This window comes from Magnolia sinica, chromosome 1 (assembly GCF_029962835.1).
Source record: "Magnolia sinica isolate HGM2019 chromosome 1, MsV1, whole genome shotgun sequence".
NCBI lineage: Eukaryota > Viridiplantae > Streptophyta > Magnoliopsida > Magnoliales > Magnoliaceae > Magnolia > Magnolia sinica.
The window spans coordinates 23,840,287-23,912,375 of NC_080573.1; the positions used below are offsets into that span (position 1 = coordinate 23,840,287).

Here is a 72,089-nt window from a genome sequence, read left to right on the forward strand (position 1 = left end):
TAGAAACGATGTAGGAATGTGTCATATTAGGGTTTGACTATCGTTTCGAAAAAGGGTAGTTACTGCTGACATTTTGGGATGAATTGACTGAGGACGGTTATTGAGATATCATCGTGTATAGGTAATTAATATCACATTAATGAGGGGCCACACATCGCTTTCACCTTTTTCTAAAAGCGAAGCGACATGGGGGCAATGTTCATCCTTATTGTCGTCTTTTTTTGTGAGAACTTATTAGAGTAAGTTACGTGTGATGTGGATGGATCTGCGTGGTGTATTTGAAGATCTGCGGAAATATATAGAGAGGATTATGTTGACAATATAGCTGAAACGCATCAGATGAGATTATAACACTATAAACAACCGATGAAGGAGTGATCGTGTAAAAGCAGTTATAAGACGAATGTTAAGAATATGAGTAGAATAGGCCACAAAGTATTGAACGGTTATGGGAACTTTTAGAAGATGGGAAGAATCTAAATGGTCAGGATAAAGTTATAAATTCAGTAAAAAGAGGAGTATCATACCAACTCAATCAAAATCAAATATTATATTTCAATTACTAGTCAATTACATTTCTTAATGTAATTCTTTATTTTCTACCAAATAAATTACATTTCCTAGTATAATCATTTACTTTCCACTTGATGTTTACATTCCATAATATAATCTGTAACGGTAATCAAGTAACTGGTAATCGCAGCTGTAATTTGAGTTTAAGCTCGTACGTTGGATTCAATTCTTCATCAAGAGATGTGTTTCGCAATTTCCACTATAAGCAACTGTAAGAATCATTTTTCTTGTATTTATTTCATCTATATTAAAAAGTCTTTTCATATGAAAGACAAATGTGTAACCTATCATCAGAGGACAAATCTCACCCTTTGAATATCACTTGATCATATTTACACATTAAGTGAATGGTTGAATAGGCGGCCAATCTCATCATACATCTCGGTCATACTGCATATAAACATATTTCGACGCTTAGGGTCACAATTGTTCAATTTGAATTGGGCCGCAAATTCAATTCTGACACACCCACATTTCAAACTACTGAAAACCAGCACCAACAAAACCTATTGTGTTTTGTTGAAGGAATATAACCCACCCAAGAGGACCACCCCATTAATAAAGTGGGACCCCCAAAAATTAAGGTCCATCCAACCATCATGTGGGCCACCACATGAATTTGGTAGTTTTTTAGTTAATGTCCATTATTTTCGAATGCATGGCCCACTTAATGATTGTAAAAATACAATCTTTTGGGCATCTTATAGTCATGGCGGGACTCACTTAATGCACAGGTTGTATGACATACACACAATATGATGAACCCGACCCAACAAATTGTATAAAATTACAAGTCGTTAAGTAAGTTCCAAGCATGTTAGTAACCTTGAATTAAAGTAGTAGAAAAATCATTTTCTATATGAAAAGAGGAAAAATAAAATAAAATTGTAGAGGATCCTCCATGGGGCCCATGGACCAGTGATTGCCCCATTGGTCAGTTGGGCCCCACTGTATACATTGTCCAAAAAATCTGTTCGATAGGACAGTCCTAACCTTTACGTGTGTGGAGGCCTGCATATAGGCAAGTAAGAATAGAAAATTGACAACCATCCACTTTCAACTGAAAAGGACCCCCAATTTGCGGCTAGGATGTTTCAATCGGGAATATTTTGGAGCCGTCCATCTACGGTGAGACTCAACAGACTAATTGTTTGATTACTGATCCACGGGCCCCACTTATCGTAACTGAAAGTCTAAGTATGCTTTGCAAAGCCTTGGGGTCCCATGATTCCATTTTTCGGTTACTGTTATGACGGCCATTAGCTTATTCCCCACTAACTGTTATAACGGCCATAATCCTTACACGAGGATGGCTGGTGCCCACCTTCGCCAGAATGAAGGGTCGGGATTGAATACGGTTGACGATAAGCATGCACTTTCAAATTACACGTGGGATACACATGATAAACCGTCAAGATGATGGCCCCGAAAAAGAAAACATAAAACACTGAAATGGACGGTCAAAATAAAAACTATTCAATAGCTAGATGCCAACAAATAAATATCCAATGATCAAAGGCTCTGATCATTCAATCAATTTTATTTTGGGCTAATGAGCTATGTACAAAGGGTCCCATGAAGTGGATAATTCAATTTGAATTTCATGCACGCTACGTATGACTGCATGCACATGGACGTGGCCGGCTTGTAATTAGTCTAGTTTAACAGGAATCCCATGCAACTCCCATGTGGGGCCACTGTAATATTTGAATTATATCTATCTATCTGTTTCTCCATATCATTTTAGTATAGGATCCCAAACATGGGGGATATCCAAAAATCAAGTGGGCCACAAAACAAAAAATATTGGAGATTGAAAAACGGATGGATGGACTGCATATAACACAAACGTTAAGTTGGGTCCCACGCATGTGAACCATCGGTACATCCAATGTTAGGAGTGGAGAGAGAAACATAGTTACTCTGGCAGATTGTGGTGGTTGATGCAATGCACTGACATATTATTGAAAAAAAAAAGAAAAAAAGAACATGTGCCCTGGGATTAATTTAGTTTATACATGTGCTATTGTTCCCTTTGGCGTGGCCCACCCGTGTTATGGATGAGGCTCGATTTTGAGATCTCATCCGTTGCAGGGCCGAACACATGGAATACATGGATCATTGGTTCATGTAGTCACAACTCACATGGCCTCATCATGATGAGACGAAGAATAGGCCCTTTAAGAACTGTGAGTCAGCTCACTAAAAGGTGGTCAATTTGAAAGATTGGAAGCCGATCGGCTGATGTACAGGGCTGACACTCCTCGAGTTCTGAGTTGTACGAACGGTTCAAAGGAGATCAAAGTTACGTGGGCTCTAAATGATGTATTTATCATATCCACACCGTCCATTCATTTTTTGAGATCATTTTAGAGCATGAGCCAAAAAATAATCATATCCAAAGCACAATTGGACCACACTACGAATAGCAGGGGGATAGTGATTTTCACCATTAAAACATTCATAGGGCCCACCATAATATTTATTTTCCATCCAATCTGTTCATAAGTGACAAAGACCTGGATGAAGAGGAAAAACAAATATCATATTGATCCAAAATTTCTATGACCCCCAAGAGAGTTTCAATGGTAGACGTTCAATCCCCCACTGCCTTTTGCAGTGTGGTCCAATTGATGTTTACATCCATCTCATTTTCGCCTCAAGCGTTACGACAAGCTCGCCAGATAGATGGACAGCTTGGATATAACACATACCTCGTGATGGGAACCACAGAACTTGCTGACATCAATACACCAGCCAATCCGCTTCCTGAATGCAGGACCCTACATCAGGAGGCCCTAGCTGATAGTACGTAAACTAAGTAATTGCATGGCGTATCATCAAAATGCGAGGAGTATCAGTGTTTACGTGGAAAACCTATTCCCACATCGGATAGAGAAGAAATAAAGGGAACAGAGAGTGGGGTCAATAAACCAAGAGATGGGAACCGTTGAATTATATTTACCTGGACGTGGTTGGTGGGTGATCAGGAAGGCCCATGGCCTAAGTTAGTGACTTCCATTGCACTTGGGAGGTGCACTAGCTTAGCATCTCCTCCAGTAGGAGACTGCACGTCATAATTTGTGATCGAGGGGGTACGCGTTTGCGCGGCCCCTGCCATTCCAAATTAAATGTACGGTCTGGATGACTTGCTGGCCCCCTTGCCTTGAGATCAACGGCTACAATTAGTCACAAGCACTGCCTACCTCATGTGGACCGCAAATGTATGATATAATTACTGCCTCTGCTGCGGGTCAGGATCTTGATGGCCTGCTTTAACCAACCATTTGATGAACCGTTGATGACTTGGAGGGTCGAGATTAATCACTTCTCAACAGGAGAGAGCTCAAAAACATATGTTGAGCAAATTGAAGTAAAAAAAGATTTGGGAATGAGAATGCACCAAAAGACCATAGAGAAGGACATTTTTCATTAGAGAAAACGTTAAAAGTTCTGTGGGCCCTACTAGTTGGTGTTCTGTGGGCCCTGAAAACGTTAAAGCTCTGTGTGGGCCCTGAAAACGTTAAAATCTCTGTGTGGGCCCTGAAAACGTTAAAAGCTCTGTGTGGGCCCTGCTAGTCGGTGTTCTGTGGGCCATACCATGATGTATGTGTTTTATCCAGGCCATTAATCCATTTTGCCTGCTCATTTTAGGGTATGAACCCCAAAAAAAATATCCAGATCTAAATCTGGACCACATGATAGGAAAAAGGGGTGATGGGACGGCCACCATTAAAAATATCTTGGGGGCCATAAAAAATATCTTGGGGGCCATAAAAATATTGTATCAAGTATTTGTGTTTCCCTTTTTATTGGATCAAGCATGTATGTTTCCATTCATCCAGGTCTGTGCAACCCTGTGAGCACCCTCCCCGTGCTCTTACTTGAGGCAGAATAAAGCCCTTATTTTCTTAACTTCTTCACTATGTTGGTTTTGATTTGATTTGAATAAAGGGTTGACACGGATTTAAAAAAGTGTAGTTGATTTAAAGTCGTCACTAGTTAAATCAAACTTAGAATACACGGCGGACTAAAACCCATAAAATCGCTTAAAGGTCGGGTAATCATAAGATGCTTCAACTCAAATGACTCCTATAATTAGTTTATGACCATAGATTTCAAGTAAGGGCCCCGGTTACAAGAGAAGAAAGGATAGGCACCCTCTCCTACCCACACAAAGTGCGGTCTCTACTTTAAAAAATGTGTGACTATCAAGGGAATCATGGTACTTACAAATATGTTAATCATGTATCCATGCTTCGCGTAACCACGCGAGAGGCTTGGGCAAGCGGAAACAAAAATGAAAGAGATCATAGCCTTGCTTCATAAAGTTGAAAGACAATGTGCAAGCAAAAAAGAATAAAATAAATACAATATAAAGTAAAATGCAATAAAGAAAAAAGTGAAATTGTGGATGAACCGCTAATTTAAGTATGGACTTATATTCAAGTGTCCTAAAAGGGGGGTGAATAGGACTTTCAAAAATATTTACTTATTAAAAGCAAACAATGCCTAACTTAAAATAATTGACCACTTAAGTTAAATAAGGCAAAGTAACTCTAAGGCTTCTAAGCCAATAGAGGGTTCATTCTATAAGTGTTATTATCTTTAACGCACATGTTACACCTATTTTGTCAAATTTCATCTTGTCAAAACAACTTAGCATAGTGTTCTTCAAGTTAAAGACAAACTCATGTTCAAGTTGTAGTCTAGCTTATGTTCAAGTTAAAGTCAAGCTAAAGTTCAAGTCACGTAGATCGAGATGAAAAGTTTACCTTCAAGTTCAAGTTCCACTAAAATTAGTAATAGAAGATCAAGCTCCAAGTGTAAAATTAAGTCTCAGGTTCAAGTTCAAGTTCTACTAAAAATGTTAGTAGAAGATCAAGTTCCAAGTGCAAGTTTAACTCCTACTGATGAATCTTCTAAGTATAAGATCAAGCTCCTTTAAGAACTTCAAAGTTTCTACGATAATCAGTCCATACAGGTAATTTAAACCCGACAAAGGCCTTAGGTTTAGGGGCTTTCAAAACATATTTAATTTGGGTTTTTATACTTATGATTGACTGAATTTTGTCTTATCCAACTTCTGCTTCGATCAGTGCATGATATTCCTTAACTAGTCCAAGTAATAACTGAAGTATAATAGAATTTCTGTTATATCTTCGACTAGTCGAGTGGAGTCCTCGACCAGTCGAAGGTTCTTCGACTCGAAGTCTAGCAACTATTATCTATTTGGATTCAGCTTGCTTGACCAGTCAAAGATTTGTTGGAACTTATCTTGCTTGAATTTTAAAATTTGTTGGAACTGAATCTTGTGGTTCGACCAGTCGAAGGAACAAATTTTGTGACTATAAATTGAGGTCATTTCTCAATCCGAAAATACAACTTAAGTCTATCAAAGCCCTAATTCAAGAGAGAGAAGCATCGTTTATTGTCAAGCTATCAAGCGGTATTTATAATTTATTTATAGTTTTTTTCATTAATTCATTTATCTCAAAACTCTGTCATTCTAATTTATCAAAAGAGTGTTTACTCTTATTAAGATTTAAAGGAATTAATGCAAATAGCCTTTGGGTTTAAAAGTAATTAAAATCAATTAGAACCCTCGACCTTTTCTATTGGACTAAACATCGAACATTCGTCATTCAAGAAAAGCAATTTACGGCTACAGCTTCTTCCTTGGTGAAGATAAGTATCATTTTACTTTCTGCATTTGGTCTTTTTTATGAGATAGACAAAAAATCTCATTTGTTGGTTTTTCTGAGATAGCCAGAAAATCTCAGTGTGAGGTTTTTGTTTGTGATGGCCCTTTAAAATTGTAATTGTATCAGGTTTTAAGGTGACCCTATGAAAACCATATTTTTAGTGAAAGCCAATATCATGTGAGTTGTGATTATTAGGAGTGGAGTAGGTGTGACTGTTTAAGAATAGTTGGGGTACACACCGAACCACTATAATTCTTGGTGTTTGTGGTGAATGTTTACTTTTTGCATATGTAGAGAATGGTTATAATTTTATCTATGCAAATATGGTGAATGTTTGTAATATATATCTTTATTATCTCTTGCTTGGTTTGATATCTTGATCCTTACAAACGTTCATGCGCCTCTAGGACTGCTAAGCTCACCTTTTCACATTCACATAGGCTACACATGATCTATAAGTAAAACAACTAGCCTATAAAGATAGTGCATGTAAGTGTGTGAGATGTGATTCCTATCAATCCTAAACATTCATTTAATCATGCATTATAAATAATCATTCAAGGTGCATAAGTATAATTAGATAAATGCACAAATAGCAATCCCAAACACGATCATATATAATGGTTCAGCTATGTGCCTACTCCACTCCTAGCGGACGCACTCTCTCTTAGAGTGTACCGGATTTCACTATCCAATAGTTTTACATTAGGTTAACCATGAACCTTACAACCTACACTAGGTTAAACTAAGGAGCCTACATAAGACAACCTTAGGTGCCTACACAAAGCAACAAGTCCTACACAAGAACACAACTAGGAGCCTACACAACGCAGCCTATGCCTGCACAAGGCAATGGGTCCTACACAAGGAGATTAGTTACGAGCTTACACAAGGCAACTTAACACTTTAGGCCACACAAGCCAAGGTCTTACATAAGAATCCAACGTTTAAGTCATACACAAGGACATAAATGTATATTCTCCCATCAGAGGCCTACGAAAGGTCTTAATGAGTTTGTCAAGTCAAACTCTAAATCTCAATCCTACACAAAGAAAGGTCTTTAGAATCAACGGACTCTATATACTTATAAGTGAGTGAGCCCCATTTCATCACATGTTGTTGAAGATCTTCCTAGTGATGAAGAGTCTTCAGCTCCCTTGAATTGCAACTGCTTGTAAATGCTCTGATTGAGGTATCGAGGTGTTGGGATTAGGGATTGGTTGTTCTAATATAGTTAATGATATGCATTTAAGATCTAGAGATGATTCCTATGAGTAAAGCCTTTAAAGATCCCAACACAATGATTTACATTTAAGAAATGTTGTTGGAGGATCAATGAAGGCCGGAATTCATTCTTCAATCTAAGCTATTTAATATACCAATAAATGTTGTAGCAATGGATTGAATGATGAACTCCTATTGAAAAGAGGGCTTGAGAGGAAGGGTAATAACATAGGTAATAAGTCTCTCAAAACTCTCTTCAATATTTACTCTAAAATCCAAGAAGCAACCTAATTGTTTATATAGTGCCAAATCCCAACGGTAAAAAAAAAATGGCAGAAATCTTTCGTTGTCGATGCCATCGAAGTTTCCTTCAATGTCATCGAATCTTTCTTCGATTGCATCGATTCTTTGCACTATGATTTTCAAATAAATGTAGGGCAAATTCTATTCGATGCCATCAATCATCCATCGATGCTATCAAAGGGTCATTTGATGTCATCGAGAGATGGCTCGATGCCATCAGGATTTTTATTTAATAATGACACTTGGTTGCTGAACTAAATGAGCCAGATTTTGATGCCATCGATCATTATTTCGATGTCATTGATTGCAGATCCATGCCATCGAGAATAAAACGATTTTCCTATGGAAGCTCACTGGACAGTTTGGTCCATATTCGATGCCATCGAGCATTCTTTCGATGTCATAAAATTTGAATTTTGATGTCATCGAATGGCTTTCATTGCCATCGAGAATGTATGTTTTTCTTTGAAAGCTCAATGGACAAAATACTCCATATTTCGATGTAATCAAATGAGTTTCGATGCCATCAATAACTTACTTTTGATGCCATTGAAGAATGGTCAATTTCATCAAAGAACACTTAGAGTATTTCAGGATTGGTGGAGGAAAGTAGCCCAAGGTCGATGTAATCGAAATAGGTTCGATGTCATCGAAACATAAGTTTCGATGCCATTGAACTTCTTTCGATGCAATCGATAATACCCAACATGCATTCAGTTTATTGCTGGACTATTAGGCTGCGATTTCGATGTTGTCGAACATAGTTCAATTCCTTCGAAAACGTCCTCGATTGCACTTCAATGCAATCGATAGAACATGAAGTTTACCTATTTAATTCATCTTTCCACCAACCTTAGAAATAAACTAAACTAAGCTTATGAAGGATATGAGAATGCATTTTGTGGATAAGATTAGGTTCTTTAATAAAGGGTCATATACCTTAGATGTTTTGTTAGGGAAGTAAGGTTTGTTTACCTATGTGAACACTCAAACTTCTTCAAGCTGGCTAAGTCTTAATTTGGTCTTGTAATCTTCAATCTGGGGCTCACTTAACAGATTGAATAAACACTCGCGTATATTAACAAACAAACAAGGTCATTTTAAAAAATTAACAAGAAGAAGGGTTAGCCGTAATGGAATGTGCGGAATGGACCACATTACGAGTTTAATTGAGATGTGAGAAAGAGAAAATTAAAGTCAAACACCCTTTTCTTGAGCCAAAAAATAGATAATCGAACATCCCTAATCTTGACCCTAATCCTGAATCATATGGCTGTCTTTGATGAGTTAGATTATTGTGGCTAACTGAAATAGAACCTAGGTATAAATATATGTGTTATAGAGCATCTTAGGTGACAGAATCTCCTCATTACTAGGGAACGGAAGCCAAGGAAATTGGTGAAAATTTCTCAAAACTTTTATATTATTTTCTTATGTTGTTTTTGCCTCTTCTTGGATAGGGGGCGAGCACTGTTTAAATAAGCTACAAAACTGTTGCTCGCCAGGGGTCGATGGACAATTGGCAACAATTTTTCATGCAAGTGGATAGTACTTGTTAAGAATGGGCTTCCAGGGTGCAACGTCACTGTCGGTTAATCATCAGCTGATAGTTTGCTCTCGACAAGGGTGTCTAGAGATGTAACATCTTAGAAAAATCCATACAAAGACCCGAGTACCACCTCAGGCAGAAATTGCTAAGGATCAAATTATAAAGAAATTAGGCAGAAAATTAATTAAGTACTAAACTGAATTAATCGGTAGATTAGCTTGAAATTTTTTCTATACAATCGGTAAGACCTAACACCAGTAGAATCGCTAACTCTACATTACCTGAAAACCTAGGATCAATCTCAAAACCCAGTTGCTCTCGGGAGTATCTTGAAACTCCGTATCGGACCTAGACCGCGCATCCAAAGTTTGATTATTGTCAAACTATATGGTTATGACCGCCTTACTGGGCTTGATAACCATCTCGGAAATCAAATCCTAATAGTACATAGAAATGCACAACTTGAGCCCGGAGCGAAGTATGTGAGAAACATGAATATCGTTAGAAAATAGACTCAACTTAAGTGAATTGGGCCGTTTCCTTGTGGGCTAAATTTAAGGTTTCAGATTGTCAGATTCTGACCCAATTACACCCTTGGATCAGGGAAATTTTCCTACACAGGTCAGTGCACTTGTGGCCCTGATCGAGTGATGATGACCATTGAACTGAAACAGGTCCACCGCGATCGATCCATAAACCCGATCAAACCAAAATCTTAACTTGGCATAGATCCATTTCCAAAAAATTTTTACTGGACTGTATGCAAGAAATGGACCTCTAAATGAGCTCCGTTAGCTCGAAACAGCCACTCTTTGGCTATAGCCTAAGTATACTATGGCCCTGGGGCCATTGACATCAGTTTTGGGCCTATATAAGGGACTTAACCCACCCCTCTCTCATTCTATATGAATTTACAAAACCCTAGGAGAGAGAAGAGAGAAAAGAGAAGGAAAGAGTGAGGAGAAGAGAGAGAGTGAGAGAGAGACTTGTTGGGATTCGATCTCACCGCTCCATGTGCCTAATCATTCCTCCTGTATCGCTACACCAGCGATTCTGATTCCATTTTTAGGTAAGAAATCCAAACCCTACTCTGTTTTAGGTGTCTAAGTAGATGAATCGATGAAATAACTAACCTATTTCGTAATTCAGGTAGCCGTTGTGCCATAGACGAAGGCATAGTGTTCGAACTGAGTTCGATACGAGTTTTTCGATGAAAGATGTAGATTATAAATATTTAGGTTATGATTTTTAAGGCTTTCAATGTCAGTAATGATTTATGACTTACTTGATTACTATCACACATGCTTAGATGTAACGTTTTCCGCATATTACGTATATATGTGAACTATGTTGAAATCAATGTATTCCATGTGTTTATTGAAATGTTTGCATGAATATAAGATTATGATTTGTGCTTGCCATGATTGTTGTTTATGAATACATGATTGTTGTACGTGTGACAACTCTCTTGCGAAAGGATTTGTTATAATATACGTTATAACTAATCTATTACATATATGTTGATATGTGCAGTCTAAGTGTTTGATAAAATGCCTGAATGAGGAAATGCTTGTTGAAATGTGTTTAATGAGGGTGTTGAGATAGGATTCTAAACCACCTTATCTATAGCTATAGTTTCCTTCATGTAACTTATCTTACTACTACGTGCTTTATAGATGAATGTCCATGTATGATAACAGGTGTACTATGTGTTTGTTAAAATGCTCAAATGAGATTTATATTTGAATTGATTGTCACATGCTGTTTTGACTATCACACATGAATGCCTACTGTTTTTGAATGTGATTGGGACTACTACGTAGTTCAGGCAATCGGTAATGATTCCTGAATCAGTGACCGAGGTTGTTCCGCCACACAAGACACATTCGATGAATCCGAGTCGTACGCAGTTTGTCGACGGTGGTTAGGCCACGCGGAGTGCTTACGCACTCCATGTCGATTAAGTCAACGTGCGCTCGTACTGGTCGAGCTTGTTAAGTAATCCGATTGGCCTAATATATGTTCACCATGTATGGACGTTACTGCTTAAATCTAAGGTACCACTTACCAGTGTGAAGCCCGTTTAACCTTGGTACCATGATCCGCTAAGACTCATGAGCTAGGCATGGTGGTGTGAGACACCGTGATCGAGCTGTCGGCCTACGCTAGGATGACGATCCTCCCCTTAGTGACCAGTGAGCAAACCAAACTCGTGGGCCGAATACGGTGGTATAGGACACTGTATTCGAGTTGTTGGCCTACGATCAGGTGACAAGCCTCTCGTAGTGACCTCGAGTATACACTAGGACTACGCTAAGGTGACGAGCCTTTCCGTAATAACTTCGAGTATAAACTAGTCCTGCACTGAGGTGAAGAACCTCTCCGTAGCGACTTAGAACTGCCTATCGTATGTGATTAACTAGGATTGACGACCCTAGATGGATCATTGTTTGGGTCAATGATATAAAGGGAGGTACCTTAGCTTCCCAAACCTACTGTATGAATAGGTCTAATTAATTGGCTAATCATGTATATGCACCATATTGCATGTGCCTTTGGCGTTGGAGTTGAGCATAACGGGAGTGTTGCATACGCGACCGTGAGATGATGTCGTAGAGGGAGTGCAGGCGAGGGCATATATCATTAATACATATCATCCTTGCATTAACCAGAGTATTTAGGAATGCTTGTTGTATTGCTTTATCATTACTGCTTGACTGAATTGATAACATGTTAACTTTTGCCTTATAGCTCCACTGAGTTAATCACTCACTCCCACTCTAGGACGGTGTTTTAAAACACCAACCAGATTCTGTTGTAGTTTTAGGTGATGTCAAGGCTTATGAGGCGAAGCCTGACTTCTACGATGATGAGGAGGAGTTCTCTTACTTGTAACTCTCTGGCGAGTCTATGTAGACCTAGAGTTGTGACACCGAGGCTACAAGGATATGAATTAGATGACATTACACTTCATCATTTTGTATATTTTAGAATTAAACATGTAATCATTTAACCTAGTATCATGTTCATACTCTGGGGACTTACAATCACTTATATGCTCTCTATATTTATCACAATCTTTTGCTTGCGTAATTTAACTGTCTCTGGAGTATGATATGTTGATTTGGTATAATCTCGCTCATGTTTAATACACTAATACGGACAACATTTAATCATCATTATCTATATTGCATAAGTGATGTGTTGGAACTCGGGAGTTAAGCTTTTACTTGACCCTTAATTTTCAGGGCGTTACAAGATATGCCCCCTTTTAGCAGAGGTTGTTTGCAATCGAATGGCAAAACAAGTGAACACCCCACCCCTTGGAATGGTACGGTTTTGCTTTTTTTGTCATGGTACTTTGATCGAAATTCATGTTTGGTCGAAGATTAACTTGAATGTCTCCTTAGCGTTAAGGAAGACATTGTGATTTGTCCCTGCGCTTTCTGCGACTTTACAGGCTATCAAATCACAACCCCTTCACGTCGTGACTGATACTTATGCATTGAAGGTGCAGGTAGTTTTTCATTTGAAATGTTTAGAGCTATTGCGCTTTCTGCGGCCTTACGAGGATAATCGTTTGAATTGAAGTAGATGTTCAAGATGCATGCATAGTCCCCCGAGATCACTTGGAGGCAGGTATAGGTAACAAGAAGTTTCCTGCACATTCAGTGGCTTTATGGATCTCCTGTGTTACCACATGCTGGTCTTAGCAAGTGTACCTGACTGGAGTCTTTTTTTTTGAATCATTCTTTTGCCACACGGGGCTTCGAGCTTAGTGCCTTGGCTAAGCTAGGGCCTTTCATTATTGAAGTGCAATTGTGACATCTCAATCATTGCTCAATACGCAATCCAAAATGCCCGAGTTGACACTGAAGGTCCAGGCCAGTTGTCCCATGTTTCACAAATGATTCCGAGAAAAATCGAACATTGAAAAATCCTCTGAATCAATTATTACTTGTGCATTGATACCCACTGAGGAGTATAAGAACTGCCTAATTATGGGGTGTTGTAGACGTTTTTAGTTTTTTTTTTAACCCCTTTTTTATAAAAACAAGTCCCCATCTGTAGGATGTGGTCCCATGGGGTTTTTTTGCAAACTATTTTTAAAAGTTTTTTCTATGCCATTTTATTTTAACGATAACCATCCGATCTCATGGGTGGATGTCGTTAGGTGATTTTTTTTATTTGACCTCTTTTTTTTTCAATTTTCAAATAAATTCAAATTGCTCTCATTTTCACTAGAGATTTTAATGATTGTGATTGGAAATAATCTTTATTATAGGGGCACTACATAGTATTGTCCATCTTTAGGTGTGTTCTTAATCAATGTAACGATCCTACAGATCATCAGAGATTTCTTTGTTATCAATGGGTATTTTAGTGCCTACAAAGAGATAAAAAAGAGTCTGTATAGAAGAACTGAAGAATTGGCGTAGAGTGAGTGAGACTTACCAGAGCAGGAGTTGAGGCCGTTGTCTAATCGGGTGTTTTAGAGGAGTTGGACTTTTTGTGTGTTTTTTAAAGGCAAATAGATCTATCTATGAAAGGAATATATATATATATATATATATATATATATATATATATATATATATATATATATATATATATATATATATATATATATAAACTTTTATGTTAGCCTGTCTATGCAATTCATTGTTTAGATTTTGGTGCTTTGGATTACAGGGATTGGACACTTGATTATTTCAATGTTCGTCCTTTACGAGCTTTGAGCAAATTCCAACATATTAGAAGTTTCTTCCTAAATTTGTGTTCAGTTGAAAGTTCCTGAAACATCATGGTTTTTATGTCTTACTTTCGAGTTATTAATCCAACTTGAGATCAAGGAGCACCCTACTTTTTTATCTTTTCCTTGTCTTTGTTACCATTTTTACTTGTAGCGCCCTTTCGGGTTTTCACTACTTCTGGCTTTGCCTGTCATTGTTTCTCTTAGTGTCCTTTTGGGTTTTCACCATGTCCCGGGTATTTGTTCTTACCTACCCCTTGGCAACTTTACATTCTTGCCCCTACCGCTCTTTCGAGTTTTCACCAGGTCTGTTGTGCATCTACTATTTTTACTTGAATTACCCTTGCAGGTTTTTGTCTCACCCATTTTGCTTTGGACACACATTTCTCTTTTTTTCTATGTTCAAAAATTTCGTCATTGTTGGCCAATATAAGTTTCTAAGATAGTAGGAGGCTTTAAAACAAGCTTCTTGAGGTTGTGATCTTTTTAAGGGTGGAGGCAGAGGTGGGCACTAGATGACTCGATATAGCTAACTTGACTCATCCGACTTGTTCAGATCCGACTCGACCCAAACTGAATGGGTGAGTCCATCAGAACCGAGTAGGCTTCGCCCAATCCAAACTCAAACCGACTCGAATTCAAATTACCTAGTAACTCGACCCGAAACTCAATCCGGTTATACTCAACTCAATCCGAAACCTGACTCTCTAAACCTACCCCGACCCGATCCCAAAATCTCTGTGTCCCTCCCTCATCATCCTCATCTTCGAGGCTCGATGTAACACCCCGAATTTTCGCTATTTTGAATTACCAAAAATATTTTTTAAAAAATTTATATAATTAGCCATGTCATCACTTACTAACTCTTAATACTCGAGATGGGCTTATTCACGGTTGGTACCGATAAGAACCATACGAATAGGATTGATCGACTATAGAAGACTAATGAATCCAACCGATCACTTAAACATCGAGTTCAGCCCCATGATCTGTTCACATAGGGCCCAAATCTAACCGACCTACCACCGATTAATCAAACTACCGTAACTTAATTAGAGATGTACCCAAACTTGAGCCAGCTATGGGTCGAACCTTAATTAATGGACCGAATCAACCCAGTTACTCTTTTATCATAAAACTGACAATTTAGAGTGATCATGACCAAATCACCATTTTCTCTAATTTTGAATAGGCCATACCGTGAACTTAATTTATCTATGCCTCAACCACTGCACCCAAGAAGTCTCTCTACCCAATTTATTCCAGAAGTGCCTCGATTACCTGAACAAGCTCTAGACCGCTCGTTGGTGGGCCACTAGTTCTAAAAATTATAGAGTAATGCCCGTCGCACTGGGCTTGTGGCCCATTGCGGACGATGGACTCAAATGATACCTAAAAATAGACACTTTGCGTCATCCTTTCGGCACTTGTAAAATGCAACTCTCCCTAGTATTGGCCAAAAATCTGAATTTTAAAGTAAATGGCCCCGCCACTTCGAACAATAAATTAGGACATTTCAGTAGTCAGATTTCACTCAAATTTGCACCATAGGCTAGAAATATTTTCCCACACTCGCCTGCAAAATCTGACCATTGATTAAGGATCGGTGACCGTTGATTGCAAATCGGGCCATTTCGGCAAAACCCCGCATCCGTTTGCGATCAAACTTTACCCAACCCTTCATCGGGCCATAGGGCATGTGTTCCATGAATCAGATGGGTCAGGAGTCTATCAGGGAAGCCTCGATGATCAAAAATGGGCCCACAGGGCCATTAGGGGAATTACACTAAACTGTAGGGTCAACTGATATAATTCTGGACATATAAAAGTCAGCCCTCTCTCCCTCATTTCCTAAAATTTCAGCAGATAAAATTCTGAGAGAGAGAGAGAGAGAGTGTGTGTGTGTGTGTGTGTGTGTGTGAGGAGTGAGGGTGAAGGATTGCACGTTGCTGCTTAGAGATCATAACTCCCCGCACCTATCGCCCTTGCAACTCCGGAAATTTCGATCTTACCGTCGTAGAACCGAGCTACACCCGATCTAAGGTAAGAATCAGATGCTAGCCCATTTTTTTCTAATGGTCAGCCACATGCATGCATCTTACCGCCCTTTTCTTACAACGCAGGGTCCTGACACGTCAAGTTTGCGGACCCGGCGACGTTAGGACGCTTGCAAAGGCTTCCGATCATCAAAAGGTACAGACCATTACCTTTAGGTGATCGATTATCGTGCCTAACGTAAGTTTAATGAATGTGATTGGTGAACTGTTAGTGCGTGTGGCTGAATTTTCATTTGGATTGCATAAATAGGATAATGGACTAGGAATTGCTGAAATTATGGAAAGGGATTAGACCTCAATACCCCAAACATGTGACTTGTTAATTTGCATGTCATGTAGGATACAAATGTTTGAATTTTCCCAAATTGCTGCTAGTTGGTTGTTGATTTTGTTGTTAATTTTGTTTAGAATGAAGACATGAATAGCTATAAATTGTTGATTGGTGGTTGATTCCCTGATTTCGTGATTAACTATACTTGGGTGAAGGCATGAGATGTTGTAAATTGACTGACTAGTTGAGTTACTTGCCTCAATTTTCAATGTATGGCTGAATTATTTGATTTATGTTGGTCCATGGAAGATTAAGTGCGGTGTATTGTTATATGACTGTCCATGTAATTGTATAGGTTGGAATATGTTAAGTATAATCTGTAAAATTAGGTGGAATTTAATATGTTGTTGTCCATGTGTTGTTTATACTAAAATAGTATCTATCCTGCAATGAATTGTATCCAATGATGACCCTGCTTGTTGTATATTGACACATATTTCTTTATGGATTGGCCGACTACCTAGAATTTCTTAGGCAGTCTTTGTTGGGCCTGTTTGCAAGTGAATCTGGCCGGAATAGTTAAACTGTAGGTTGTTAGCCGTAGTTGGACTACGCGATACAGTGTTCTCAGGCCGATTAGCTACGATTCAGCCCATTGGGGCATATTGACTCTTAAGTTGACCATCATTGTACGTTAACCATGTTTGATCACACCTGTATGAACCCAAAGTACCCTAAGACCATTGCACCCAATATTAACTGTAATTTATGGCCCACAAGATTCATGAGCCGGGGATGGTGGTATGGGACACTATGCCCGTACTGTCAGCCTACGCTGGGGTAACAAGCCTCCCCGTATTGTCCAGTGAGCACTTAGACTCGTGAGCCGGGGATGGTGGTATGAGACATTGTACCTGTGCTATTGGCCAGTGTTGGGGTGACGACCTCCCCATAATGACCGCGAGTAGGACATTTAAGTCCCAATTATTTTCGTTTGAGATTATGGTTTCCGGGATTAACGATCCCATATAGGGTTAAAAATCATGAAAGTCATATCACCACAGCCCTTAAGCCACGCGATCGGGTCAAGGCAACAACTTCACTAAGGGTATTCCGGTTTCCCTAATTTGCTGGATGAATGAACCTAATTAACCAACCTAAATAACATATTTCATAACATTGCATTATTATTGTAGTGATTACGTAGTCGAGGTCGCAATTAAGAGAGTGTTGGTCATTGCGAACGTTAGATGTCATCGCTTGAGGAAGTGTTGGTGGTGAGGGGCATACATCATATCATTGAACCATGCATTTACATTAACAATAGTATTTAGGGTTTTATGTTGTACGTTATTCATTAAATGTACTCTATGCATGATAATTTGTGTGGCCTATTGCTAATGGTACCACTGAGTTAGCTACTCACTCCCACTCTGGGATGGTGTTCTAAAACACCAACCAGAATCTGGAATAGATGTAGGTACCTTGGAGCGGGATACGCTGGACGATGTCGGTGCAGACAACAATGAGGAGGAGTGGACACACTCCTAGACTTCGGCAGTTTTTTCTAGTTTATGGTTAAATGGTCGCGGGACATGGGTCAGGGCCCTAGTCATTTTGGGATATTTATCTGGGTGGGTCTAGTTCTCGGTTGGATTTTCTTGGTACTGTATTATGGATATCTTACCTATTTAGCGGTCCATATTTATATTTTATGATATTCTCATGCCTATGGTTTGCTAAACCCGTCATTACTTATAAATAAACCCAAATGTATTGAAATCTAAAGCCTATTAGGGCATACGTGGCACCCAGGAATTCGGGAGTCGAGTTCCTACTCGGCCCTTGAAAATCTGGGGCGTTACACCCGACACCTCTCTCTCTCTCTCCCTCCCTCCCTCATTCTCCTCATCTTCCAAGCCCGGCAACCATCCACCACCTATCACCCTCCTCCTCCTCCTCATATCTCTCCTCTCCACTCTCTCAGTCTCTCCCTCCCTCATCTCTCAATCTAACATGGTGCCAACTCGACACGACTCGGTACTTGTGACCGGATCGGACTCGGTTCAGATCAATCCAGGCTAGATCGAACTCGGATTGAGTCAAGCATGTTGTACTTGGTATCGAGTCGGATTGAGTTTGGGTCAGCCCTATTTTAAAACCAGATCGAGTCTAGTCAGCCCTAACTCGGTCCGACTCGACTCGACACCTAGCTCTAGGTGGAGCAGGTTGGTGGGTCTTGCCCAAAGGACTTTTTTCTTTTTCTTTTTTTTTTCATTTTTTTATGCCCTTGTTTTTTTCCTGAAACTTTTAGGCGACTTGTTGTTTTTTCTTTTTCTTTTTTTCTAGGGGCATGTTAGTAGAGAGGGATGGAGCTCGAATTTGGGTCACTTTTCCTAATCATCCTACTATCCATGGTGAATTTTGACGTAGTTGGAATTGATTCTATCAGGAAGATCTTCACCCTCCATATTGATGAGGTGAAGTGCACCTCCTGAGAGTACTTCTCAATGATGAGTGGGCCTTCTTAGGTGGGCTTGAATTTGCCCCTTGGATTAGGCAAGGAGGAGGTAGGATTTTCTTCATCATCATGTCTCCCACTCCGAACGTTCTTGTGCGAACCTACTTAGTGTATGCTCGTGCAATCCTCTTCAATTAAGTCTGAGAATGGCATAGTGCTCACATATGTTTTTCGTCTGCCAGATGTAATTGATCGTGACGAGGCTGTAGTCATTATCCCTCTTCGACTTCACTCTCCAATGATATGCATAGTGATGGAATCTTAACCTCGAATGGTAGAATAACCTCCATTTCATATGTAAGCTCATATGGAGTGGCGGCCTTCACAATGCATATGAATGTTTTATAAGTCCGTAGTGCATATGGAAGCTTTTCTGACCAGTCATGGTATATTTTTACCATCTTTTCGAGGATACAAATGAGCATCTTATTGACGACTTTAACCCCTCGATTCATTTTTGGTCGATTGGAGCTTGAACGATGCCTCTTGACTTTGAATTGTTTGAGCAATTTATCCACCTCTTGGTTTGCGAATGGTGTCCTATTATCTGTGATGATGAACTGTGGGACTCCACATCAGTTGATGATGTTGTTCTTTAGAAACTGTTCCACATGTGAGGCTAATATGGTGGTATAGGATGTTGCCTCTACCCATTTGGTGAAGTAATCGACTGTCAACAGGATGTACTCATGGCCAAATGCTTTGGGGTTGATTTTACTAATGATGTCAATACCCCACATTGAGAAGGGTTAGGTCATCATCAGGTTTTGTAATTCAGAAGTAGGGACATGGATCCAATTCGTGTGCTCCTAATATTTGAAACATATCTTGACATGTCAATAGTAGTATGTTTCCATAGTTAGCCAACAGTATCCTAGTTGTAGGATCTTAGCCATCATGTGCCGATTCATGTGCAGATCGCAGACTCCATCGTGGACTTCGGCCATGATTTTTGTAGCTTTTATATCGTTCATGCATCATAGTAGGATCTGGTTGAAGGACCATTTGTATAAGATGTCATCTTTAATTTTGAACTGTGCAGCCAATTGTTGAATTATGCAGTGGTCCATTAGTGTATCTCTTTGCAAATATACTTAGTCTTTCAAATATTTCTTAATGTCGGTATGCTAAGGATGTTTGTTAAGGGACATTTTGGCTTCTTCTATTCGTAGGCAGAATGTCAAGTCTTTCTAAAATTCGACTATGACTTCCCATCGGGCCGCCCCCTTGGAAATTTCCTATGTGGATGCCAGTATAGCCAAAGCATCTGCGAATTGATTCTTGGTGTGCAACATGTATGTAATAGTGACTTTGTGGAATTCATTGGCAAGATTTTCGAGATAGATATGATATGAAATCAGCTTCTCGTCTTGCGTTTCCCAGTCACCATTCGTTTAATTGATGATGAGCTGAGAATCCCTGAAGACACTCAACTTTTTCACTCTCAGGATGATTGATTCTTTTAAACTCATTATGTATACTTTGTACTCGTCTACGTTGTTCATGCATCCAAAAGCTAGCCTTGAGATAGGGATGTAAATGTCATACGTAGATTAGAGGATTAATCTTACTCCAATTCCTTTTGTCGTTATTTGCATCGTCGAAGTATAAGGTCCACTCGTCTACCTTTAGCCCTTCCTCTACCTTAAGAAATAAGATGTTCTCGTCAAGGAAGAAGGTCTTTAATGGTTGGTAGTCGGCAAAGAATGTGTTGAGAGATGATCGGCCAATGCTTACCCCTTGATCGATTTCTAGGTAACATAGGTGATGTTAAACTCAGAAAGCAACAACTTCCATTTTTCTATTCTTCTAGTTAGTGTTGGTTTCTCGAACAAGTACTTCAATGGATTCATACGTGCGAGCAAGAGGAACTAGATAATCAATCATATATTGAAGTAGGCGTCAGGTGGTATTGAGTGTGAAATATTGCATATTTTCCTCTATTTATACCTTGGTTTTATAAACATGATAGTGCTTAATCGATTTAATTATGCATGTTTTCACGTGCGAGGTGATTTCGAGAGCTTAAAGGTGAAATTGATGTCAAAAGGAAAATTTATACTCAAAAGATTACTAAATGAAGATTTGGAGATTTGAAAGTCATTAATGAAGAATTCATATGCCAAAGATCCAAGAAAACCAAGTGAGGAATAAAGAGAATCAAAGATTTGAAGTGAAGAAAAGGAATCCTGAAATTGTCCTGAAAACAAATATATTCCTAAAACTCTGGGTCATTTTTGTGAAATTGCGCACAGTGAAGTTTATTTTAGCAAACTGCATAAATTTGAGGCGGTTTCTAGAGTTTTCTAACTAGGTGTGAAACTTGGAGTTCGTTTCTAGATTTTTCCAACTTAGTATGAAAGTTGGAGTTCCACAACTATAAATAGGACTCCCTAGGATGGTCTAAAGCATCTTATAGGGTTTGGAAAGGTCTTAAGGAGTATACAAATGGGTAGAGCAGCCGCCAAAGAGTTTTTCTTCTTCCTTAGTTTATTTTTCACGCTTTATTTAAGAGATTTGGTTTCAAGCATGTCTATAGTTGGCTAAACCTCTTAACTAGCTAAGAGGTGAAGCTTGTAGCGTATTTGAATGATTATCTTACTTTGATTCTTGTTCTTATTGAACCTCATTGACTTCTAGTTTAATATTAAAGGAATATTTTCAGTTTTCTATGATTTATTGTGACTCAAATTATAATAGATGTTGTAATAGCTTTGGATATCTTTTTTTCCTGTTTTGAGATTGTGAGATTGATAAATCCTGTTATTCACTATCGTCTCCTAGGCATGGTAGGGTGATGGAATCCTTCCAATCTTCACAATTCTCTCCATTGAGATTAGGTCAATGAAAAGTTCGGATTTGATTTAAATTGATTTATCTTCTAATTGGATAGGATAAAACTCTAATTCCAATTGTGTTCCTTGAATTAAGTAAGGTAGCATCTTAATAGCTACAAGTGGATTCTTGGCACCCTAGTTCCCACTTTTAATTAATAGTTTAAACATTATTCACAATTACTCTCTTTTATTCCAGAATTCAGTTTTAAATCTTCTTCTAGTTCTAGTTCTAGTTATTTTTAGAATATATACAGGTGGCCCATATGAGGTCGAGGCATGTCCTTTCGACTAGAAAGTATCTGGACTCGTAGTATATGAACCATAGGCTGAGATCGTAGATCACTTGCTCTTTTCTTCTTATGTCATCGTGCTAGCCAAGGATGTGCCCAATGACATCGTCGGCTACTGAGATGTAGAGTAGAAATGGCCATCCTTGTACCGGCAGGACTTGTATTGGCAAATCTAACAAGTACTCCTTGATCCTATCAAAGAATTTTTTACAATTCTCATTCCATTCTTTTAGGACATTTTTACGAAGTAACTTGAATATGGGTGTGAGTTGGGCGATGAAGTGATTGATGTACTAAAATTCTTCCTAAAAAGCATATTTAAGCCCTATCCACTTATTAAGCAAGTCACACCATAGAAAATAACATATAGCCATTAATAATTAGAAAATTACAATTGTGATCCACTTGATAAGTGAATAGGGATGATTTTTACATAAATGTTAGGGAGGGAGGGAGTGGATAGGGATGATTTTTGCATAAATGTTGGGGAGGGAGGGAGGGAGGGCGAGCATGAGTACTACCTAATGAAAAAATCAACCCTATCCACTTATTAAGTGAGCCACACCATGGAAAACAGTATATAGCCATAGTAAATAGTAAAATACAAGTGTGGTCCACTTGTTGAGAGGGGGGGACCATAGACCTAGAGACATTCTCATTACTATATTACTAAAACTCTTTCCATGCAAACATAAAAACTTGGACCATCCAAATTAGAGAGAATAACCAAACGCCCTCTCAGACATGCTTCTTAAATCAACTACCTCTCTTTTTTTAATGTTTATATCAATCTATCCCTAATTTTGAACAATGCACCCTCGACACTCCTTGCATTATATAAAACTATATTGTAGAGGTTAGAATTCTATCACCATATAGACACCCCACACCAGGCTAATAAGCTGATCAAGTTGTATGAAAACCCTAATCCAAACCCTAAACCTAATCCTAACCCATAGCCAAAACCCAGTCAACTTAGTCAATCAGGCCTTGCTAAACCCTAACCCTAGAACCAAAATCTAAAAACTTGGCCTTAGGAAAAACCTAATCAAACCTGGTTAACTCACTGAGTCAACCTGTTGAGTCAGCTCACTTGGTCATCCTACCCAACCAATACAACCTAGTCAACTCGTTTGGGCAAGCCTAATCCTAAATCAAGCTTGATTCAAGCCCAAGCCTAAAGCACATTCAGACTACAAAGTGAAACAGTAACACAACATCCCTTTAAGCAGAGCCTCCACACGTGTAGTTGATCCTCTTTGCCAAAGCAGGAGACCCCACTTAGCACTAGCGGCTCCCTGGGAGTTGTCAGCTACATGGTAAGTCTCTCTCCTTAGTAGGAGCCTTATACGCATGGGTTCTCTCCCGTTACAATCTCCAATCATGTGCCACTATGAACTGAGTTTGATGTCCTCCTCTCTTAGCCAAACTTACAACCCATGCCACCCAATCCAACCATTGAGATCTTTCCATGTGGCAATCTCAAAGCCCAACCATTCATGCTTCTTCTAATCCCAGGCTTTATAAGAATTACAAAGAAAGTGGGCTGGGAGGCTATAAATAACCCCCTCCCCTTCTCATTTTAAATATCTATAAACACCAAACAACCCCCCATCCCTCAAGTTTCTTAAGCAACCATTAGATTAGTCATTCCAATCCTCCACTAAGGAGAGGAAAGAGCAGCAAAAGAGAGCCTCGCCCAGGTCTAGCCTGGTCTAATTAGATCCCTAGCTTCTCTCGCAATCCAAGCCTCTGAATCCAATCCTTGTGACACTAGTATTCATCTACCCATCTAACCTTCAATCGACTTCATCTGATCCAAGCATTAACATTGTGCAACACTTATTCCCTTCTCAACCTCATGCTTATCTCACCCATCGGTATTACATTGCATAGTACTATGCACCTAATCGATACAAGAGTGCACTTTGTATCTCGCTAATATAATCGGATCTTGCCCAATGCTCCGTGGCTCGTTGATATAATTGGATCTTGCTCATCAGAAACTTTCAAGCACGGCAAGTAGGCAATCAAGGCAAATTTATCCTATCGAAACTATAACATGTCTTCAGTGTTGGATCTAACATAGAATTATACACACATAACATTATAGTCTTGTAAATATAGCATGTAACACCTGATCAATTTAAACGTATGTGTGACTTGCCGAGTTAATTGGATCTTGTCCATCAAAAACTTAGATTTGTTGGTTTATTGCTTTAGCAAGTGGGTAGTCAATGTAGATTTATCCAACTAAAACTATACATTATCGTAAGCATGGCATTTAACAAAATATTACGCACACCCTTGTATCATTATCACCAAGAATTAACTCAATCGTCAAAAGTTTAAGAGATCTCATGAAGTAGAGATCGTATGTTTGTACAGAAAGAGTTGGTGCCTAATACCTGCCCTCTCTATAATCATGGTTCCTTACTCATAATCTCTAGCCACAAACCAATGAGTCATCTTAGGACAGGGACTCCTCGGATTCTCTATCTTAACATTTCAATAGAGTCTTGCCAACTGTATAATCAAATTAATTGGCTACTAGCGACTCTAGTCAAATATAACCTCTTTACAATTACACCCACAAACATCTCCAAATCCACCGCCTAGTGTGAGCCTGATTTGCCTGCAATCCAGCGTCCACATATCCTCAGATTACACCTGTAGACACCCAACCCAATATGAGAGAAAGTTACCTGTCATCTTGACCAGCTTCAATAAAGGTGAACCATTGAACTATCGCAAGAGTTGGATAATACATGATCGAGACAATCATGAGAGTACCAGATGAACCCGATTGTCCGATTGAAAGGTCTCAAATTGATCTGACCATGGTCTTACAAATATCAAGGTTCTCCAACAAACTAAAACATACAAGGTAGAAGTCCCAAAGCCTAGCCGCCCTGCTAAGGAAGGGATCTTAATCTAACTCGAGAACAATCAATGGTCTAGATCGATGGGCCTGAGATCAAAACGGTCGACGGTCCACAGGGATTGACGGTAAACATGCTTAATCAATCGTACCCATGACACTTATTGGACACAACTACAGGATCCGATCGACCCAAAAATGAGCCGATAGGGCAGATCTCAGTCACATACTATAACTCCAACAATCTCAAAATTATTTACATAGCAGTTGTGACTCAAAAATGACAAAAACTAACAAGCAATTCTTTAGATCTTCATAGCTACACCTTGATAGGCCCCGCTCCCTGACATTTTATCTTGATAATAGCTATGAGGGAAGCCTATAAGGATATAGGTGGTCATTGAATGACTGTCTCTCCTGTCTATATAAACCGCATCATATCAAGTGTTTAAGAGAGCAACAATAGATGATGAAAGAGGTGTAGGGTGGCTATGGGCATTAAAATTCCAAGAGTGTGGATCTGAAGGGTATGAAAGTTGAGGTTCTGCCCAGATCCGATGGTACTAATCCCTATACTAACTTAAGAGGCATCTGATTATCAAAGTAGTGCAAGATGAGAGTAGGGATATAATAAGGGACGTCCGATTATTTCTTTTACAGAAAAAGAGTATATGATTTTCTACCTCTTTTTTTTTGTGGCTCTCAAAGCCAAATTAAATTCAGCTCCACACATCCCAAGAATCAAGACTACTCCCGTAAATTTTATGCTATGTAGACCCTTCATCTATGTACTTTTTATTTTTATATTTTCACTTATCTAGAAAGTTGAATCTCTCTGCAGTAATGTCAAATGTGACACCGCTACAATTCAACTAAAATCTCCAAAAAACCAACAAACCTCATAAAGTAGAGACTGCACAACATGCATGCAAAAAAGGTACCTAATTCCTTCCTTTCTCATAACCAAGGCCCTTGTCCAAGAATCTAAAGCCACGTATCAAATCGTAGAAGTCATTCAAAATCAGAGATCTTAGGATCTTCCAAATTTGAAACTACCACACGGCGTGTAACCAGCAGTAGGTATGAAAGCTTATTTTGGCTAGTGGTAACTTTATATATCAAAGACCATCCCCATAATATTGTACAATTTAGAAAAAATAAAGAAAGACAACAATAGTTAATTCAACTTAAGAACATAAAGTCACCTAGACCATTCCATCGCAGCAATTGCCAAAGTGCGCCCACCCACATTATGGGGTCGTGGGTGGTGTTCACAGTACCCTAAAAAATGGTAAGACTTTTTATGACGATTGATAACCATATTGGAAGTGCAATTGACTCTTCTACCATAAACAATGCATGGTTGTACGTCAATCCACGCCCTCCTAATTGGATTTAATGTCATTGGGGCATAACCCAAAAACTACGATTTGGTAATCCACTTCTTTTACTTTTAACCATTCAGCATTCATTTGGTAGCCATCAACTGAATGGTTAAGATAGCTTGATCAATGTGATTTTAGACAAATTTACAATATGGTCTAGAATTTGGACGGTGTAGATAACCATTCATGATTGTCATGTGCAATAGTCACTGAACTATTAAATTATCTTTACTTATGGGCCCCTGGTAGTTCCTGTTGTCGAAAGCTACTTGGGGGCCACTAAAATGTCCATGTGAAATCCATCCTGGCCATTCGTTTTAATAGCTTTTGCTAGAACATCATCCAAAAATGAGGTAGGTCAATAACTCAAATGCACCACATTAGGCTAATATTTTTCATTCAGTTCATCCTATTATAGGTGAATAACGGTTACATCATGGTGAGCCTTGGGACGGTTTCAATAATGGCCATTTTCATCCCCATTGTTTCTCATAGTGTGGTCTACTTGAGTTTTGGATCTGTTTCATTTTTTGAGTCACCACTTAAAATGAGCTAGAGAAACTGATGGACGGGGAGGATTTCTCAAAGACATCTTGGTGGGCCCCATGCAGTATCCGACCATAGGAACTTCCTGTGCATAGGGGCACAGGCAACTCGCGTCTATGGCAACTGACGTAAGAGGGGACCGGAAAGGCTGGATGATAAATAAAGTATAAACATCGCTGCTGTACCTAGGAAGGTTACAACGCCTGATTTCACTGCTTCACTGCCTCATGTGGTGTGGTCCACTTAAGTTCTGGATATGCTTGAATTTTGGGCTCATGCCCTAACATGAGCTGGCAAAATGGATGGACGGTGTGGACAAAATACATACATCACGGTGGGCCCCACGTAGTCCTGCCATCGAGTAGCTATGTAGAGTTAGGTTCAACATGCAATCCGCATTCAACCGGAATTGTCTACAAGTTGTAGACAGGATGAGCTAACTCGTCAGGCTTTAAGGCCTAGCCTCCCTCGGGTCGAACTTGAGCTGTGGTATCAAGCTAAGGGCCGGGCGTTGGCTTAAAATAGAAGGCCGTTTTCTATCTAGCTGGGCTTGGACTGCATACAACAGCCCATTAATCTGACCTGAAATCAACCTGACTTATTAATGTTTGCAGGAGCAATTTTATAATATAAAAGGAAAAACTCTCAAGTACGTACAACCAACTTATAAATAGACTATTAATCCATCTTTAATCCATTTTAATAAATAGTAAATACCAGGAAAAGAAGGAAAAGGATGTTAGCTCGGGTGGACCCCATCATGGTGTTTATGTAAAATCATTGCTGAAAACCAAGTGTGTCACTCTATTTTAGGCACTAAATCAAAAATCAGCCCCATTCATTATTCAGGTGAACCGCACAATTAGAAAAAACACACAAGGCAACGTTTACCCTACAAACTGTTTCCCTTGGTGTGGCCTACCTGAATCACGTATGGACTGGATTTTTCGATCTATGGTTTAAGATTTGGTGTGTGATCTAATGACTGGAGTAGAGTTCATATAATCATAATGGTGGGGCCTGTTAAAATCAAGGGTGGACGTCTCTCTCCTACTTGCTTCGGTTGGTGTTGCCCCCACCTTAGTTACCCGTAAGCCTAATAATTTAGCCTTGGGCCTAAAGTGAGATTATACACCTATTGGTCAAAGTGAATCTCGCAGATACACTAGGGTGGGCCTCATAAAAAAAATTAAGGTTGTGCATCCTACCAATTTTAAAAAAAATATCTGGACTGTAAATAACTTTGGAGAGAGCTACCCGCCCTTAGAATTCCTTGGGCCTATTTGGATTAAAGATTACCATTATAATACTAATTTAAAAGTATAATTATTACAAATCACTTTACCTACCTCCTTGAAATGATCACAAATCCGTTTCACCTGCATCCTTGAAAGCATCCCTATTTAATCAAAGATTATTGTATTTGGTCCATGGATGATAAAATTATAATAATGATAATTTTTTGTTACTTTCATATCAAATCATCAAATATGTATATTTCTACCATATGTTAGTATTTGAGATTTTTATAATAATACAATAAAAAAAGTACAGTAATTATAAATTCTTTTATCTATCTCTACTAAGTATTTACATTTTAATGACAGGCATTGCATTTGATTTCCCTATGATAAAATTATAATGATGGCAATTTTCCGATTAGATCACCGTGGTAATTCTCAATTCAAAATTACTGTTATCATAAATAAGCTAGGATACCCCGTCATGTCATTGGACTTGTGTTGCCACACACATAGGCCTACAAGCTGAGATGGTCCCACGATTAAAGGTCCATCGCTCCCTAATGATGATCCTTATCTTTGGGTTGTATGATTAGTCTTTCGATTGTTCTAAATTCATTACAGATAGCAACGGTAAAAAGTAATCATTTCAGCATAATTTTATTATGGTGGCCCGCATAGCACAGATTCCGCAACGTGGACGGTTGGGATCATTGGAACGCTCGGTGGACACTAGTGGGCGGCTAGGCCTGATCCTGACTTGGACAGAGGCAAGCCAAAACGAACTCTGTAGTCCCGAAACGACGCTTCAACGATGCCCTGATTTTTTGAGTCGAACGAGAGCCGTTGAAAATTTTCTTTTCATTGGTTTAAATCATCTATGGATGTTGACGGTCAAAATCACTCATTAAATATACATTTCAAGAGGTGGACCCATATATCATCGATTCCACAACATGGACGGTCCCGATCTTCGGATCACTAAGCATGCGTGCCTCAGTGGATGGCGACAGATACTAGAACCTGACTCGCGACATACGCAACTCGAAACCCGCTAAAACAGGATCAAAAACCCTTCATTCCCCCAAAAACCCTTGTTCCGATCTCCCGCCACCATGACTCTGGTTGCAGGCTCCTATGAGAAATACATATGGGGCTTCCGCATCAAAGGCCCACCAGATCAAGGGCCAGGATCAGAGGCCCACGTCCTAAAACCTCTCTTCTCCTTTCCCTCTCATCTTTCCCCCATCAAATCCCTCGCCCTCTCTTCTCCCCTTGCCGCTTCCGGCGCTGCCTCAGATGACGCCGTTAAGATCTACGACCTCTCCTCCCTCTCCGTCATCGGCTCCCTAACGGACCATAACGGCGCCGTTACTTCTCTCTCTTTCTTCACTCCTCCCTCCCTCTCTTTCCCCCGTAACCTCCTAACGGCGTCTGATGACGGCACCGTCTGCATCTACGATGTCGACCCCTTCGTCTGCCTCAAGACCGTTGTGGCCCACAAGAAGGGGGTTAATGATCTGGCTGTTCATCCGTCGGGGAAGTTGGGGCTTACTGTGGGGAGGGACGCGTGCTTGGCCATGTTGAATTTAGTCCGGGGGAAGAGGAGCTTCTGCTGCCGGCTGGGCCGGGAAGCATCGATCGTGCGGTTTGATGATGGAGGGGAGAGATTCTATATGGGGACAGAGGAGAATGTATCCGTCCATGATTCGGAGGACGCGAGGTTGCTGCTCGAGCTGGAGAATCAGAAGCGGGTCCTCTGCGTCGTGCCTGGGGAGGTAAGTGAATCCTACCCATCATAGATGCAGTGATTGTTCGTATGATCGGGACTGTTGATTTGGTGGGGCATTGTGTGAATGGGCTTCTCCCCAAGAATCAAGGTAATTGGATTATGGAAACTTTAGTGGATGGTTAAAATAGTCAAGTGGTTGCATTCAATGGGCATGCATGATTTCTAATGATAGAATGATTGGAATTGTTAAATCACCATGATTTCAGTGTGATGGCCCACCCATGGGATGTCCTGCCAGATCAGTGATCCTGATTGTTGGAAATGTTCTCCATGTGTATGTTGGGGATCAGAGCATTGTGGGACTTCCATGAAGCAAGGATCATAATGAAATGTTGAATTTTTATTATAGAGTTGATTCCTTGTTGGTTTCTAGGTTGATAGTGTCTTTTGATTTTGAGTTAAAAATTTTAAAATTTCAATTTGTTGAATCCATATTGCTTCTATCTTGTTGTTCAATCTTTAGGAATCTAGACTAGAGGTGATGCAGATGATACAATGTTGAATTTGGCCCAATACATGTGGGGGCCACCTGTCTTGCAATCCAAATTTCCCATTATGGAGAGGAGAAACCCCAAACGATCACCGTTGGATGATCCTATCTGATTGGGCTCACATCATATGTGGACCATTGGTATGTATTTCTCCATTTTCATCGAATGGGTCCTTACTCTTGCCCGGGAGGTAGACTCACAACAGTTTCAACACCAGGTCAAGGGTTCAAGTACCCATAGGTGTTGAAATCCCACTACGGCGTGAGTGTGTGCGCGTGTGGAAAAAAATGCGTTCAGTGTAGGCAATAGAGTTTCCAATAATAGAGCCTTCCATATGATTAGGTTAACCACCTGCACCATGCTGGCTCAAAGTAAAAATGTGGTGTCTTTTGAGCAAGTACATATAATACCTATAGAGAGTAAGTGTTAATCACACATCCCAAACACTTGGCGTACTTGTAATTTAATCCAAACCATCCAAATTGCCAGACCCATTATGATGGAGCATGCCTAAGAATCACACCAGTGAGATGATTCTACCTTCCAATCAGTTGACGTCGAATGGATGTCTAAAAAGAAAATTGTTAAGGCTCCAAATTCGGTGAGCTAAAATGGATGGTTCAAAACGACCAATTGGTTTTTATTTGGGTTGGATTATCTCTGCACCAGAATGGAGATCACATTTTGGATAGTCTGGATTGATATGAATTATATGAAATGTGACCCGCATCTCTGCATACATCTGTTTTGAATTCTGACAACTGGAGCCTGTAGTTCATAAGCCAGACTGTTTGTCTGTTGAATCTCATTGTGGATGGAGAGCACCCTAAAAATTTCCCTGATGGTAGATCTTAACGAACAATAATATTGGAACCAGTTCCAGTTGAATGTGGACTGCTTTTTTGTATCTTCTCTTTGTAAGCATCAATCTGTGGGTGAAAAATCAATAGGCTAAGATTGTCCTATCAAGGAGATTGTGAGTCCTAGTTCATCTACAGTGGGACACGACAGACCAATGATCTAGAATACGCAATGGCCCTTCACTTACCGAATCAAAACCCTGTGTATGCTATGCAAGCATGCGGTCAACGTAGTATATGATTCTTCATGGATTGATGTCCTGTGTACCATGGATGTGTTGGCAACATGGTTTTGGATTGCGGTTTTGGAGAGTGACTCTCACAGAGACTGGAACTTGTACAGCTCACCCCGACTCAGTATCATTTCAGGGTGTAACTTGCCCATTGACTCGTTTTGTTCTCCCCTGATACTTAGTCGACTTATTTTCAGATGATATTTAAAACCATTGTTCACAATCTTTCCTCATGTTGTAACAAAGTCATGTGTAAGGCTAACCCTTCTGTTGGCCACAACAAATGCCAATATGCAGGTTGCTGCTTAGAAGTTCTATGCAGTTCCCTCCCAATGGTAGCAAAACATGTTTGATAATCAGGAATATTGATCTGATGGACACATTCTGGATTGGCTCTACAGCAAAAATTGCAATTATTGCACAAATCTGACCATCCAATTGTTGTCTTTCTGTAGTTGTATCATGTATGTAGACCACTATCTAACCTTTCCTTTCTCAGCACATTGATCAGATGGCTACACAGTCCAATCCCTTTTCCTTCTGGGATTGGGGGCCCACCAGAACAGTGGTCCCAATCACCATACACGTTTGCCATTTGCATCTTGTAGAGGGAACTCAAATTTGCTTCTATTTAGCAATTTGCATATTGATGTTCCTCTTCAGTTATTGGTTTAGGAACATTTATTGCTTATTATTGTTTGAATTTTTTGTCAAGGTTGATTCCCTCTTGTTTTTGGTTGCACTAAAATTGTAAGATTACAAAGAGTTTAGAAGATGTTGGATTTTACCCCATATAATCTTGGAGGATTAGGATTTTTTATTTATATTCTAGGGAACACTAGGCCAGTTGCATGGATTGGAAAAAAAAGGTACTTATGGGACTGTCGATAGGAAACTTGGATAAAACAAGGGCCATGGGGGTGTTTGGATCAATATGAAATGTGCTCCTGCTCAGGTCATCAATAAAGCTATACATGGGTCCCTTTTCCCCATCTGTGTGACTGCATTCAACATTCTTACTTTCTTTGAAGATTTTTCAATGTTTTTTTATTTCTTGGAATTTTTAAGAAAAAAGAATCCTCGAAAATCCTGATTTCATGAGGAAAAAAGGCTTGTCTAGTCTTAATTTGCAAAGGAGGTGGAGGGAGGCTAAATTGACCAAAATTTCCTGTGTTTATTTTAAGAAAAGTTGCATAGCGAAGCATTACATGGCCCATGTGTGTGTATGACATCCAACCTGTCAAATAGGTGGGCCCCACAATGGTTATCATACAAACAAAAAATCACACTGATATAATAGTCAAGCGAGCCACATCATAGAAAACAAAATCATCATCATCATCATCTAAGCCTTATCCTAGCTAATTGGGATCAAGTCAGCTACATGAATCCTTTTCAACCATTCTACTCTAATCAAGGGTCATGAATTGATTTAGACTATAGGTCATTAATTCTTCTCTTATTACCTCCACCCATGTCCTTTTTGGCCTTCCCCTTACCCTTTTAGAGCCTTCAACTTGTACCAACTCATTTCTATCTAGAGTAGTTCTTGGTCTCCGTTGCCATTAACCAAACCAACTAAACTAAGTCTTCTTTCCCTCATCTTGTTGCCCATTGGTGCTACTTCTAAATTCCCTCAAACATTCATTTCTAATTCTATCCTTGTCTTGCCACTCATCCATCTCAACATCCTCATTTCAACTATGCTTTTTTCCCCCCTCATTTCAACTATGCTTATCAAGGTATTCTGTAACGATAACGGTGGCCATAACTGCCACCACCATTACCTTTATGATACGGGTTGTAATAGCTGCTATGGCTCCTGTAACGGCCATTACGCTCTCTTTTTTATTTTATTTATTTAAAAAAAAAAAAAAACCTCCCAAAGACTTTATATCGGTCCTATAATGGACCATTACGGGGTTGTTACAGCCTTTATGGGAGGCGTAATGGGGGTTGTAACGGCCTTTACAGTTTTTTTATTTTTCATAACAGCCTTTACGACCCTGTAATGTGTAACAGTTGTCACCGTTACCTTTACGTAATGGCGTTTACGGCACACCATGATGCTCATCCTATGAACATGTTCATTAACTACCAAACATTTTGTCCCATATAGCATGTGTGATCTTATAGCAATCCTATAAGATTTTCCTTTCAATTTGAGTGGTACAGGACGATCACATAAAACTCTAGATGCACATCTCCATATCTTCTACTTGCTTGAATTCTATGGGCAACATCCTCCTCAATCTCTCTATTCATGAATTATCGACTCAAGATGTCAAAAGTGGTCATCTTGGGAAACTTCATGGTCAACAATCTTAATTAATTCCTCTATTTTGGCACTAGCCTTCTAATAATATTCCATCATCTTTCAAAAAAAGAAAAAGTAATTTTAATTAATTCCTTATTTCCACTCCTATTGTTACCAAAATTGCACTCCATATATACTCTGGTTTAGTTAAACTTTTTTTTTTTTTTTTTTAAAGATAACAGAACTTTTAAAATTAGTCTAGCTAATTTTAAATCCTTTAGATTTTAAAAGACCCCTCCATAAATCTAGCTTTGTACAGTGTAAAAATAATAAATTAATATTTAAAAAAAAAATCTCCAATTCCACATGTGGCCCAAATGATAATTGGATTGGCCTATTTTTTTTTGGGGGCATTTAATCATGACAACGGGGTGCTCCTTTCATCGGGCTAGATGTCATACATAAACCATGTCGGCCCTAGAATGCTCGATCACACTTCTTTGAAAACGAAAGCTGACCATGGGCATTTTGGTCTTTATGCCTTCCATTCGGTCAAAGGATCCTTCTGGAAATTCAAAATAGTTAAGGCATTTTTTCATAAATTCAGGTTTTCCAAGGACTTTTTCTGATTATAAAAATCCCTTATTTCTAAAGTATTGTTGGTTTGCTAATGCTGCTGTTGTTTTTTGACCTTTTAGGCAGTTATTATTTATGGGTTTCAGACGATGTTAAACACTGCCAAAAAAAAAAAAGATTAAAAAAATTAAAAGTAAAAAATAAAAAATAAAAAAATAAAAAAAAATCAATGAATTCGCGCTTATAATTGAGGTTCAGGTTTTACATGGTCAGATGAGCCGAGGGCACTTATGGTCACTTGTGATGGTTTTATGTGATTGAATTTTTCATGGAGGTTTGCTTCCTGCTGTTTGAATGGTTGGGCATTTTCTTGTGGTATTTTACCAATCCCTTTGGCGGAACGTTTTACCTTTCAAAAAAAAAAGTTGGGTGTCTTTATTATTATTATTATTATTATTATTATTAAGAGAGTTTCATGTCTTTTATCATTGAAGTACTCATCCAGAAAATTCCAGAACTGTTTTTAAATAGCATTTTGGTTTTGGGAGAAACTTCCCTGTTAGGTTGAAATAATAGGATCTACAACCTGAGCTTTTCCATGTTCTACTTTGGTTTTCCATTCTGACAAGTAGGGCCCATTGTTCAGTATACAGACCAATGGTCTATTTCTTCCTACCGTAGATGGACCATGCTCCAAAACTCATCCTGATTGAAAGACCCAAGCCACTAATCTTGGGCCCTTAACAGTTGCATGTGGACCTTCGCTGTATATCTCTGATCAACCATCCATTTCTAGGCCACAAATTGGAAAGAATAGGACTTTCAGGTTATATAGTCCATCAACAGTGGGAACCAGCAGACCAAAGATTGGGATCACAGAACGATGGGGCCCCCTCTTCAGAACTGAAAACCTGAATACACAGTTGAAAGCATCCAGTGGAGTGCCCTAAATTCCTCAAATTGGAAAGAGGGTTATAGAGGACTATGCTTCCCCAAAATATCTGAAATGTTGCTCTGCAACTATACATTTTCCCAACACTGATATCTTGGGATATAACTCCCATCCAAAATAATGCAGTACTCTTGATGGTTTGAAGGAATCCCTAATTATCAGCCTCACTTCTTCTTCTTCGTTTTTGTTAACCCTGTCCAAGTGGTTTCTGCTTTCAAAAGATTGGAGGTGTGAGTTTTTCTTTTCTTTTTTCATTATTACATCTTGTTTGGGAGAATGTTTTGGCCCTTGATAAAGTGAAATGGCCAAAAAGATTCATGCAGCCAACCCCATTTATTTGGGATAGGCTTTAGATGATAACGAATCTTTTTTGGGACAGAGTCATTGGATCTCAGTTTTTCATTGTAAGATATGGTAGCATTTTCTTTATCTCACTTCTATTTTATTCTTGCCTGTTTGGATCAGCAGAACTTATTCTTTTAGTTCATTTTCTCTTCTTAAACAACAGAATGGACTCTTATTTACTGGTGGAGAAGATCGCAACATCACTGCCTGGGATACAAGGACTGGAAAGGTGGCATATTGCATTGAAGATGCTCATTCAACCCGCGTGAAAGGTCTTGTTGTTCTTGGGAGTAGAAGCAGCAGCGACGAAGATGCTGAACTCCCTTATCTCGTGGCATCTGCATCATCGGACGGTGTCATACGGGTCTGGGACGTGCGTGTGGCCAAGAAGGAGAAGCCAAATCCGTTGACAGAGGCCAAAACGAAATCAAGGCTGACTTGTCTTGCTGGATCATCAGTTAAGTGTGAGTGCTTCATCTCCTTTCCATGCTCATCCCTCTGATTTTCAGCATTAATATCTTTTCAGTTCCTGGAAATATTAATCATGTTTCAATTACTGGGATGTGGCTCATTAGAGACATGGTGGAAGTCTAACCCGAGCACATACTGCACCAATTCCCTTATCTGTTGTGCAGGTGTGCCATTAAGACCGTTACATAAAGGTAACGGTGGCAACTGTTACACGTTACAGGGTCGTAACGGCCGTAACAGCCGTTATGGAAAAAAAATGACCAGTTATTGCCGTTAATGACACGTTACATCCCCTATAAAGGCCATAATAGCCCTGTAATGGTCTATTACGGGATATATACATGTTTTTCATACTTTTAAATCAATATTACGGGCAGATACAGGTTTTTCGTGGGTTTTTTTTTTAATAAATAAAAAAATAAAAAAGAGAGACCGTAATGGCCGCTATGGGGCCGTAACAGCCGTTATGCCCCATGTCGTAAAGGTAACGGTGGTGGCCGTCACAGCCACCATTACCGTTATGGAACACCTTTGTGCTACACACCCAAATTGGGCACAGGACAATGGTCTAGAGTCTGGATTGCCCATCATGTGGGCCCCACTATTCCCGCGCACTTTAGTCAAAATGCACACGTGGCACAACGGTCGATTCCCGATTGTTCATCACGTGCACCCTACTGTTATCAAATCATATGGGAGAGTATCCTACCCATCCAATTGGTGAGCTTGCTTCCTTCAATGCTGACCATTGCCAACATTCTTAGGTCAACGGCCCTATGGTTAAGATCATCCACTTCCTATCATGGCCAACCCTCACAGTGGGATGCACCCAATGAATGATCATGAGCATGGGCCTGTGTGCCACTTGTCCAATGGCTGTGGGAGCTCAAAAGGAGCATTGATGCATTTTGCAACGACTGGACAATCTCCCAGTTTTATGTGAGCAGATGCCCATTACACGGCCAAGGGGTCAATTGGCAATATGGATGTTGGGCAGTTAGGAATTGGTATATAGAATTTTCAATTCAAATCATGTTTGGCACCCCACAAAATCCTTGATTTCAAATCCAACTTGGATTGAAAGAAAATCCTCAAAAGGATCCTTTTTAGTGTCCAAGAGAAGAGGTAGGGTGTAAAATCCTGGATTTCGATCCTTGCCAACTAACATTACTGCTCTCTCCTCTCTTTTGAGACCCCTTTAAATCAAGGTCCAGGCTGCCAAACATGATTTCTTGTTTGCACAGAATTAAAAATCTCAGGCTGCCAAACACAATTGAAAGAATGCAAAATCCATGTCCAGCATCTGGATTCTCAAGTCTGAATCCAATGCATGCTGCCAAACCACCCCTAATGTGAATCTGTCGAATCTCTAAATTAATTTGGCACTATTTTCCTTTTTCTTGTTCGTGTAGCTTTCAAGAGACCAGTAGCTGGAGGTAAAGAGGAGGCGGTCATTGCACAGGAAGATTCATAGACTGAAAAGAAGCAAATTTTCTGTTACTTACGAGATTTTTGGAGGAACGGATAAGTCTTCATATGACTGCGGGGCTCACGGAAGCTCGTTTGCTGTGAACTCATTTTTGTAAGAAATGAGGGTACCGAATGGACCTAAAGACGGCTTGCTCTGTGATTCCATTTTTTTTTTGAAATTTTGGCTTTTTAATTTGTAAACAATGGATTAGACTTCGAGGGCATTTTGAAGACTTGAGTTTATTTAATTTTTAGTAGTGAAATAACTCTCTTGCTTTATTCATTTGCACAACTGGTGTTTGGATGACACCAACATTCAGTTTGTATGGAATTTCTAGGGGAGATGTGTTTGTACTTAGCTCTTGAGGAATGTATGGTGTTTCAGACGTGGTATTATACAATGTTCTGGTGATTTTTTTTTAATGACTTTGAAACTTTCCTAATAGCAGCACACACTGCTGAAATTTTTCTGCTCTTAGTTTTGGCAAACTTGGCCTCATTGGATTGAATTTTGTTTGAATCAAATGTTCCATGAATGGTTCGTCCTTTCAGCTTCATTTTAACCAATCTGATCTGCTTAGTCTCATTTAAATGAGATATTGCCCATTTGGAAATAACTTTGAACTTTTAACTAATATTGACAGATCTGTGTATTGAACAGCTGGGCCCTTTTGTGTATTGACATAATGGACGGTTCAAATGTTTTAACCACTTGCCACCCCACATGCGTATGTTGCCACATCCGAGTGGCTTGATTTTCCAACCACATCACTGACATGGTGGATGCAGATGGGCCACTATCATGACTGTGCCCTGGCCAGATATATATATAACTAAAGCCCTACCAAAATGATTTCATATTATTTTAGTTAACAGTAATTATGTATTAGAGTTCATAGATTATAAAGATTACTTTTAATCCCTACCAAAATATCTAATACATTTCTGCTGTTAACTAAATTGAGATTTAAGTGGGCAACCAAACGGGGCCTTTGTTTCTTGCGGTTCTCCCAGTGAAGGAAATAAACTGACATGGAAATTGCAATAAAGGAGATGATTAACAGTACCCGAGTGTCCATATAAACACGTGTTTAATTAATGGATGTATAATTGAGCAAATAACGCTACATTTACATCCATGAATCAATAACAAACCATTAATGGCCCAGATCTTCTAGTCCTGAAAAAAGACCCAGATCAATCCACAATGCTCTCTTGATCAAGGCAATGAAACTTTTCAAGTCAGTAATTTTGTACACAAACACACAGAAGAGTTTCAAACACTTCAAAAAACACCTTTCACAGTTGTTGCATTATTCCACCCTCTCTCTTTATCTTTCGGTTGCAGCTTCTGTTGCCCTTCCTTTACCTTGTTAGCATTGCTGACCAGCACTCTCTGCGCCAGCCTTCCTCGGCTCCCAATTGAGATCCTCACCTTTTCTGTCCCGCCATGTGGCCCGCCACCCCTTCTGATGTGATGATGCAGTGGGGATATGTACACTTTTTTCTGAACGCTCCGCCTCAAAATGTTGCTTATTTTCTTACTACTTCTTGGCCCCTTGGAGCAGCTCCAAGGTGTTGGCTCTGGACAGTTATTTTCAGTTTCTTCTTTGATGGGATCTGCCAGGAGCGGCAGAGGTGGCAATGGCGGTGAAATAGTGGTGGGGTCCGGTAATGGCTGTAGTGCCACTGCTGCGGGGAATGGAATGAGTGAGTTACGTCGAGGGGCTGGAATTATCGGGACCCGCCGTGCAGTCGTGCAGATGGATGCTCTGCCGGTCCGTGCTGGGACTGACGGTTGTTCGGGCATCTCGGGCTTGTTTTCTTTCTGTGTTTTGTTGCACTTGAGAACGCTGTTGTTGTCTGGTGGGGGCGACATATGTGATTTGTTGCACCTGAGAACGCTATTGTTGTCTGGTGGGGGCGACAGATGTAATTTGTTGCTGTTGTTCTCTGTAAGTGGTCGAATGACATTTACCAAGTCCTTTGCTAAAGCTGTTGCTGGTTCTGTGGCATGTTTATGGTTTCCAAGCTGCCGGGCCACAAGCGGGGGCTTCATTGATGATACGTGCTGTTCTTCTTGCTGCTGCTGCTGCTGCTGCTGCTGCTGTTCTGCTATTTTTGTGTCAACATGCTGCCTTGCTAGTTTTCTCTCTATCAGGAGCTGTGATTCCAACTCCTTCACCTGTGCACAACAAAATCCACTTCAGATTATGGGGCCTATTGCTTGGCCTGAAAATTACATTGTGTTGATTATAAGATCCTAAGCATTGCCTTCAAATGGATGGCTAGAGAAAAATCGACCAGTGATTCAAATTTGCATGTGCAGACGGCCTGTAATCAGGTCGGCCTTGTCATTGCCTGGTGCTTGACATGTACATTGATGCGGTCCCATCCATATACAGTCAATCTTGTCGTTGCGCAGACCAGCCTGATTTTCAGGTCACTAATGCATGCACAGTGAGGCCCATGTGATGAAATGACCCACATCCACAGGAATGGAGGTCCCAAAATTTTATTTTCAATTGCTAACTAAAATGACAGTTAGCTTTGTAAATTGCTGTAGTTTTGTGAATTGCTGACTAAAACAACAGTAGCTTTTGTAAGTTGCTGATGAGAAAAGGAAGAAAATTCATAAACAAGACGTCTTCTTAAAAAGACAATGGACAGAAATTTACTTCTTTTTTTTTTTTGAATTGCTAACTAAAATGACCGTTAGCTTTGTGAATTGCTGACTAAAACAACAGTAGCTTTTGTAAGTTGCTCATGAGAAACAGAAGAAAATTAATAAAGAAGATATCTTCTTAAAAAGACAATGGATTGAAATTTGCTTAAAGGCTACTTCGCATACCTTGTCTTGTAGGTTTTTATTGCTCATATCTCTTGCCTTCATCTTCAATTCTAGACCGTAAATGCTCTCTTCCATCCTCTTAATATGCATGTCCTTGCTCTTAATATCTTGCTTTGCCTTCTCAACCTAACGTAACAAGATTTAGTATGAGACGGTCTCTTTCAGGCAAATACCAAAAAGAGCAATGGGTAGATGAACCGATTCTGTAAAAATACACCTACATTAAGTTGATGAGAAAAAAATACCAGGACCCACGTACCAATGTGTGACGTGTGTGTGACATCTAGGCCATTCATCAGGTGGGGTTCCCTGTCTGTGCTGTGGCTCAAATGTCAGTCTGGCACAGTCATCACCGGGGCCCAACATGCCCAAAGGGACGGACAGTTAAAAAGAAGATCCACAGCCCATAGTCAGTTTACATGTGAAGCAGTTTGGCCCATATCATATGTAAAACTGCCCAGATTTTGCACGTGTTGCATTGGCACATGTGAGGGACCTATCTCTAAAGCTAGCATGAAAATGTTCTGAAGGGCCACTGGACTGTAAAAACCTTAAGACTTTTAGATGAGCACTGAATATAGGAAAGCAAGTCACTCCGATATGTATTACAGGAATAGGTATGTGATATGCTAGGGATAGGTTCATATAGGTTGCTCTACCACTGACATTTAGGTATATGCAATATAGTTCTATATGCGAATTGATGCAGAAATTCGAGACCAGATCTTCTGCAACCTTTGTAGAAAAGGTTGTTTGTTCTACAACTCTGCTCATGCAGCACACTGGTTTTTGTATGGAATCCAACCATCCAGAAGCATCTCCCCACCAAGAAAGTGGGAGACACCAAAAGTAAGGCCAATCCAAAATCATGTAGGCCACCACTTGAATTTGGAAGTTTTTGGGTGGATGTCCATTGTTTTCCACAGCACCATCCACTTAATGATTGTATAGATGCTATTTTAGGAGCATTCCATCATTATGGTGTCTCACTTGATGTGTGGGTTGGGTGGCACTTGCACAGCAAGGTGGACCCACCCAGAAGTTGAATACCATTTTCACATAGGTGAATAAGTTCTACGCATGTCGATAACCATTACAAGCAGGTGAATAGTACTTGTAGTAAGTATAAATCTCTACATTCCAGACATATATTGACATTGTAACTTAATCAACGCTAAGTGTATAGAATCATCATTTCAGGTCAGTAAAAATATCAGTCTGAATCACAGATGACCCATAATCCAGATTGCAGTTGTTCAGAATGGAAAAGTTGGGGTGTTGGCATTTTGGTAAGAGTAATCCGTACCAGCTGCTTTTGTCTGGAAAGCTCACTGATATCGAAGTTCTTCTTGGCAGGGCCCAACTCCACTCCCCTCACTCTGCTTGCAAAGTTGAGAGAGCACAGAGTCTCACTCACATCATTCTCATTGGGGCTGATCTGCACAAACATCAGCGTCTTTGAATCTCCTCCTGTGAGATTTGAGTACCTCTGAAATCAGCTTCTTTTTACTGTCTAGAAAAATTCCATGACAGAAATATTATTTTCAAAAGAAAGGTACCTAGAGAGTCTTGCAGCAAGTGAGTAAGCTTGGAATTCCTACACCAGATTTGAAGGAAATTTCAGAACTCAAAACATCCAATTAGAGAACCACGACGAAGAGTACTGTTATTTGTGTGTATGCCCATCTGCAAGTGCCAAACAGAAGCACCCCAATGTTCCAATGTGGTACAAATGTATAAGAGGTCTAGGCCATTATCAGGCTGGCCATGCCAATGAATCTAGCCCCCGCAAAAAAAAAAAAGGCTGGTCCAATCAATGAGTGGGTCAAACATTCAAGTGGAGATGGTTAATTTAAGTTTCTATATTGAATGTATATGTGGGCCAAGCTAATGAGTGAGCCATCCTGATCTTTAGGTCAAGGCAACTTCACGGTAAGGCACACCTGATAAACACGAGTAAATCTCCCACGCGTGCCACATTGACCTGCATGGGTGGTTGGTGTTTCCATATGGGCAACAACAAGTAGCATTCCTCATATCACAACTAGAAGATTTCTGTCTCAATAACCTGAAGGGGATATGTGGACTTTTAGTCGCAAGAGCAGATATCACATCGCCAAGTGCAGAAAGAGATCTGTTAATGTTCTGTGTTTCCTTCAGTCGCTCCCCTTGAACTTCCGTCTTCGCTATTCTCTCACTTCCAGCTAGATCAACCAGCCATAATTTACTTCTCATGCATTCTCCATTCATCAGGTTCTCCCCCCTCACCATCACACAATGAATGCTGCATATCGAAGAGCGCAACATTACAAAGTTCAGTACACTTCTATCTCCAAACAGGTTAGATCGAATTAACTCAGAGATTCAATTTGGTGTTCTAAATAGTATTTTAAAACATGGTGCATATATGGTCTACATGGAATGACTGCCTACAACAGATTGTATCTGACATTTTCACTTGTTTATACATAAGGTGGACCTACCATGAAGAGTTGAAAGACTGCCTGATCCAAAAATAAGGCTGGTCCGCTCATCAGGCTAGCCTCAGGTGTACACCGTCAATTGTTTCTGTACAATATACCCGCCGGATGAGTTGGACCATTCTGATCCATGTGATCTTCATTGTTCGGCCTACCTTACACATGACGCACTGGCATGTGAGATGGATTGCATGTGGAAGTCACAACCAATAGTTTTGTAAGTGGCCATAACTTATTAAACATTGCATTATGAAACTCCCCAAAATAAATAAATAAATCTCTAAAAATGGCCACACTAAACCTTCTTTTACCATTTAAATTAGTTGAGCCTATGAAGTGACTCAACTAAGAAGTCCAACCGAGTTGATTCAACTAAATAAGTTTTAGAATCAACGTAGGCTTTAACTGTGTTTCATAACATTAGAACATGAAAAATAGAACCTCTTTGGATTAGAACAAGGAAATTGCTTGTTTTGATGCCATGTATGGGAATACGAACCAGTGCGATCGACTGCTGTGCTCATTTGCATTGGTTGAGCCCACTGCTCTTGCATTGCTGCCTGTTTGTAGAACATCCCATACCTCATTGGTATTGTTTACATGGGCTTCTACTAGTCCTGGAACGTGATGAACTCCTTCTGCAACTTGCCTTATTTCAAGCCTATTAGAGACATTGAAAACATACAATTATCATGGACTAGACCACCATTATTTGTAAAGAGGTATGCTAGTGGTATATGTGGCAAACATTTCAGGTGATTGGTACTGATCTGGTGGGCCACCATGGGTATGGGCTTCTGGCAATTGCAATGAATGGACTATGATCATTCAGTTGCTGTAAGTTTTTCTGGTTGAACGCGGGGGCTGCTGACCAGATCGCTATCATATTCACCAATCACCTCAATTTTAGGGAAATGATCAACCCACGGCATGGTGTGTTGGCCCACCAAAACAAAAGTCCCAATTACAAGATATGTTACCCATTTGTAATGTGAGGAGAGAAGTGCATGGAACTTAGATGCAGTGGCCTGCATATTAATGAGCATTCCTCTTTTCTAAGTCGTGGTGACTTATCCAATCTACCAGGGTACACATGCATTACACTTTCCAAATCACAGGCCATGGTGGGGCATAAGTTGAAAATTAACTCCAAATAGTTGATACCACCATCTATTTTTGAACCGCTGGCCAATTCATTTTCAGCTGTCCATTTGATGGTTACCAATTGGACAGTTGTGATTATTCAATCATTAGGCTACACCCCATCTTCAGTTGGGCCCTCGATTTGGACGGTCAAGATTGATAAACATGCATGCCACATGTAAGGTGGATGAGCCATCGTCACTCAAAAATGGCACGGTTGATGAAAACAGTAGGCTTCTTTCCTAGATTACCTCCTTGCAGCCACTCCAGGCTGAGAAGCAGATGCGAGTAAATCACGTATTTGCTCGTTATAGACTTCTAACACGCTTACGGAGATTTCATATCGGAAGAGACCCTGTCGTTCTCTAATGATCCGGAACAGCTCCTCAAGAGTCCTGTAGTTGACCCCACGAGCTACTTCAGTGCCCTCCATCGTGAATGTCTTCCCAGTTCCCGTCTGGCCATAAGCAAATATGCAGACATTGAATCCATCCAAAACCGATGTCGCAAAGGGTGCAGTGTCTTCAAAAACATCAGCTATTCTCGTTCGAGTTCAGGAAAGAAATAAGTATTTAGCATGTTTGCTGATGAGAGGTAATCTTTCTTTAGATTATGGCCGCATTTAGATTCTCAAATTCTTTGAATTACAATATTCAATTCAACGAAGTGAAAATGACCAAAGTTAGCTAGGCCCATTCTATTCACAACAATGGTTATGTGGCCCTGAAATTAATGTTACAATCAATTCAGTTCCAACGTGAAAGTTGGAGCGCATTGAATTGCAATTAAGTGTCTGGTCATAATTACTAATTCAAATGGCATCACCTCTACTTTGGTTGTCTTCTATATTGAATTGAATTTTATTGCAATTCACTTAAATTGAGCATCCAAACATGACCCAAGAGTAGAAATGTCTTAATTGAATTACCTTGATCTACTTGTGGGCTGAATACAGAGTCGAACTTGAAGACCTTCTTAGGTGCTCCATTGGCTTTTACAGTAAGTTCGCCATCTTTTGCAGATTCAAAATCAATTGACATTGAAGCACCTAACGCTATTTCTTCTGCATTCAAAGGTCGACATCTGCAAAAGACTCTTATGTTTCCTGCAAGAAAGAAACATCTATTCTTTAAACCTTTTTAGTTCCAAAATCATAATACATTTCCATCTTAGATCCATCTAAATCATTTATCTAACCTTTCAGCTCCAAAACCTTATTATACAGTTCTTTCCGTTCCTTTGCCCCTTCAACGAATTTGAGTTTGAGATCCTCGTGTTCCCTTTCCAAATCCACACGTTGATTCACTAACCAAAAAACACACAATGTTGATCATGATCTTCTTGTGTTGCCTCCCAAACCCCCATACCAGGTAAACGAAGAAGTCAAAAAATGGTCAGAGATGCATGTTTACCAATGGATTGAATGGCAGCAGTCATATGGGTCATATCACTGAGGCACTTCTTACATTCCAATGCTTCATCTGATAGCTTGAGGTGCTGTATCTTCAGAATCTGTTCAAATTCCCCATCAAAAAACAAGGGAGTTGTTATGCAGTGCTCAATCGAACTACACAACATTTTCATTTGGCTGAGCAATTGTACCAGTGGAACCCACCCTCCAGTGATCCAGTTCGTTCATCTGGTAGGCCCCATTATGGATGATCCATGTCCAAAAGTCTTCTCCATCAAATGATCCAAGGTAACCTGGATCGTGGGTTGCTCTCATACAAGGAATGGGAACATGTATGGGGTATAATACTTTGTCCAATGTGTGGTACTCTAGTTGTTGGATCATGTGGGTCGCTGCAGTACATACACTAGGATATATAGGATAATTTTATATACGAATTGATATTGTAATTTGTATATGAAATGGCGAATATTATTTTAGGTCCCACGTGCATAATACTATATAGATGTGACTCTGTGTGGGTATGCTTGTTATTGCATAAATCAAAGTATAACCTCTACATTATGATTGACATCACAAGTTAATTTACACTAGGATTATAGAAACGTAATTTCAGATCAGTAAAAGTAGTGTTCCAGATTGCAAACGACCCATAATCTGGAATGTGGGATTTCAAATTGATATGATCTTAGGCTTTGATTGCCGAACTGGTTGATGGATGGGTTCAGTGAATGGTCTACATTCAACAAGAAAGAAGTCCACTGACTATATCAATAATATTTTTTGATGCAATAGACTTTTGAGGCACCCATTCACAATGAATGGTTTGAATCACTTAAGGATGGGGCTGAACCGTATGGTCAATGGTGGAACTAAACACTGTTTTTGTATGTATATCTCCTCACAATAAAAGAATGTTTGATGCTTTTCCATAAACTAGGTTTTGTTAGCCTGGAAAATGGATTTCGTACCTTGAATTTCTCACTCAATTCTCTGAGGGACGAAAACCACCGGCTCTTCTCCTTCACCTGTCCTTCTACAGCATAAGCTGCAAAAAAAAAAAAATTTAATAATAATAAAAAATAAATAAATAAATAAAATAAAATGTTGCAAAGCTAACATGCACCTCTACTTGCAGTTGCATGTCATCTGATCCATAGCATCATATGGGTCATCACATGGCAATTGATTTTAACGGTCTACTGTTTTGTATATGTTAACCAGGTCATCTACTGATGGATCACCTCTGATGCATGGCTTCAATTTCTTACACATGTACCAGGTCATCATGTGTGGCTGCACATGGGTTTTGCAAAGTTCTATGTAAGGATTTATTTACAAACTGCAGTATTCTGAGCGAACTTCTGTACCTAGGGAGCCAACATGCATTGACTTGCGCATGAGCTCATTTTGAAGCTCCTGCAGAGACATCCAAGCTTCATGGCATTCTTTGCTCTTGAGCTCATTCTCCCTTTTGAATTCTTCCAGAGCCCTTTTGGTTTCTGTTTGCTCCTTATGCAATGAATCATAAGCTCTTTTCAGCTTCTGAGCTTCTCTTTCTGCATTGCCATTACAATGGCCACATTCCTCCTGTAAACGTCACCCATACTAGGAAATTAACTGAAGAATCAAGATTCTCTCCATCATTTGAGCAAATACAATCTGTTAAAATTACTTCAACAGGTCAGTTAGGAGGGAATTACTTTCATTGGTACTCCATCTCCTATTTGAGAAATTCTATGATCCTGCCCTTGAATTATTGACACAATGTTGTTTTCTGCAATCTGCGTCTGACATTGCTCGCCTAATGCACAAATTCACAGAAATTTATCAGACATTGAATCAAGGCGGCACAAATATCACACTTCAATTGCTGTAGAATTTTGTTTGAGGAAACTCTCTTCCAAACACAAATGTCCCACAATGGCATGCAAACTGTTCATCAGTAGGTCCCACAGTGAAACATGCCCTTAATCCCTCTCCTTAGGTGGGCCATACACGTACATTGAATGTGGAATATTGGATATCCTTTTCTAACCAAAAAAGGATTTTGTTTACGAGTAGGCCCCACTGTGAACAGGCCCTTGATCCCACTCTTTAGGTGGGCCATACACATACATTGAACATGGGGATATCCTTTTCTAACTGCCATTTTCTGGACATTTGTGGTGCACCTGATCAGTGGCCGCTTGATGAATGGCACGGATCGCACAGATGTGTGTCACATTTGTTGGGTTGTTTAGTATCAGAAACTGGAAGAAAATAGAGGATACCTGTGGAAGGATCTTTCCTTATCGAAATACCACAGACGAGGGGAGTTCCGAGTACCCCTTCAAATCTAATAGATAAATCCTTGCTGTTGTCAACCAAAGCTTTCAGGTCAGATAAAACAAGAGGTTGATTAGAACCAACCTGAGCATAAATGTCTATACCAGAAACAACCTGCAAAATCATCACCACAGAAATCATTGGACGGATAATGGAACTTCTCTGATTTAAATGATTCCATCATGAAAAGAATAAATGGTTCCGGGCACACATGCAAGATCAGAGCTATTCCCCACTGTAAGCATGCCCTGGTCGAAAATTAGTCCAGCCACTCATCAGGCAGGAAACAAGTAGGAGTGGATGAGACAGTGGATTTGCGCGCCAGGTCTTGTTCACAATGGTCCCCACCTGATGAATGGCCCACATCTCACACGTGTGCCATGAAGAGAACGCAGGACTCTTAGGAGTTAGGACTGTCTCCTTAGCATGTTTCCTTTTTGGTTTCTTACCTTCTCCTCCTGTATAAATACATCAAAAACTCTCATTCCTGGAGGACCCTCCGTGAATATGATCTCTGCAAGATGCAGGTCAACGATGTACTTTCCAGCTGACAAGCTCTGAAACTTATAGGAAAAGTTCCCAAATCGAGCCGTTTGGTACAAAGCAAGACCTTCTCCTCCTCCGATCTTTGCTTCTGTTCTTATAACATCTCCGCCCATGAAAAAATCATCTGATTGGAAATCAATACCTCCTGAAACTAGAGTTTTACCCATTCCTCCAACATTTATACTAAGAACAGGCATGGAAATTTCTTGAAATCCATCTCTTTCTTTCTCAATCGGAACTATTGATAATACTGGAAGCTCTAGAGAAGCTTCCAAAGACTCGTTTTCATTCGATGTTTGCAATTCAGGAAACAATGCTTCTATTGTTGCAGCTGATGTCTGTTTGTTTCTCAATCCATTGATTCCATTTTCTAGTGAGAGCTCAACGGATGTGATCAGATTCCTTCGGCAGGCTTTTCTAATCAAATCAGGTGTTTCTTCAAAATTGTTGCCGGATATATCAGGTGAACCAGCACAAATAACCAAATCTGGCGATGTAAGAGAAAACCCAAGCTCTGATTGGGCTGCAAATGGAACCAAAAGCAAGTCCTCGTAAGAAAAATCAAAAGCCAAGATCAAGTATTGGAAAAAGATTCATCATTTCTTGTAGAAAATAGCTAGAAATGATCGACGACATTACTGTAAATTGTATTTTCGTGAAGGGGGTCGCCAGCCTTTTCCATTTTTTCTGTTTCTAATATTTGTTTGTTGATGTTTTCATGAAGAGGGATGCCGGTATTTGCAATTTCAGCTATTTCTAAGCTGCGATCTTGCTGAGAAATGTCTGTCAAGAGAACCCACTCAACTAATCAGCAACGCGGATGAGAGATTGCATGAGATCGATAATTTCTCACAGAAATGGCAAGAAAGATTGATAAAACTACAGTCAATTGCATCATCAAGAAGCAGGTTTTTCACCATTTTAGTTCTATGTTCTTTCCACAAACATCTACCAGATCCATTACAGGAAAATGACCAACTATTTCTTGCAGAAAAGGGAATTTATAAAACTAATTTTATTTTATTTTTTATTTTAAAAAAAAAAAAAGATCAATGAAATTACCGCCAATGGTATGGAGCAATTTGTCGGTTTTTTCCATTTCAGTCGTTGTGGAGCTCTGTTCTTGCCGATACACGCCTGTCAGAACAAGCAGATTAAGAAAAAATAAAAAATCAGAAATCCCAGATGGGATTTTTTGAGGCAAGAAACAAACAAATAAAATCCCTCATTTCTTGCAGACAACGGGTACAAGCATAATGAAATTACAATGAATTTTTTCCGTCGTCCTTCCAAGAAAGTTCTGTTCTTGCCAAGAAACGTCTGTGAAGAGAAGTGGATCTTGCCAAAGATCTTCTCCCATTTGATTAAAAAAAGAATTCAAATCCATGAGAGGTGTTAATAAAAGAGAGGGCTTTTGATTGAAATCTTAGAAAGGGGTTTCAGAAAGGAAAGTTGCCTCTCATGTGCCCGATGTTTTGGAAACGGTCGACCGTTGGGAATTTCAAATTGGACAAAGCGCTAAGGAAGCTGGCCGGTAGAGGCTCGCCCCTTCTGGTCCATCACATAATGATCCAGACCGTTCATGTAGAAGATCCTACCCTAGATAGACTAGATTTAAAAAAGAAAGAAAGATTACCTCGCCAGACATCTCACCGTCCATATAAAATGAACAGGAATAACGGTGGAGTAAAGCAGTTTTTAACTAACTTCATATGGACGGTGTAGATATTTGATGAATGAGATGTTGTGCCGTGGGCCTTATATGATGGGACCTTTCTGATGAACGGTCTGGATCATCAGTTGAAGAGGACAAAAGAGGGAGTTGCTTGAGCGAGTCTTGTAGGAGGCGAGCCTTGCTAGCAACCATCTTTCGAAATTTGAATTTTTACCGTTTGAAAATCATAAAATCATACGCGTAGGGGCAATTCTCTGTGTAAATTTGAAAACCATGGCGTAGGAAAGTGCCCGCCAGGGCCGCTGGGGTCGCTCACGTGACTTTTAATGACCCTATCGAAACCATCTCACGTGACTTACATGTACTCCAATCGAAACCGTCCAAAAATTTGGACTAATCATAGATGGTTGATATCCTGGAGTCTTGGTTCGGAAGATCCTGACCTCTTATTAGTGGATGTTTGTTTTTGAAGATAGACCGTTGATGTTTTCATTTGACCGTCCATTTCTTGGCTACCAGCCAGACGATTCTGATGATCTATCACAGTGAATTTTGGGTTGTGATCTATCTGCACTGGGGCCCACTTTTTGAACAGTTCGGATCATTTGGGTGGGCCACGTTTATGTTTTGCATATAGACCGTGAGATCATTACTTTCTAACCATCTATTTTTCCCATACACGTGCCCCACCAGAGCATTGTCCGGACCATTTTCGCATGTTCATGGTGGGACCAACCTAATAAATGTTCCAGATCCTGCACGTGTTTGCCGTGTGGCGCAATAGAATCCTGCCACTGTACGCTTATTTTGGACAGAGGAGTTATTTGATACTCTTGTAGAGTGTGGTACTTGATATGCAGGCACTCAGAAAATATACACGTGCCATATATTAATTCAGATTAAACTGACTAAATTGTGGAACCCATGGTCGTGAACTGAGTCTCAAAGTCCGATTCATTAAACAATCCTATACTCTTATTGTTGGACACTTGTTTGTTGAAATAGGACCAATGGATTTTCATTTTCATTTTCATTTTTAACCGTCCAATTGCATCCCGCAATCCGGTCGTCGGATAATAAAATACGCATTATTTTTAGTTCATGATGCTTCAAAATGGGGACCCATGATTCAGCTCAATTTGACTGACTTCAATCCAACGGATGTCAATAAAATAAGTAATTTCCAAGGAGAAAATGCTCCAGTGCTTGTACTTGCAAAAGACACTCAGAAAATCTAATCCATAATCTGGACTGTTCATTAGGTCCAACGCACATTTCTACCGTGTAAAAATCATAAAGGTCTGATAGACGATGGATTAGATCATCTGATCAGTGAACTTTTCATGGTGCGAAGTGAAATATGTTTTGGAATTAATGTACAGTTCAGATCAATCGATTAGACTGTCAAAGTGAACCATTGCAACTAGGAGCACTATAACTTATTAACTTACAATCCAACCCGACAACTCTGGACGTGAGCCTAGTAAGATTCGGATTCGGGTCTAAACTACAAACCCAGCCAATGGAGCAAGGCAGCCCCCCTCTAAACTGTCAACACGTGTACCAAATTAGCGTACATGTAGTGGATCTAATCCGTCTATCAGTTGGGTCCCACACACTTGATGCCCTTTACTGGACGCGGTAGCTTTTTATTTTTATTTTTTTATTTAACTACGCACTTACACTCGGACCCACACACACACACCACAGTGGGTTAGTGTTGAAACTGAGTCTACCACTGAGCCATGAGTAAGAATCCACAATGTATGTGTTTTATCCACGGTGTCAACCTATTTTTCCATATCATTTTAGGGCTTGATCCCAAAAATGAGTCAGATCTCAAGTGGACCACACCACAGGAAAATAGTACCCTACTGGTCAGTGCTCTGTGGGCCCAACATGATGTATGTGTTTTATCCACGACATTCATCCATTTTTCTAAATCATTTTAGGGCTTGTTCTCATTTTTGGTGGACCGCGCCACTGGAAAACAGTATCCTACTGGTCGGTGTTGTGGGCCCCACTATGTTGTATGTGTTTTATCCGCAACATCCATCCATTTTTCCATATCATTTTGGGGATTCATCCAAAAATGAGTCAGATCTCAGGTGGACCACACCAATGTATAACAGTAGCGAACTGGTAGATGCTCTATGGGCCCCACCATAATGTATGTGTTTTATCCGCAACATGCATCCATTTTTACAGATCATTTTAGGGATTCATCCAAAAATGAGGCAGATCTCAGGTAGACCACACCAATGCATAACAGTAGCGAACTGGTTGATGCTTATGGGCCCCACCATGATGTATGTGTTTTATCCGCAACATCCATCCATTTTTTAAGATAATTTTAGGGATTCATCCAAAAATGAGGCAGATCTGGGGTGGACCATACCAATGTATAACAGTAGCGAACTGGTCGATGTTCTATGGGCCCCACCATGATGTATGGGTTTTATCCATGCTGTCCATTCATTTTTCAAGATCGTTTTAGGGCTTGACCCAAAAATGATGTAGATCTCAAGTGGACCACATCACAGGAAAACAATGGTGACTGAATGTCCACCATTAAAAACCTCCTAAGGCCTACTGTAATGTTTATTTGACCTGTTAATTAGGTCATACAGACCTAAATGAAGGGGAAAACCAATATCAGCTTAATCCAAAACTTTTGTGGCCCCAAGAAGTTTTTAATGGTGGGCATTCAATCAACATTGCTTCTTGTGATGTGATCCATTTTGAGTTTTGATCTATCACATTTTTGGGCTCATGCCATAAAAACGATTTTAAAAATGAATAGACAGCGTAGATGAAACACATACATCATGGTGGGGGGCCCACAGAGCACCCACCAGTAGCCACTGACTACGCGTGGTTAGCCAAACCGCTCCCCCCTTCACCACAATTCAGGCTGCTCCACTCTTAAGCTCTTTTAAGCCATCCATTTTTTCATGCACTGTGGCCCACCCAACATGTGGACCAGTCTGATTTTTGGCCTCACCTATGGCGTGGGACCCACCGGATAGACAGGTTGGACTTGCACACGCGTGTGACCCATAGGGTCATGTGGGCCATAAAGAGCCTGCCTTATACTCTCTCGTTGTAATGGCAAACCTCCAAGCTGGCGTAGAGGAAGTTCATTCCAATTTCAACCATGGTATTAAAACTCCCTGACTCAACTTGAAACTCGGCCAACTCAACTCCACTGGCGCATAGATTTCGACTTGAAACTTCCAATTTCGACTTGAAAGAACATGGATTTAGATGGTATTAGGTTGGATGAAACTTTAAATCCCTTGATTTGAAAAATCATCTATGTTTGGTTTATCATGGATTTCCAACATTAGATCTATGCACGGAGTAGGGAAGGCTAGGGAGGGCTTTCCCCAATTCCACCATGATTTGCAAAATCCATGGGATTTCCTAGTAAAAGCACGGAGCTAGGAAGTTCTTATGTTGGTAAGAAAGGTAAGGCCCACCTTAATATTTGTGAGGAATCTACTTTGTCCGTCTATTTTACAAGATCATTTTGGGATAAGCGACCAAAAATGAGATAGATTTAAAACTCAAGTGGGCCACACAAGAAAAAACAATGGGAATTGAGTGACCACCGTTGAAACATTTATATAGCCACAAAAGTTTTGTATCACAGTAAAGTTTTCTATATTGTCAGTTTATCCAGGTAGGAATGAACTTATAAATGGTTGGGATGACATATAAACATTAAGGTGGAGCATGGGAAGGTTTCAACGGTAGGAAATTTTTTCCCCACTCTTTCCTCTCGTATAGCCCACTTGAGTTTTAGATCTGCTTGACTTTTGGTAGTATGCCCTAAAATGATCTCACAAAACGGATAGGACGGGGTGGATTACTCACAAACATCAAGGTAGGCCCTAGTTTATTTTTCACGGTAGTTTTCAAACATGATTTTTGAGGTTAATAGTTGTTTTCCATGTACACCCAAACACTACCATGACATTAAGAAACAATCCACATATTTAAACCCTATATCACACATGATCCAAACACCAAAGTGAATAACTCACTCCTATGGCATTAAGAGACAATCCATGGACAAGTGCATTCATTGCGAAAAAGCAATTCCACTCTGTTTTGAGATCGACTCAGCTTAGAACTAGAAAGGCTCTTTGACTAAACTCGCTAACTCAGTCCATGCAACTCACAATAAGTAAAACAGGTTTGGAAGCTTAGACTGACTCGGCTTGGACTTGGGTAGACTCATCAAATCAACTCGCTAAATCTATCAACTCAACGATAACTTGGTTTATGCTAGCGAGTCACTCCACTTGTTAAACTGGTAACTCGGAACCTTTGCAAGAAGTTGTTTACCCATCAACACTCAGGCTAAGAAATACATTGATCTTTATTCTTCTTAATTTTAAATATTCGTCAATTTTAATCTTTTTTACTATTACAAAAAGTAATTAATTATAATTATTAAATACCAAGTGGAGTTAGGTCGAGTCTTTAGGTCGACCCAAGCCAGATGAACATCAGGTCAAGTTACATTTTCAGGATTTTAATATATGATTTGAACAATTAGAATTTAAGTGGGCCACTAAAGATGATCCTGATTTGATAAAAGAGTGAAAGTAAGCACTGTCCATCAACCCTAACCTAACCTATCTATAAATTGGTCAACCTAAATTTAACCCACCTAACTCATCTAATTAAAAAATATAAAAATATATATTAAAAATAAAAATTAATGTTACTTTGTACAAAAACATAAAAAATCAACTACATATTTAAAACCATATTTACAACTATTAATTAATATAAAATCAAACTTTTAATATAATCAAATTATAATCATCATAATCGAGTTTAGAGTTCTTTAAACTTATATTATATTACTGTATATAACACATATACATATTAACATTCATCGAACATGAGACCTTCCGTTCTGATACCAATTTAATACAGGGCAATTAACCACTTGCTTTAAAAGCTCGAACTGTCAGAGCATGGTGAATTAATCCCTTTATCTTATAGCTCAGGCCTCACATGTCATGGGTTAGGACCTCGGTCGAACCCCCCTCGTGGGCCTCAAATCACATGGGTTGTAAGACCCGTATCTTAGTCTGTACCGTTCCGTTAGCTTCCGTGGTCCTTCCGGTCGAATTCCGGCAACCTTCGCACCGTATCCAATGTTTGCACGTGATCTTAAGCCAGGTCTCACACACTGACGTCGGCTCAATCCGAAACTTGTATCATAGCGACCGCGTCGTTGCCGTGGTTCCAACGCCGCGACTTGCGCACCGAACTGATACCCAGGCTAGAAGATGTCGATCTGCGTTTATTCCGAAGAAACACCACGTGTTGTGGATTTCGAGGGAATCTCTACAATTAGTCCTATCAATCAACTATAAATGCATCCCTTACCCCAAGTACAATAACCCATCCCTCTTTCTCCTCAAAGTCAAACCTCTCTCTCCCTCACCATCCCTCTTTTATCCATTTTTCAAACCAACTCATACCTCATTAATTACAACCACCACCTCACCCATCCTTATCACTCCCATCATCTCACCCTCTCTCTCATTTCTCAAATCTCCCAAGCAACTCAAGCCTCACACGTCCAACCTCTCTCTTCCAAACCACAAGTGTGGTCCACCTTCTCATCTCCCATCATCTCACCCTCTCATCTCTCATCCACACCATTAATCTCTCATCATCCACCGTCCAAGGCAAAGGCAAGGAGCATTTGAAGCCAAGGGAGCAAGGAGGAGGCTTAGAGGTGGGTGATCCACCGTTGAAATCTTGATCTGGGACCCATTTTGATGTATGTGTTGTATCAATGGAGGGCCCATAGTGGCGGGGTCCCTCCTCTCTATCTCACCATATATTTCTCTCTCTCTCTCTCTCTCTCTCTCTCTCTCTCTCTCTCTCTCTCTCTTTCATTGTGATGGTGTGGATCCCACCAATATGTGTTATATCTACCCCGTCCATCTACATCAGACGGTGTGGCCCACCCTATTGCAGGTGATGATCCACACCATCCACTGTTTGGATGGGCCCAATGCATTATATATATATATATATATATATATACATGTTATATTTTATAATATATATATATATATATATATATAATATATAATATAATATGTATTATATATATAATATAATATATATATTATATGTATATATTTGGTGGGCCACGTCCATGTGGGACCCACCACAATGCATGTGTTTATCCACACCGTCCAGCATCACTGGACGCTGGACGGGCGAGCCTGTCATGGAGTGTGTATACTGGCATGGGTGTGTACTTTAAAAAAAAAAGAGAGAGAGAAAGAAGTGGTGGGCCTCTCATGCAAGCCCCACCTTGATGTATAAGTCAAATCCAAGCCGTCCATCCTCTTCCTCAGATCATTTTAGGCGTTGAGCCGAAAGTTGAGATCAATCTGACAATCATACGGGCCATACCATGGGAAACAGTAATGTGTACCGTTAAAACCCGCTTTGATGTTTTTATTCGCCAAAAATATGCTACATATCGGGCTCGTTTAGATGGTCTTGAGATATGGAAGCCAATGAACGGGGTAAATTTCTCTAATGAGGGCCCCACCTGTGAAAAACCGTGAGAAAACGGTATTTTAAAAAAAAAAATTAATGCAGCAGCAGCGCTGCTGCTATTAGAAGATGCAGGCAGCGCGCCTGCGCTGCTTGGGCGGGCGGACGGCCTGGCAGGGCCCTCGCGGCCCAACTGTGGGCCCCACCTTGATGCGTTTCGCCCATCAGCACCGTGCATTTGATGGGTCCCCACGGACCAGCCGTCCATCCCAAAAATCAACCGTATACTGAACTCAGGTGGGCTATACCATTTAAAATCATGTGAAGACCTGCTGAAACATATAAAATCAATTGGTGGGGCCTACCTGAAATTTGGATGCAGCTGAAACTTGGTCTGAACGGTCGGCCAAGTGGGACTCGCATAATGGGTGGGCTGGATTCGGGAACCACATTCGGTGAGCCCCAGTTTTCTCAGGTCCACATGGCCTTTTCAATAGGTTGGATGCAAATAAACATCACGTGGCCACCGCTGACCGTGTGACCTTATAAACCGTTGGGTGGCAAACCCACGTTCCAGTGAGTCCCGGTCCAGTGGGCCCTACCTTGGTCCACGTGACCCTAACAACAGGTTGGATGGAAAATAAATAGTACAGTGGGCCCTAGGTCTGAGTGGCCTTATGAACAGTTTGGATGTCATATAAATAATACCGTGGGCCCCCAGGTCTGAGTAATCTTATCAATGGGCTGGATGGAAAATAAACATTATGGTGGGCCCCACATGGGACCCACTTATGTATGTATTGAAAACCACACCCTCCATTAGAGCGGGCCCCACCATGATGCATGTGTTTCATCCAACCCGTCCAATCAGTTGGAATTTTTTTAAGACCATATTATGAGGCCCACCTTAATACATACAAGGCCCACCTTGATTTGCATAAGGCCCATATTATGAGGCCCATTGTGATGTATGCAAGGCCCATGTGACTAGGCCCATGTTGATGCATTTGTGGCCCGTCATTGAGGCCCACCTTGATATATGTATACGAGACCTATGCATGAGGCCCATTTGATGTATTGGAGGCCTAATGGGATGTTCATGAGGCCCATACCATGATTTATGTGTTGACCCTTATAGCGGCGGTGCCTTGGGAGCAATGATGGTTTGATGTCCACATTGTAAGGTTAATGTTGGTTAAATGTCCGCATTACGAATCTCCCTAAGGCCCATTAATAGGCCCATACCTGTAGTATATAGGCTGTCTAGGCCCATCTTCATTTTGATCAGAGCCCATCACCACATAACATGTATAGCATAGATCCATAATTCATGATCATACGCATGATATGTATGCCTGATATGAGAAGTGACTGATCATAGCATATGCCTTTGGGCAGATCGTTATGGGCTCCCTAATAGGCGAAGTCGCCCCACATGAGCGCTCGATACGCGCAGGATTGTTGCATGTTGGATAGGATAATTCATGCACTTGCATTTGTGTGATCATGATTATTATATGCCCTAGCAACATCAGGGCCATAGCCTCCACAGACACATCGTGGGTGGCTGGGTTGGATACCGAAAATGTTTGGTTCTAGCATGCGAGCGTCATAGATGTCTCTAGGTGAAAATCCTTAAACCCAATGGTACCAGAGGATGACTCCAATGTCGAGACCGAGGGGATATACGAGCGCACGAGGGCCGAATACCAGGAGGTCGCGTCTCCCACTGTGTCGTGGTCGGTTGGAAAGGGGTGTGGCCTTACTCGCCCGATGGTAGGGGGTAATACTAGGCTGAGTTTGACCAGCTCGTGAATGGGTCCGCTATCAACATGCCGGATAGGTATTGGCAGATTATTGGCCAGGCGGATAGTGAGGTTTCTTACGCTCACTTGGACTATGCGGCTAGGAGAGCGACAGTGCCATTTAGAGTGTATTGAACCCCGGTGATTATCCAGAATGAGAACTGTACTGATACATGTTGAGGATTGGCATGCTTGAGTTGCATCTCGCATCGCATGACTGTGTTATGGCCGATGACATTCATATCTTGCACAGCATAGCCTTAGTACGGCTGATCGCATTCATGTACTCATCACCATGACTCCGCATTACCTTGATCTTGCATTCTGAGCACGCTTATATTGCGCACACACTTACACCACCCTCTAAGCTTCTATAAGCTTATGCACGATTGATGCGTGCAGGTGACGCCAGGTCGCAACCGTAGCATAGCAGCAACAGGAGTGTGCGGTCGAGCCTTTGGAGTTTTGTTATTTACACTATCTTGTATTTCCCTTCAGTCGCATTGTACTTAAAGCTTTTGATCATAGTGGATTTTATGATGGTGTTCTTGTGTTTATTGTTCGTGGGTTATGCTTTTATTATGCTCATTATGAATCAGACTGATGATTATAAATCCTCCTTATAGTATCCTAGGATCGGAACCTGGTGAATGGGTGTCAGGAGCCGAGAATGGGGTTCTACGGAGGCTGTCGGCGCCGGATTCGGCGATCGGGAATTTGGTGAGCCCGATTTCCAAGTTCGGGGCGTGACATGGGTACCGCCTCACACGGGCCGCCCACCCTGAGTATGTCCCCGCATCCCACAGGCTACCCCACTCAAGCCTAGTGTGAAATGCACATTAATCACCCCCGGTGAGGAGTCTCGAACACAAGACCTCCCCCATGGGCCTCGCCCACCTCGAGTGTGACCCTACATCCCACAGGTGACCCCACTTGAGCTCGGTGTGCAAATGCCCCTGCATTACACTCTTGCGCACTCGCACCACAAGGGGTGCTTGAACCCATGACCTCGTGTTGAAACTCCAGAGAGTACCACTGAGGCATAGCAACAGGTGCTGAATTCCTCAACATGAATACTAAACTAATTTGGTAATTTCGAATTTACAGGAATGAATTGGCACTGCATTATACCATGATATAGGCAATATGCTACCAACTATGGTCTTGAGAGACTCATCTACTGTACACTGCATGCACCTCAACTTCGAAAACATCTAAATAGTGAGACCTGTTGTAGATGAATTGAAACCCAATAACTACACAGTTAGAATGATTCCTGTTGATGCAAAAATCTAGTTCACCCTTGCCGAGCTCCTATCACTCACTCCAAGCTCTGTATGCCTGCACAAGAGAAGGACAAAGGAGAACCTGGCTAGAGCAGGGGACCCTCTAATGCCAAAGTCAGGCTAGGAATCTGGGTCTTAGGGTGTGAGATCTTGCGTACCTGTTGATGTCATTATGCCATCTATTTATACCTTTGGATTGGAGTGGACATGTCCGTCATTCTTGGCATGATCTCTACCATTAAGCAGGAGTTACGGGCACGCTGATGTCGGCCGTTATCTTGAGATCGTGCACCAGATGACTCTCTATGCATGCGTTATTGGAGACTCCTTCAGCCACGTTCTCATCCGAGGCGGGCTTTGCTTACGACCCTCCAAGCTCATGAACGAGCTACTAGTCAGAGTCAATGGGTCGGATGTGTAATGGCTTCTTCTGGGTTCCAGGCCGCTGTTAAAGCTCTACAAAAGAACTTGGAATCAAGTCGGTTCGAATGTACTGTTATCAGTCCGAGGCTCTGCTTATCGATTTCCCTAAGTCGGCCTCTATCAGGTTTGGCTCATATTTTCCCATAACAGAAGCCCCCTACTCTCTAATCCCGAGCTTGGACTCAGGGAGTAAATATCTGAGAAAATGAACCACCGCCGTCTCATGATGACGAGTCGGCAAAGTTGAAACGAATCATTGTGATAATGGCGCTTCAAGATAAGCGCGTTGTACGTTGGCTGCAGCTTTTCAAATACCGGCCGCTAGATGGCGAACTCATGGCGACGGTTGAGGATTCGAATCAACAAGATGAGCTGGATGCTACCGCGCGTCCATCTAGAGGTAAGGGGCCATCTGCGCAATAAATGTTGCTCAATGTTAACAGCGTTCGGCTCAGAGAGCATCGTTACGGACAATAACCTGCTTCCACGTGTACAATCAAGTTCAGGACTGAGCCATTTAAGCTTTGGAGACAGTTGTCGGTCATGATTGCATCCGGCTGGCAACGGCTATATAAGTCCTTCCCTATTTTCATTTGGACTCTCTTGCTTTCTCATTTGCATTCCTTGTGATTCATTTTCTCTGAGAGCTTGCACAGCAGGAAGCCTTCCGGAGAGTTATTCTCTGTGAGTTCTCCTTCCCAAACTCTTTTTCCATTTCCTTTTAAAATAATATGTCAAATGACTCAAATAAAGTTCAAGAGGTCCGAGTCATGAATGAGGAATCCGAGCTAGAGACCACAGACTCAGAGCGCGAAGACTCCAAAGGTTCCTTTGAAGCAATACCGCTCCATCCTCCGGTCAGGAAGACTGTGGGCCTGAAAGCCAAAAGCTGAGGCACGTGGTCAAAGAGGACACTCCAGTATCCTGTGGGAAGGGCTAAGGCCGGGCCTTTGGGAGGCCAATCCGAAGCGGTAATCCCCGGGGGCTCGATTTAATTGAGTCTCAGATGGCTTAACTCCGCGCCGAGTACCAGATCCCAGACTTGGTGCATATTAGAGCTCCTTCTCTCCTAGATGCTCCAGGAAACTCGGCCGACAGGGATGTCGCCATATTCGTCTGCGCCCTTCAATGCGGGCTTCGATTTCCCATCCATCTGTTCATGCGTTTGGCAACTGCACGTCTGAAGTTGGCTCTAGGTCAATTGGCTCCGAATGCTTGGCAGATTCTAGTCTCCTCATACATTCTCTGGCACCAGCTGAAGAACCAAAACTTGACGCCGAACGAGTTCCTGGCTATGTACCAGGCTAAACATGACTTGGCCGAGCCGTGCTGGTACTATTTTTCAGTCAAGCCCCAGTTTACCCCGGGCCTCATAACCAGGCTCCCTACCTCCAACAAAGATTGGAAAAGCAAGTGGTTTTGAGCCTCGGGGGAGCGAGAGGCACCTGCTTCTAAACTCGGTAACCTGCGAGTCCAAATCCCCACTAAATTTTTCAATCCAAGTCGAATCCGCTTTGATTTATATTATATCTTGTAATTCTAGATCGTTCTTCATTCTGACCTATCCTTTATTTGCAGTTTACCAGTAAGGGCTACCCGACCTCTTTCCCTCCCTCCTAGTCTAGATCGCTAGGGCTCAGGTACTCAAGGAAGACCAGCGCGTCTGGCACGACATCATCAGCCCGGATAATCTCCTCATGTCCGGATTTTGTAGATTCAAACCTCACCCCATTGCTTTGGGTAAGTATTATGACCCCTCATATAATGATCTCCTTCGTAGGCATATTTCTGAGCCGATCTCTTTTTGATCAGGTATGGCTCAGGCTCTAAGAGGAAGAGGTCGTCGGTGCCGCGTCCTCCTCTAAGTGTGATGATGACTTCTGAGCCGAGGGTGAAGATCCAGCCACGGAGATTGCCCCTATTGCGGCCGAGCCTGCGAAAACTCCGGCCTCAGCCCCTGAGACACATCTAGCAGCTCGATCTCATCCTCCTGAGATCAAGAAGGAGGTAGTCTAAGAGACAGCCGACGTGGGCCTCTCTCAGTGCAGGGAAGCTTTGAGCGAACCTATCTATGTCAATATCACCTGACTGCTGCTGAGGTTGATTTCTTGGACGATAGGACGGACGTCTTGGTCAGGAATGTAGATGCGCTTGAGGTTGAGCCTCAAGCCTCTTAGGTTAGCGGTGTGGGGAGGGCGGTCGATCTAACTCCTCCCTCAGGGTCAGAGGTGTTCCCACCCGGTTACCACATGTCGTTATTGAATGATTGGGCGGCCAAGCATGTAACCGAGGCGTCCATTGTCAACACCCTTTCCCGACTTCCTGAGTCGTTTGTCAATGACTACGCCGCGGTCTGCTATACAGTAAGCTCTCGAGGAGACCTGCTGGTTTTGATCGTTGTTTGTTATTTTCTAACTCCTCCCTATTCTAGGTGTTACCGATGTTTCTTGTGATCCGAGAGAGGCTGAAGGCGATGACCCAGCTCAAGAAAGAGAAGGCCGAGCTGGAAGGACTCCTAAAAGCTTCAACCGATGAGTAGGAGAAGCTGAAAGGTCTTGTGGGGGAGGGCCAGTTAAGGGAGTTAATGCTCAAAGGCGAGGTCAATAAGTTCCAATCTCGCTTAGACGCTGTTAAGTCCTAGTTGGCACGCCCGAAGGCTCTTGCCAAGCGCGTGGAGGTGGACAATGCACACCTCTCAGCTGAGGTTGGGGTGGCGAAGCGTGAAGCTGCCAAGCAGCTGGCCAAGCAGCGGGCCGAACTCGAAGCCTTGGCTGCATCACAGGCCATTGCGGCTATCGAAGAATTCAAGTCGTCGTCAGAGAGATCCGCCGAGCTGGATAGGGTCTATTACTATGCATACAATGTCGCCTTTAACGCATGTCTGGTCGACGTTAAAGGTCTTCATCCCGACATTGATCTCGACTCCTTGGCTACAGATGACGTCGAGGAAGATCCTACAACTGAGGTCAGAGAGGCTCCTGCCGCCGTTGAGGCTGAGGAGGTCCTTAATACTCAACCCCCCAGCTCAGCAGTTGGCCCCTCTTCTCAGAGGGAATGATATATTAGTTTTTATGTTAAGACGATGGTGTTCCATAACTTTTAATTTTTAATCTTTACTTTTAGAATGGTGTTCTCATTGGATGATTATGGATTGCTTTTTTTGAACTTGTCGGATTGTCAAATGACGAGTCAACCTCTTCTTTAAGGGGTCGGTTCGTCGAAGGACTTCATTTTTCCACGTGAGAAATGGTCCTTTATAACATGCTCGGATGGCGAATCGATCGTTTTGTAGATTCACTCTAAAGTAGAGAATGACATTCTTTTATTAAAAGCCGTAATAACAAGTAGACCCGACCCATACATGGTTTTTCCTTCAGGGATAGTAGATCTTCAAGTACTCGGCATTCCAAAAGTGTGGCAACAGACATTCCTCCAAATCTTTCAGGCGGTACGATCCTGACTTAGCCAAGCCAACTACTCGGTAGGGCCCCTCTCAATTTGGACCTAGGGACCCCACTCCGAGTTCTATAGTATTTTGGAATACGTGACTAAGAACCAGATCACCCCGTCGGAACCGTCTCGTCCTCACCCTGGAGTTGTAGAAACAAGCAACTTGTTGATGCTGAGCTGGGACTCAGAGTTTGGCGACGTCTCACAGCTCTTCGAGCAAATCAAGGTTTGCCACAATCAACTCGGCATTCTGCTCTCCCTGATAGTTCCTCACTCGCGCAGTAGGAAGCCCTATCTCAACTGGGACGACAGCCTCCGAGCCATAGGACAGAGAGAAATGGGTTTTTCCTGTAGATGACTGAGTCGTGGTCTTGTATGCCCAGTGGACAAACGGGAGCTCGTCGGCCTAATTGCCCTTGGCTCTCTCCAACTTCGTTTTGAGATGATGCTTGATAACTTTATTCACAGCTTCCGCTTATCCATTGGACTGTGAATGACGAGGCAACAAGTACACATTAGCAATATCGAGCCTTCGACACATGTCTTTAAATCTGTCGTTGTCAAACTGCTTCCCATTATCAGACATGATGGTGCGAGGGATTCCGAACTGACATACGATATTCTTCCACACAAAGTCCGTTACCTTCTGCTCGGTAATCTTTGCCACGGGCTCGGCTTTTGCCCACTTGGTGAAGTAGTTCACTGCCACGATTGCGAATTTGGTCTGTCCCTTGCCGCGAGGCAGAAGTCCGATGATGTCGATCACCCACTGGGCAAATGGCCATAGTCCGCTCATGGGGTTCAACTCTTCCATTGGCTGCCTTGGGACAGCAACAAACCTTTGGCATTTATCACACCTCTGGATGAAGCTTTTGGAGTCTCCCTAAATTGTTGGGTAGAAGTACCCCTGGCGGAGTACCTTCTGAGCTGAAGTACGACCCCCGGAGTATTTCCGCAGATTCCTTCATGGACTTCTCAAATCATGTATTCTGTTTCATCTGGTCGGAGACATCTGAGGTATGGCTAGGAGTACTCCTTTTTATATAACGTGTCATTCATGATCATGTACCGTGCTGCCCCGACCTTCAAACGTCGAGCCTCCAACATATCTTGAGGGACCTCACCGGTGGTGAGGTATTTGATGATAGGGTCCATCCAACTTGCAACTGCTTACACTGAATCGATGATTTCTTATTTGGCTCGGTCGATACTCGGACTATCCAAGAACTCCACGGGGACGATCCTCGGGATCTTCCCCTCAATCGTTGAGGCTAACTTTGTGAGGGCGTCAACCCAATAGTTTTCAGCCCTCGGTATCTAACTGATGACGCAATCTCTGAATTTCCCCAATAATTTTCAGGCTTCGACCAAGTAAGCTATCATCCTTGCTTCCTTCGCCTCGTACTCCGCTGATACTTGATTCATGACCAACTGGTAATCGCACCGCACATCAAGGAGTTTGACTCCCAAGCTAACAGCTAGTCTGAGTCTGGCTAATAAGGCTTTATATTCTGCCTTGTTATTGGATGCTTTGAAATCAAGCCTGATTGCGTACTAAATGGTGGTCGCGTCGAGTGTGACCAAGACGATCCCTGCTCCTCGCTTCGAATTGGATGACCCATCTACGAATAGGGTCCATCTATCAGATCCTGCTTTTGCCTCAGTGTTCTCAATGAGAGGAAAGGTCGGGGAGATAACAGGGCTCGCCCCCAAATTTGTAGATGCCTTTGGCCCGATGCCTCCGAGTTTACAATTTGGAGCAGTGAATTCGGCTATAAAGTCGGCCATAACTTGGCCTTTGATCGTAGTTCTTGCTTGATACTGAATATCGAATTCTCCGAGTTCCACTGCCCACTTGGTGAGACGTCAAGACACTTTCGGCTTCTGGAGCACTTGTCAAAGCAGTGAATCCGTAACGACGATGATGGAATGTGCTTAGAAGTATGGGCACAGCCTCCGTGCGGAGATGACCAGACTTAAGGCTAGTTTCTCCATACTCGGATATCTGGTCTCAGGTGGAACTAAAGCCTTGCTGGTGTAGTAAACAAGGCGTTGTTTGCCTTCAGCTTCTCGAATAAGTGTTGACCTGACAGCCAAGGCGAAAACTGCCGAGTAAAGAAACAAGGGCTCCCCCTCTTCTGGCTTGGATAGCAATGGTGGCGACCCCAAAGACTACTTTAGTCGTTAGAAGGCTTGCTCGCAGTCCGAGGTCCACTCCACCTTCTTGTGACCCTTCAACTGTTAGAAGAAGGGAAGACACTTATCGGTGGCTCTGAATATGAATTGAGTGAGTGCGGGGACTCTTCCAGTGAGGCGCTGGATTTCCTACATCATCCAAGGCGAGCTCATGTCCAGTAGAGCTCTAATTTTGTTGGGATTTGCCTCAATACCCCTCTAACTAACTTGGAAGCAAAGAAATTTACCTGAGCCCACACCAAAAGCACACTTGGTTGGGTTCAGCTTCATACAATACTCTTGCAAAATTGAGAAAGTCTCTCTGAGGTCTGTGATATGATTGGATGCTTCGACGCTCTTCACAAGCATGTCATCGACGTAGACTTCCATAGTTCGACCAATCTGTTGAGAAAACATCTGGTTTATCAGCCTCTGATATGTCGCACCAGCGTTCTTCAGGCCGAAGGGCATGACCTGGTAACTATAGAGCCCCTTGTCGGTGACAAAGGTTGTCTTCTGTCTGTCCAGAGGATACATTGTTATCTGATTGTAACTAAAGTATGCATCCATGAAAGTGAGGAGCTCGTGCCCAGCTGTGCTGTTTACCAATTGATCGATCTGAGGTAGGGGGAACCTATCCTTGGAGCATGCTTTGTTCAGGTCTGAGTAATCTACATAGACCCGCCATTTTCCATTACCATTCTTTACAAGTACCACGTTCGCGATCCAGTCTGGGTAATAGATTTCTTCAATGAAGCAAGTACCGAGGAGTTTAGAAACCTCGTCGGCAATTGTCGCGTACCTTTCAGGATCAAAAGCTCTCCTTTTCTGCTTCACTGTCTTGTGCTCTGGTTCCACATTTAGCTTGTGGACCATGACCTCCGAAGAGATGGCCGACATGTCCTGATGGGACCATGTGAAGACGTCTCTATGCTGTCACAGGAAAGTCAGCAGCTAGTCTCGCTACTTGGCACTCAACGACTAGCCGAGTTGAACTGTTCTACTTGGATCGGTGTCATCGAGCAGGATGGTCACGAGATCCTCAGTGGAGGAGCCCTCCGTAGAGATGTCTCCCATGGGGTCGATCATGCCTATTGTGAGGGCCTGCTTCGCTGAGCCCTTTCTAACTGCTATTGAATAACACTTCCGAGTTTCTCGTTGATCTCCTCAAACATAATCGACCCCTCCGTCGATAGGGAACTTCATCATCAAGTGGTAAGTAAACATGACTGCCCTCATAGCATTAAGGGACGGTTGCTCTATGATAACATTGTGAGTTGATGATACATTTATCACCAAGAAGTCCACTAGCAGAGTCACCTGACTCTGCCCTTCTCCCGCTGTGACCAGGAGAGAAATTGCACCCTTCGAGATCACCTTATCGCCTACGAATTTGTGTAACGGAGTCTTCACAGGTCGAAGGCGCGACCTGTTTATCCCCATTTTATTAAATGCCTCTGAGTACAATATGTCAGCCGAGCTTCCGGTGTCGACTAAGATGTGGTACACCTTGTGATTGGCTATCGTCATCGTGACTACCAAGGCATCATCATGGGGATGCTGAATTCCTCATGCGTCGTCATCTGTAAATGTAAGGCTGCATGGGCTTATTCGGAGTTCCTTTCATAGCCTATCGGCTGAGTAGATGTGGTGCTCGGGGTCGGTGCTCCAGGAATAGGCTTTACGGGCTTGGTTTGAGTCACCACCTCCGAACGGACCGCCATAAATTGTCCGGATCTCTGTACCTTCATTTGTAGCTCTGCCTGATTGGTCATCTTTATGGGCTTGCTTCTCTTCCTTCACATACTAACATAGATGACCCTTGCGGATGAGGGTCTCGATTTCTTCTTTTAGGTCAACGCAATCACTGGTGTTGTGCTCATGATCGTGATGGAAGCGACAACACTTACGTTTATCCCGCTGGTCAGCCTCCTTCTTCAAACAACTCAGCTAATGCAGCAGCCTCTTGTCTCGGATATCCAGTAAGATTTTCTCCGAAGACGAGTTGAGATGAGTGTACGAGCTAAATTTGCTTTCGGGCCTCCTACTCGGCCTTCGATCTTGGGGGCCACTGTCGTCCAACCTCCTTTTGTTCATTTGTTGTGGCGCTTCATCCTTCCGCCTTTTCTCTTTAGATGAGTTGTCAAAGTTCTTGTTGCTCTTGCGTGAGCTAAAAAACTCTTTAGCATTTGTATACTTCTGTGTGGATTGATGAGCTCACCAAGAGTAGTCGACGGGTTCTTCCCTATCGAGAAGAGGAATCTCCCTTCCTTGAGCCTGCTGATCATCGTGGATAGTGTCATCTTGTCGGAGTAGTCATCCACCAACAGTGCCTCCTCATTGAAGCGAGAGATGTAGTCTTTCAACGACTCTTCGCTCTTCTGCTTAGGGCGAGCAGGTGAGTCAATGGTTTCCAGCTCTTCTTTCTGATGATAAATTACGTCGGGAACGATCTGCTGAGCTCAGCGAAGGTGTTGATCAACCTCGGCTTAAGCTGTCGATACCAATTCCGCATGGCCCCCGTGAGGGTTATTAAGAACACTCTGCACATCATCGCCTTCAAAGCTGACTAGATTTGCATCCACGAGCGATAAGAATCCACGTGTTCCGTTGGATCCCCATACCCTGAATATTGAATAATGGGGGGCATTCTCAACCTTGGAGGCATTGTCGCGCCCATAATGTCGCTAGTGAACGGTGGCTCATTCTCTTCCATCATTGATTCCACTGCGGTCGAAGTAGGAGCCTGTTGGTTTCGTTGCAGGGTCTTGATTTCATTTCGAAGCTCAACGAGTTAGGCTTCCCATGGATCTTGATTCTCAGCAACGGTCTCTCGAGGATCCTCGACCTCAGGTGTTTTGCCCCTTCTCTTCCTTTCCAGCTCATGAGGAAGGCCAATCAGGGCTAACGCTGAAGCCTCAAATACGTAGGTAGCGCTCAAGTTGTTGCATTTCGTGCAGGATTCGGAGCTCGAGCTGACAAGTTCTGGGACATTCCTGCTCGCAAGCTTACGAGAGTAGGTTCTTCTGTTACCATCGGGGCGACCTCTCCCTGGTCACGAGGTGGCTGCTGCCCCTCCCTCTATTGTTGTTTCATCCAATTTATTTCATCCATCATCACTTGCACTTGATTCTGCAAGGCTCGATACTTGCCTCCTCGGCTCTGAGTCCGTTGAGACGGCCCCGTCGAAGCCGATTCAGCATAAAATAATGAGGACGAGCATGGTTGTCTAGTAGGCTCAGGTTCAGCGGTCGCTACCGGGAGTGCTTTCTTCTTATCTCTGATCATCTTTGGTAAAGCTACCAAGACTTTTTATCACAAACTTCCCACAGAAGGCGCCAAAATGTTGATACAAAAATCTGGTTTACCCTTGCCGAGCTCCTATCACTCACTCCGAGCTCTATATGCCTGCACGGGAGAAGGATAAAGGAGACCCTGGCTAAAGTAGGGGACCCTCCGATACCAAAGTCAGGCTAGGAATCTGGGTCTTAGGGTGTGAGATCTTGCATACCTGTTGATGTCGTTATGCCATCTATTTATACCTTTGGGTTAGAGTGGACGTGTCCGTCATTTTCGGCATGATTTTTGCCATCAAGCGGGAGCTAGTCGACCGTTATCTTGAGATCGTGCACCGAATGACTCTCTACGCATGCATTACTAGAGCTCCTTCGACCAAGTTCTCATCCAAGGCAGGCTTCGCTTACGACTCTCCGAGTTCATGAACAAGCTACTGGTCGAAGTTGACGGGTTGGATGTGTAATGGCTTCTTCTGAGTTCCAGGCCGATGTCAAAGCTCTACAAAAGAACTTGGAATCGGGTCGGTTTGGATGTATTGTTATCAGTCCAAGGCTTTGCTCGTCGATTTCCCTAAGCCGGCCTCTGTCGGGTTCGGCTCAAATTTTCCCATAACAATTCCGACTGCCTGGTTGAAATCCAATGGACTGTAAAAACAAAAAGTAGAAAATACCCCAATTCCATGGATGTCATTAATCTACAAAATGTCCCCTTATTTAGCTAGCTTAGATTTAAGGTACATGTAGCATTGATGACAATGGCGGCCCCAGATAGGTAATTTTCTATAATGCCATCACCTATGATTCACTTCCACTTCATTGAGCTAATTATTATCATTCAATTCAACAGTGAATCCAAGGCCTAAACCACTTACAATCAACTAAAGTCGTGTGAGATCTCGAAGGACTTTGTCCGGAAGCACCAGAAATTGATTGTAAGCATTTGATTTTGTAAGAAGCATGAAATGAAAAAAAATAAAAAAAATAAATAAATAAATTGAAGAAGTTGCTTCCTAGTATTTGTGGCGAGGAAATTGCAGTTAACTTCATTTCCGGCTGAACTTGGAAGCAACATAATCGCAATTTGGTGGCCAAAAACACAATATGAATGCTAAGGGAACTACAATTTGGTTAGTTCACTTTATTAGACTAATAATTGCAGTTAAGTCTATTACACTGTACCGGTGAGATTGTACCCCGATAAAGGAAGGTTGTGTCAGGTTGGCAGCCTGCATCAAACTTACGCTCCGCATTCCAAAGTCATGCTAGGGTGTTCCTTGTAAGTGTGTTCCTTGTAAGTGACGCATTGCGTCAGAATCCAGGGGTATTGAAATATGGAAAAGGGTTGGCCAAGGCATCCCCTAAAAGCGACACATGGCAACAACACCCAGTTGCTGTGAGAAGTAAACACACTTGGGTAAAGAACCTAATCCAAGAGAATGGGATTTGCCTTGCCACATGGAATATAGGAACATTGACAAGTATTGAGTTAGTTGATATGATAAACAAAAGAGAGTTAATATAAATTGCATTCGGGAGATTAAGTAGAAAGGGGCCAAAACTAAAGAAATTGATGAATATAAGCTTTAGTCTATAGGAAAGGATAATAAAAGCCAATTTGTTTCACCAATTATTACAATGATGTAATGGAAATGTGCAATGATTACAAATTACTTGTCTCCTGACAACATCTACATATGATTGTCAATTCCCATGTTTGGTTTATTATGAGAAAAATTGTAATGACGTCATTTTTACATAATATCAAATTATCACCAAAATACACTGATACCATTGTTTGGGTTTAAGATTTCAAGGTAACGCCGTAAAAAAGTGCAATGACTACAAATTCATTTACCTAACTCCTAAAATCATCTGCATTTGACCAACGATTCCCATGTTTGTTTTGGTGGTGGTAAAATTGTAATGATGATATATTTCATTTACATTACTGGGGTAATTGGTGAAACAAAAAAGTAGAAATAGGGCAAAAGTGATAAGATTTTATTAATGAAACTTGTGCTAGGAGAAGAGATAATCAATGTTATTCGTGCATTTGCACCATAGGTAAAGTTAGAAAATAGAATCACAAGACGATTTTATGAGGATATGAATGGACTAATGCAAAGAATTCCAAATAGAAAGGGGATATTTGTAAGAGACTTACATGGTATGTAGGAAAGCAGAGGAAGTGAGAGCATCCATGGAGAATATGGTTTTGGGAAAAAAATGAGACGGGGGATGCCATCCTCGCTTTCATTATGGCATACAATCTAACTCTAGTATACACATACTTTAAAAAGAGAGATGAATACTTAATAACTTAAATAGTGGATCATATACAAGCCAAATAGATTACTTTCTATTTAGGAAAACAAAATGATCAATATGTAAATATTGCTAGGTTTTACCATGTTAAACCATAGGCTTTGCTCGGTAAATGGCAATGGAGATTCGGAGTCGAAGAAGATAAGCTTTGGAGGGAAGTCATTGCTCGAAAGTACGGTTTGGAAGAAAGGGGTTGGATGACCAAGAAGTCATCATTATTTCTCACCTCCGCTATATGGAAGGCTATATCCTCAATGGCCCCATCGATTATGCGTTCATCTTCATTTAATCTTGGTGACGGAGCATGGATTCGTTTTTGGGAAGACCCTTGATGCGATAGTAGGCCTCTAGCGGTGGACTTCCCTTCCTTGGCATTGCTCTCTCTGGAGAAGAACATCTCGGTCCAATGGTGCTTTTCATTTGATGGTGGTAGGGGCGCATGGTGCCCTCCATGAAGAAGGGCTCTTTCAGATTCAAAAGCAGTCGAATTGGAGCATCTCCAACTGTAGATTCCTTCTCCAGATTTGAGTGATTCTTTGGTTTGGCCGGCTACTCCTGGTGCATTTCGGTAATGTTATTTTATAATATGATCCGACCTCAGTGGAATCTCCACAGCAACATCTACTCGTTTGAATTTTGGTCCTACGCCCTCCAAAGGTAGCATGTTTTGCATGCTTGGCGGGCAAGCAACGAATCCTTACGATTGATAATCTGCAAATGCGGGGAATGATCCTTCCAAACATTTGCCTACTATGTAATAGGGACG

At 41.4% G+C, this 72,089-nt stretch overlaps 2 protein-coding genes and 1 non-coding gene across 4 annotated transcripts; 2 read left to right on the top strand and 1 right to left on the bottom strand.

The window, feature by feature from the left end:
• Positions 1-3,530: 3,530 nt before the first annotated feature.
• LOC131221657 (U1 spliceosomal RNA) lies at positions 3,531-3,690 on the top strand. The gene has a single exon (XR_009159513.1). It is a non-coding gene; the product is annotated as a U1 spliceosomal RNA (small nuclear RNA).
• A 25,512-nt stretch (positions 3,691-29,202) lies between these two features.
• Positions 29,203-37,941, top strand: LOC131243169 (uncharacterized). Its single transcript, XM_058242314.1, has 3 exons — positions 29,203-29,914; positions 35,806-36,106; positions 37,526-37,941. Exons 1-3 carry the CDS (start codon positions 29,252-29,254, stop codon positions 37,585-37,587), a joined length of 1,026 nt encoding a protein of 341 aa, XP_058098297.1. The 5' UTR covers positions 29,203-29,251; the 3' UTR covers positions 37,588-37,941.
• A 716-nt stretch (positions 37,942-38,657) lies between these two features.
• On the bottom strand, positions 38,658-49,806 carry LOC131243174 (kinesin-like protein KIN-14Q). Of its 2 annotated transcripts, XM_058242325.1 has the most exons (18): positions 49,609-49,806; positions 49,405-49,479; positions 48,982-49,125; positions 48,246-48,865; positions 47,742-47,910; positions 47,172-47,272; positions 46,839-47,058; positions 46,440-46,516; positions 45,470-45,569; positions 45,255-45,362; positions 44,986-45,162; positions 44,309-44,594; positions 43,414-43,575; positions 42,503-42,718; positions 41,994-42,031; positions 41,741-41,904; positions 40,435-40,560; positions 38,658-39,768 (listed from the first exon to the last, which is right to left on the bottom strand). In XM_058242325.1, the coding sequence occupies exons 1-18, from the start codon at positions 49,727-49,729 to the stop codon at positions 38,869-38,871; spliced, it is 3,804 nt and encodes a 1,267-aa protein (XP_058098308.1). In that variant the 5' UTR covers positions 49,730-49,806; the 3' UTR covers positions 38,658-38,868. The 2 variants fall into 2 exon arrangements, with proteins under 2 accessions (XP_058098308.1, XP_058098316.1); XM_058242333.1 differs by lacking the exon at positions 48,982-49,125 and having other exon boundaries at positions 49,609-49,802.
• Positions 49,807-72,089: the final 22,283 nt, after the last annotated feature.

What these genes read in the sequence shown, in the direction of transcription:
- LOC131243169 (XM_058242314.1), top strand. Translation starts at nt 29,252, where the DNA reads ATGACTCTGGTTGCAGGCTCCTATGAGAAATACATATGGGGCTTCCGC. An exon ending in TCTGCGTCGTGCCTGGGGAG is followed by an intron (nt 29,915 to 35,805) that starts GTAAGTGAATCC and finishes CTTAAACAACAG; the next exon opens with AATGGACTCTTATTTACTGG. An exon ending in TGCTGGATCATCAGTTAAGT is followed by an intron (nt 36,107 to 37,525) that starts GTGAGTGCTTCA and finishes TTGTTCGTGTAG; the next exon opens with CTTTCAAGAGACCAGTAGCT.
- LOC131243174 (XM_058242325.1), bottom strand. Translation starts at nt 49,729, where the DNA reads ATGGATTTGAATTCTTTTTTTAATCAAATGGGAGAAGATCTTTGGCAA. An exon ending in AATTGAGTGAGAAATTCAAG is followed by an intron (nt 45,570 to 46,439) that starts GTACGAAATCCA and finishes GAATTTGAACAG; the next exon opens with ATTCTGAAGATACAGCACCT. An exon ending in CAGCCCACAAGTAGATCAAG is followed by an intron (nt 44,595 to 44,985) that starts GTAATTCAATTA and finishes GAACGAGAATAG; the next exon opens with CTGATGTTTTTGAAGACACT.